This window comes from Cupressus sempervirens, chromosome 5 (assembly GCF_028749045.1).
Source record: "Cupressus sempervirens isolate cs-2001-9-10 chromosome 5, ASM2874904v1, whole genome shotgun sequence".
Taxonomy (NCBI): domain Eukaryota; kingdom Viridiplantae; phylum Streptophyta; class Pinopsida; order Cupressales; family Cupressaceae; genus Cupressus; species Cupressus sempervirens.
This window is the reverse complement of record NC_143122.1, coordinates 923,866,495-923,938,583: the sequence shown is the minus strand read 5'-3', so window position 1 is coordinate 923,938,583 and position 72,089 is coordinate 923,866,495. Positions and strand designations below refer to the sequence as shown.

The 72,089-nt window shown below is 36.2% G+C and overlaps 1 protein-coding gene across 2 annotated transcripts; it reads right to left on the bottom strand.

The window, feature by feature from the left end:
• Positions 1–35,406: 35,406 nt before the first annotated feature.
• On the bottom strand, positions 35,407–66,281 carry LOC149558981 (uncharacterized). 2 transcript variants are annotated; one of them, XM_089832925.1, is made up of 4 exons: positions 65,624–66,281; positions 57,806–58,447; positions 57,448–57,574; positions 35,407–36,164 (listed from the first exon to the last, which is right to left on the bottom strand). In XM_089832925.1, the coding sequence occupies exons 1-4, from the start codon at positions 65,805–65,807 to the stop codon at positions 36,155–36,157; spliced, it is 963 nt and encodes a 320-aa protein (XP_089689051.1). In that variant the 5' UTR covers positions 65,808–66,281; the 3' UTR covers positions 35,407–36,154. The 2 variants fall into 2 exon arrangements, with proteins under 2 accessions (XP_089689051.1, XP_089689052.1); XM_089832926.1 differs by lacking the exon at positions 35,407–36,164 and having other exon boundaries at positions 57,444–57,574; positions 65,624–65,932.
• Between the last annotated feature and the right edge of the window lie 5,808 nt (positions 66,282–72,089).

The window sequence follows — 72,089 nt, the reverse complement described above, 5'->3', positions numbered from 1 at the left end:
GCTAAAAACCCTAAGTCCTTTGCTAGGATCAATGGAAGGAATCACCCTGGGCGCCATCATCAGACATCCAATTCGTCCAACAAATCTTTGCCCAACCATCTTGCTTGAAGCAAGGCAGGAGATCAAGGTTATCCTGACATAGAGAAACTTCACACTTTGAATTATTTTGCACCCTTGGCAGATCTACAATTAGAGAAGGAGAAGCACATGAAATTTTAAACTAGTCAAGATATACCTCCCAAAATCTTCTCAGTTTCAAACCTAGACAAGCAGATTGCAGTGTTCAATTCGACCAAGTATGCTAGGATCAATCGAATTTTGCCTTGTCCAAGGTTCAAGGTTTCTTCCCATCTTCTTAAATCAGTCATGCCATCTCATTCGTCCATCCGCCCTCTCGTGGTTTTGTCTCCACCCTACACCCCTCCGCATCGTTGAACTAGTAAAAAAATCCATCCAAACCCTAACTTCTCCACTTCCATCCATCATTCCTCAAAGACATTTGACGACACAATTCTCATCATTAGTGACCAAGTCAGTGAAGATCAATGGGACGAATGTCAAGAGGTAGGCCTTTTTGCTTATTGGAATGGCCCTACCTCTGATTTATAGAGATTGATTGAATGGCTTGATGATTTATGTGGTGCCTAGGTATGTATTTCTAAATTCACTAATAAAATTCTTTATTTTTGCTACTATGATGATTCAGTTAAGAAAGATTTTTTGAAGGCCTTTGGATGCATGTTCAAAGGTCATGTTGTTCATTTTTTTGATTGGATTCCTAACTATAATGAAAGTGCTTTAGATTTTACAATTCCTTCATGGTATGTAGTTCACTCATTACCACTAGAATTAAAGCACATCAATATTTTAAAAAGGATTGGTAGATTTTTAGGGAACCTCATTGGATTGGATTTGGCATATGAAACAAGCAACAATGTTAAACTACTAATCAATGGTAATATCAATGAATCCAAAACCAAACACTTAAAACTCATTACAAATAGATCTAAATATGATTTGGAATTCATCAAATATGAGGGGAAAATCTTGGATATCATCAGACTTGATGATCAAAGAAGTTAGTCTTTCAACATGATGGACAAAACTTCGAATATTTGTGAGTTCCTTCCTCTAATTAGAAGAAGACATCTCAAGATGCTTCGAGGAGATTAGACGCCCAAGGAATGTCTCATAAGAATTGGTTCAGATTTGTTTGATTCAACTACATTCAAGTAAAATCACAGGACAAGACAAAGAGTAAAGTGCCACAAAGGCAAGGTAGATAGATTAACAAATAAGGATGATGGTTCCCCTCTGGATAAAAATCCTTTGGAAATCAAGGACATATCCTCCCAAGAGATTGTTACCAGGGATAAGGACAATCATGACAATAATTATGCCAATACTTCCAACAGGCCCAGGTTATTGAGCATCATTGTGGATAACAGGAAAGAAAGTAAAAATGATAGGAAGAACAAAGGAAGGAAAATCAGAGACAAGATAGTTCAAACATCTCAAAGCTAGGAACCTTCTGAAAATAGGGAGGAAGCTCCAAGGGCTAATTCTCCATCTCAAGAAAGACTAATAGAGACATCTTATGAGAAGGGCTCAGAAAACACAGTATACCCAAAAAATGAAGAGATGCATTCGGAAGAGATCTCTGCCCCTTTACAAGTAGGTTTCTCAAAGGACACTCAAGGAAGAAAATTAGAGGAGCTCAAGAAAACCTCATTTTGTTTACTTCATGTGGGGAAAGTGGTGAAAAAGAACATCAAAAGGATCCAATCTCTCCCCAACCAAATCAACCTCAGTTGGAAGATAATATGGTGGAGTCCCTTGTCAAATTTAAAAAGTTTCAGTAGACTCCAGCTACTACCAGCAGTTCACCTTTCACTCCTACTAGCAAGCTTCAGTGTGTAGACAAAGAGAGTGAATAGGCAGTTTATCTACCAGTTGAAGAGCTTCAAGAATTTTTGAATAAGGAAAGCTTCATGGATCCTTCAAATGTTGAACTAGATTTGATAGAGATAGTAAAAATGAAGTTTGATCAACTTACTGATGAATTAGTCCAAGTATTATGTCCTAACAAAATTGACAAAACTTTGGTAGCTTGGAAGGAAGAACTTATCCAGAGGATCCTCCAATTAGGAGAGGAAAACTATTCATGTGCTGATCTTAGAAGAGACATATTAAACATTCAAATGGAAGACATGGCTTCCACATTTACCAAACAATCTGGTCTTGCTAAACAAATTATTTTAGAAGTGGATCTAGAGGATCAAGAACAACTTCTATTAGGAAAGATTGATACAGTATAGACAACATAAATGAACCTAGATTAGCTAGGCATTTACATGTCTCAAGAAGGGCCTAAGTCCCCATGTTGTGGCAAGAGAAAGGGCAAAAGAGGAAGGAAGTCTCTGAAGGAACTTAGAGAAGCAGAGGGTCTCAATAAGGAACATTAGAAGATAGATCAAATTTTCTACAGTGGGAAGGGGAAGTGCCTTCCCGATTAGGTATGAAGCTCACTACTTGGAATGCTAGGGGTCTTAATGCCCCTAACAAAAAGAGGTTATTAAAACATAACCTCAAATCTTTTAATTCTGATGTTGTTTTAATCCAAGAAACTAAATTAAATTTATTAGCAATAGATAAATTAAGTAGGTTGCTTGGAGTATGGTGTTCTGTGTTTCAGGAATCTTCAAGAGCCTCCGGGGGTCTAGACATCCTTTGGGATCCAAGGAAGGTTAGTAATAGTATTCTCAATTGTTCTAATAATTGGATAAGCTATAAGGTTCAAAGTCTAAAATTAGATCTTAATTTCATAGTCATAAATGTGTATGGTCTGGTTAATAATTCTGATAAAAAATTAGTATGGGAAGAAATTGGTCATTTCTTGGATAGTCAAAAGAATGGTTTTTTTCTATTAGGAGGTGACTTTAATACTATTCTAGATATTAATGAAAATGTAGGAGGTACTCAGGTGCTATCACAGGCATCTAAAGAATTTAAAGAGTGGTGTGCTATGCATAATCTAATTGACACTCCTACCAATAATGGCATTTATACTTGGAACAATCAGAGAAAGGACTTCGCTTATATAGCAGAAAAAATTGATAGATTTATGATAAAGGGTGAGCTGGATATCAACAATTTAAATATCTAGTCTTCTATTTTACCCATAGTTAGATCTGATCACTTCCTTGATAGATTCGAATTCATTGAGCCTCTCAAACCAGCTAGAAACCCATTCAAGTGTGAGACAATGTGGTTCCTAGACCCAAAATTTCTCAATAACATCAAACTATGGTGGGCTCAAGATAGCTGTGAAGGGTCTAAAATGTTTGTCTTCATTAACAAATTAAAGATGCTTAAGGAACATATCCTTAGGTAGAATAGAGAACATTTTAATAACATCTTCAAAGAAAAATTGGGCATAGAAAACCAACTCAAAGATTTGAACTCTGAAGTAATTAGCAAGGGCAAGAATAATAAGAGCTACCTTCTTGAAAAGGAACAGCTAGCTAAGCAAGAAATTATACTTTCCAAAGAAGAGATATTCTGGAGACAGAAATCAAGAGAAAGATGGCTGGCAGAAGGTGACTGTAATACAATTTTTTTCATAACTCCACTCTATACAATAGAGTTAAGAGCATAACACACGGATTAAAAATCAGCAAGGTGTCTTAAATGAAAAACCAGGGGAAATAGCAAACACCTTCGTTAAATATTTTCAGGATATATTGAATAACCATAAAGGCTCAAATTATATTGTGCAATCTAGTCTTCTGAAAGTTATCCCTAAAGTTGTCACTCAAGAAGATAATAAAAATCTAATCAAACCCATCACCTTAGAAGAAGTTAAGAAAGTGGTCTTTGATATGAATCCAAATAAATCTTCGGGACCAAACGAATTCCAGGCTTTCTTCTTCCAAAAGTGTTGGGACATAATAGGTATTGACCTCTGGAGGGCGATTGAAGCCTCCAAAAATGGAGGCTCTCTACTAGCTGAAATCAACCACTCATTCATCACATTGATTCCAAAGAAGCCTGATCCTAAATCACCAGGAAACTATAGGCCAATAGCCTTGTGTAATATAGTTTATAAAATATTTTCCAAGGTTCTAGCAAACAGGCTTAAAGAGATCCTCCCCAAGATTATCTCTAAGGAACAGACTGGCTTTATGCCGAGCAAATCCATCCTTGATGTATCATCACCATTCAAGAGACCATCCATTCTGTGTACTCAAACAAAGAAGCCTATATGCTCATGAAACTGGATATCCAAAAAGAATATAACATGGTAGATTGGAGTTTCCTTTGTAAGACGTTAGAAGCTTTTGGGTTTTCCCACCAGTGGATCAATCTAATCTTCAAATTTATAGCCACACCTAAGATCTCTGTTCTTATTAATGACAAGCCAGAAGGTTTCTTTGATATATCTAGAGGAATTAGATAGGGGCACCCTTTATCCCCATTGCTTTTTATTATTATGGTTGAAGCCTTTGGGAGAGCCATGACAGATGCATATAATAAACAAAGAATTTTGGGGATTACTGTCTCCAAAACTATGCCTAATATAACTCACCAACAGTTTGCTGATGATACTATTCTCCTCGGTAAAAGTACAGTTACAGAGGCTCGCTCTCTCAAAAGCATTATTAATATGTACATGGAAGCTTCAGGTCAGAAGGTAAATGTTGTCAAGTCTAAAATTTTCTTCATTAACACCAAGCCTAAAATAGAGTAGCAAATTTGCAAGTTAATAGGCTTCAAGAAAGGAACCTTTCCTTGCAAATATCTAGGCATTGCTTAGAAAAAGGAACTAAATCAAGTAAGGTCTAGGATAACATGTTAGAAAAAATGGATTCCAAGTTATGCTTTTGGAAGGACTGGTGGCTAACAAAGGCTGGTAAATGTATTAAGATTCGTGTTGTTCTCTTGATTATTCCAACCTATCCATTATCGTGCCTTCCGCTCTCTAAACAGAACCTCAAAAAGTTTGAATCCAAGATGAGGAATTTCCTATGGAAGGATAGGGATGATGAAAATAAATTGGCCCTCATCAAATGGGACAACATTTGTAAACCTAAAGAACTAGGGAGTTTAGGGATCAAGAAGCTTTAGTAGAAAAGTGAAGCCCTAGGGGTGAAACTTATCAGGCACCTCTACTATGAAAGACATCATAAATGGGCCTAGATTCTCTATAATAAATATCTCAATGTTGATGACCCACTTTTGATTTTTAGGATTATAGCTCCTCCTAAAGGGTCAGAATGTTGGAATTTCATGCTAAGATGCCGTAAGCTTATTTGCAAATTCTTAACATGGGATGTTGGTTCGAGTGATGAGGCCCTATTTTGGGAGGATTCTTGGGATGGTAAAACCCCTCTTGTTCTTAGCAATGTCTCGCCGCTCCTTAGTAACAAATTATCTTCTCTGTTGGCTCCTGATTTAACAGTTTTGAAAATGACCAAGAAACCAGACAGATGCATCTAAGGCTAGCAACTTCCTATGGCTGATACACTTGACTGTAGTCTTGGGCCAACTATAAGGCATAACTCCTCCTTCTACTTCAGGCTCTGCAAGACCTAGACAGGTAGACCTCAGATTTAATTGATATCGTACCAATGCAAAAACATATCCCTGAATCTATTAAGCAGATGAAAACCCCTTATATCTCCTAATAACTCATGAAATGACACAGATCTACAATAGCAAATTGCAAATCTAAGAAATTCATAAGTTGAGTGAGGGTTAGACATTTAGGTCCTTCAACATGTGAGGGTAAAATACGTTTGATTAATAATGTTGAATTCAAAAAAACGTCAAATATGCAACAATAAGACTTTAATGATCTTGTAACTGACCAGTGCCTAATCCATTGGGAAAATCCATGAATCAAATGCATACATATGGATATCTATGAAGTGACCCTAGCTATAAAGGTCACTAAATCCCAACATTGTACTGTGGCAATTCGTCAAATAGTTGGCAAACACGCTCTGATACCACTGAGTTATCCCCGACAGGATATTTGCCTCTTAAACACCAAGACTTGTCGAAATTTTGTATTTCGAGCTTTAACAATATTGATAATGGTTTAAGAAAAATGCATGATAATTCACTAAATGAAATATATTGCCTCCTTGAACAAATCCCTCATTGCAACTTCCAACAATATTTTTTATTGAATACCATAGTTGCCTACTGATTGACATAGGGAGCAGAGTGGCGGTGTGATTGACATAGGGAGCAGAGTGGCGGTGTGAGTGAGTAGCAGAGGCATCTTGACAGTAGTGCCCTTCACCAGCGGTGCCAACGGAAAGCTAGTCTTTGGATGTGTTCAATTTCTTGTATGCTTCATTAGGGTTTCTCTGCTTCTACAGGCATTCAGAGGACTTGTTCTTGAAGAGCCTTTTGGTCGGGAAATACCTGTTCCAAAGATCAACAGATTATCCATTGGCAAGGACAGTGTAGATGACAGAGCCGATCTAGTTTGTCTCGTTACAATTGGCGGTGACCATACCCATTTCCGAGATGATCTCATTCACAAAATTGAGAACTTGAAATAAGCGACCCAAGTACATCCCATTAAAGGTCAGGCTAACTGGACTCCCTCTGACCACATAGACACGAATGAACAGATCCTCCGGAGCAGACAATGCCACAGTCTGCCATCGTTGTGTGACGTTATCTCTCCAACGATGCTGAGTTCGAGCGGCCAAAATAACGACTTGCGCAAACCTTCCTCTCTCTGTTTATTTCTTAGCGCCTGCGGCCTGATCTTGATGTTGCATCAAGGTAAATCGTCGCCCCTTAGTATTTGGTTACTCCCTTAATAATCCGATCACCCTGCGGTTTCTGATATATTTCCATATCTTTCCCTATCGTGGGTTAAGCTGTTGAACGCAGGTAAGACCTAATAATTCTCTTGCAGATTCGACCAGATCCTAGAAATTAAGAATGGTCTCCAGCTTTCTCTAGTTCCTTCAATCCGGCACTGGTTGATTTCTTTCTCTATTGTCAACAATTTACAAAACCCAGTATGATTTCTTCAAGTTTGTCGCCGATGCTAACCGGTTCTGTATTAAGTCAAGACTGTGGTCGTTCTTGCTTGGAGTACCCCCAAATCTGTCAATAGTAAACTTCCTTCTTCGGACAACAAATTTGACCTTAGGTCACAGATTTTGTCCCTGATGAAATGACTGAATGTCACCTCCAATCTGCAATAATTCAGATGATATTTCACACCCTCAAAATTGCGTACCTATTGAGAGTTATCGTTCTCAATGGCCAACTATGACAATTGCAAAAACCCTAGGTTCCACAATGCACCCGTGATTGAATCACAATCTGAAAATCAAAGAGAGATAATCAACTGCTTAATTCGAATGGAGCCCCGGGGTGCCTATTTATTCTTTTCTCTCCACCTTCTCCAGAGACTTCTAGAACAATTTTGATCTTATCTCATAAGTGACTTTATTAAATATTTTCCAAGTCACTTTATTAAATACAAGGTTATCTTTTAATATTTATTTATTTAATTAAAATAATTAATTAGTCATCCTTGGATAACCAGATTAATTAAATTAATTAAATCGAACTGTCACCAGAAAAATTGGGGACATGACAGTCCGCCCTTCTTGAAATTGCTTGTCCCAAAGCAATGGCTGAACCATGAACCAATCAGTATGCCTGGGTCCCAAATGTAAATCTGTGTATCATCCCAATCCTCATCATACTCCCGTGGAGAAATCATCAATACCAGTATCTGAGAAACTGTACTCAACATCCAAACAACTGACAACTCTGATGAAATCATCTGAAAACCAACTGTAGACGTCAGTAGAAGAACCCATTCTGCGGAACTCAAACCAACTGAAACATCAACTCTATCAAAACTCAAGCCCCTGTCAAAAAGACACCTGCACCCAACTGCATTGTAGATATGACAACAGCCATAGGTACCTGAATCACTGCCATCAAATCCAATTTCTGAAAAACTGCTCCGAGTGTGTCGATGCTGCAGGCTGAATAACTTGCTACTACCACTTCTTTTTTCGAAAGAAGGTGCCAATCTATCCCCTAATGGATGGTAAGAAACTGGAGCCAATCTACATCTGCATGAAATAAAATCTTCTATCTCTATGTCAAAAGAGAAATGATGAGCGTACCCTACCGTATAATGTCGGTAAGAACCTCCAAATTCTGCTGCTAGCTCATCATCACTGAACTGGTAATCAACATATGGCTCCAATCTCTGACTCCAAGTGACTGTAGGTCGTATAGGTCCCTGTGCATTCTGCTCAACAAACCCCTCCTCGAGATCCCTGTGAGGTAGCATAGTAGAAAGGACCCCTATAATCTTCTCAACCAATCTGCAAATAACACTAGTATCATGGATGAGAACACCTTCTGTCACTTCATGCGAGTCCAAATGAACACATGCACTGTCCAGCAAATACTCCATAAATGATTCAGTGCAGTAAAAATTATATGAGGAAACATTTACATACTCCCCTTTACACCACAACGGGTCCTCCTGTAAGGGTGGCATATTCAACTGTACCACACTATCAACTATCTGAGAAGAATCAATATGAAAACTTGACTCTACCGGTATCCCAAACTCATTAAGACCAACTTCCTCCAAACCCTGAACATGTGTGTCAGTCTCAACAATAAGCTCCTCAAAAGCAACTGTAGGAGTGTACTTACCGTCATCTACCTCAGTAGTCAAATGAACTGGGTCTGGGGCTAGTTTTGACCGCAAATGCTCCAACTCCACGGTCACCTCCTTCAACTGAAACTGCGACTTCTGTAGATCTCGCTGTGTGTCCTCTAATGCCTCAGTAGTCGCTATGAGCCCTTGGGAAAGTTCACTCACCTCCTCTTCACGATCCAAGAGTGCCTCATATGCTGTACTCCCCCACTCAACCAAGTGATCACGGTCGGCTACCAATCGTAAATAATCCTGCTTCAAAATCCGAACAGCTTCACGCAAGGCATGAATCTCTGCCAAAGAAAAGTAACCACCGCTGGACTCATCTGTCATAGAAGTACCCCAACTAGTAATAGCCAACAACTGACGAGCAGTATCAAAATGCTCACAAGCGATAGCAATGTCTCGCTCACTAACTTTCAATTGGCTAATCACATGATGGCTCTGGCTAGACTGTCTTCTATAAACTCCCTCTGACGCATTGCCCAAAGGAGTATCTTCAAAGATACTGGTCTCTGGATTATTACCATCCATATTTTGCGAAAAACTCATATCCACATCCAAAGTGTCAAAATTTGTAGTTCTGTTGTCAAGCTCTTCTGTACCTAAGGAATCTGTCAAGGAAGCTAAATCTTCAAAACTGTTCACTTCATTCTCCCGGATGTCATCAAGGTCAAAGCGATCCTGGGACTCATCTGTACATGCTTCCAAATATGAAAAACCTTCAACACCCTTCAGCAAGAATGGTCGTCTACATACATAAACCAAACCTAACACCGGTGTATAAAAACTAATACCAACATCGGACAAACTGCTGGCACAAGGAAAGACAACACCGTGTATTCTGCTAATCAAATCCATGATAGTACTCAAACCATCATGGCTATCATAAAGTGCTAAAGATCTTCGGTTGACTAAATCCCAAATGCTGCTGAAACATTCCCAAATCCATATGCAAGAAACAACTGGTAACTCAAGCAAACTACTTACCTGAGTAATGTGACCCATACCAGCTAACTTCACATACCTATCTGCCATTGTCCTTGTATCCTGGATGTGAAAGCAAGATGAACTCGTAGCATTATCAGCAACCTCACATGATCCCTCTTCCGTCAAAAACTGAGTGCAAGATGAACTTAAGCTCAGCTCCATGCCATGCTTATTTCTATGCCTCTCCCAGTCCTGTAAAGCCAAAGTTGCTCGAGTGTCCTCAAGCTCACAAGAAAGCTTGACAATTTCCTCCTCCTTCCTCGTCAAGGCATCTGAATAGTCTTTGGCAAGGCTTAGAAGATGGTCACGATCTGATAGAAGATGTAAATAGCTCAACTTCGTCGTTCCCATTCCTTCACCAATTGCGTGTAAGTCACAGCAAGAAGAATTTGCCTGAACTCCCCTATGTCTTCCTTGTAACTGCATCATCTGGATGTGCTCTTCTAACATCTCCCGCATTCTGTCATGATGAGATAAAGAAGCCACAATACTGTCTTTGCTTACCTTCAGCTGGCTAGACAAATCATGTGAAGTACTGTCAATTTCATCCTCATGTGACGAAGCATCTAACTGAGCCTGGTACTCTCTGTCAGCAAAATAAATGCTTGATGTCTGCTCATTTTCACCAGGTATCTCATCATCATGCACAATGACATCTTCATCATCATCTGAACTTACTTCACTGTAATCATTGCTTGTCGGAACCAAACTACCTTGAGTACCTGAGACATCACCCTGGGGAAACTCGTATTCAACTATCTCAACTTGAGTGTCAAGTTGACAGTTACTATCCATCAGCGTAATATCCTTCACCACTTCTTCCTGTGATCGAATTGAAACCTTTGACCGGTTGCACACTTGTTCCTCGAACTCCTCATTAAGGTTCCTAGTAGCATCTCTCATTGTATCTGTCAACGCTTCGTGAGAAGATTTGCCAAAATGAAATCCAGTTGATTTACTCACCTTAGCTGGGACGGACAGCCTGTCAAGCATACGGTGGTGTTTAACCAACAGTTCAGACATGTTATGTTTGATTTTTCTGAGCTCATCCTGAATGTCTGAATAGTCCTCCTTTCCACAATTCCGACTCTGAATATTGCGTCTATTACTTGTCCGAGATTGTGTCCTTGGAGACTTTGTGTTGTACCTGTCCATCTTGGTTGAAGTAGAGTGCTGATCACTCATGTAATTCGGTTCTCACCCCACAGGATGGCAAGAAAACTGCTCTGATACCACTGAAGTGACCCTAGCTATAAAGGTCACTAAATCCCAACATTGTACTGTGGCAATTCGTCAAATAGTTGGCAAACACGCTCTGATACCATTGAGTTATCCCCGACAGGATATTTGCCTCTTAAACACCAAGACTTGTCGAAATTTTGTATTCCGAGCTTTAACAATATTGATAATGGTTTAAGAAAAATGCATGATAATTCACTAAATGAAATATACTGCCTCCTTGAACAAATCCCTCATTGCAACTTCCAACAATATTTTTTATTGAATACCATAGTTGCCTACTGATTGACATAGGGAGCAGAGTGGCGGTGTGAGTGAGTAGCGGAGGCATCTTGACAGTAGTGCCCTTCACCAGCGGTGCCAACGGAAAGCTAGTCTTTGGATGTGTTCAATTTCTTGTATGCTTCATTAGGGTTTCTCTGCTTCTACAGGCGTTCAGAGGACTTGTTCTTGAAGAGCCTTTTGGTCGGGAAATACCTGTTCCAAAGATCAGCAGATTATCCGTTGGCAAGGACAATGTAGATGACAGAGCCGATCCAGTTTGTCTCGTTACAATTGGCGGTGACCATACCCATTTCCGAGATGATCTCATTCACAAAATTGAGAACTTGAAATAAGCGACCCAAGTACATCCCATTAAAGGTCAGGCTAACTGGACTCCCTCTGACCACAAAGACACGAATGAACAGATCCTCCGGAGCAGACAATGCCACAGTCTGCCATCGTTGTGTGACGTTATCTCTCCAACGATGCTGAGTTCGAGCGGCCAAAATAACGACTTGCGCAAACCTTCCTCTCTCTATTTATTTCTTAGCGCCTGCGGCCTGATCTTGATGTTGCATCAAGGTAAATCGTCGCCCCTTAGTATTTGGTTACTCCCTTAATAATCCGATCACCCTGCGGTTTCTGATATATTTCCATATCTTTCCCTATCGTGGGTTAAGCTGTTGAACGCAGGTAAGACCTAATAATTCTCTTGCAGATTCGACCAGATCCTAGAAATTAAGAATGGTCTCCAGCTTTCTCTAGTTCCTTCAATCCGGCACTGGTTGATTTCTTTCTCTACTGTCAACAATTTACAAAACCCAGTATGATTTCTTCAAGTTTGTCGCCGATGCTAACCGGTTCTGTATTAAGTCAGGACTGTGGTCGTTCTTGCTTGGAGTACCCCCAAATCTGTCAATAGTAAACTTCCTTCTTCGGACAACAAATTTGACCTTAGGTCACAGATTTTGTCCCTGATGAAATGACTGAATGTCACCTCCAATCTGCAATAATTCAAATGATATTTCGCACCCTCAAAATTGCGTACCTATTGAGAGTTATCGTTCTCAATGGCCAACTGTGACAATTGCAAAAACCCTAGGTTCCACAATGCACCCGTGATTGAATCACAATCTGAAAATCAAAGAGAGATAATCAACTGCTTAATTCGAATGGAGCCCCGGGGTGCCTATTTATTCTTTTCTCTCCACCTTCTCCAGAGACTTCTAGAACAATTTTGATCTTATCTCATAAGTGACTTTATTAAATATTTTCCAAGTCACTTTATTAAATACAAGGTTATCTTTTAATATTTATTTATTTAATTAAAATAATTAATTAGTCGTCCTTGGACAACCAGATTAATTAAATTAATTAAATCGAACTGTCACCAGAAAAATTGGGGACATGACAATCTAATACTTATGTATATATTCAGATATACGATCTATCTATTTACCTTGTAAATAAACATCGATGCTCAATCCAAACCTCATTCTTACATGATATCCTTCTCAATAAACCTGCAACCCTATTGATTCATTGAAGCATTTACATAACTCCTTGAGTCATAAGCAACAATAAAAAAACATACAACCTTAAGGGACTACAACTATGACCTAAGCTCTTTGTTCAAAGATCATAAAACATTGACAATTCACTGAGACTTGAGACGAGAATCAGAATGAAACTCAACCTGCTATTTTTTGTATTAATTTCTTTGAAACAATACAACCATATGCATGAAATCAAAACATAAAAACACCTAATAGATCTGAACTATCTGTATTATCCTTTCTAATGTTGTTCATACAAGAGAGAATATGCTGAAGAAAATGGTTTCACAGTAAAATACTGGAACCCTGCTGGTATTACCCAGAGAAAAACTGCCAACCCTTACAATGAATGATAGACAGAATAATATAGGAAAGAAAGAATTCCTAGATCTGATCTATGCTTGACATGTGTCCACTTGGAATTCAATCCCTTGCAACTGAATAACCTCTCTCTTCTTTCTCCCACTTTGAGTTAATTTGGTTTCATCATTACTTGTAACTGATTTGAAAATATCCTCTGCTTAATGATGAAAAACCCCTTTTATTTGCTAAAATATCTTATATGCATCAAGAAATGCTGGAGGAATTGAGGTTTAACTTATTAGAATATGATCAAATTCGACCCCCACTGCATTTTCACTGTCTTTTACCAACATTCAGGTCATTATCTTACCAGAAATCAATTTTGAATTTTGATACTTGAATTTGGTTGCAAGATAGGAATATGGAAGAAAACCTCCTGTAGCTTGAACCAGTGATGTTCTGTGCAAAAACTGACCTCAAAATCAAAAATTTTGTCTTCTCTCGATTCTGGCGATATATAACATCGCTATATTCACATACTAGGAACCTCTAGAAAACCATTTCGAAAAATACTCCCCTACTAAAAAGTTCAGGTCTGCAATCTTTGAAATTTAAATTTTGAAAAATTTAAATTACTCTAAAGTTAAAACTTTAGGTTAAATGCCCCTTTTGATTTTAAAAAACTTGCACATACATACACTTTGAAAAAAACATTTTTAAAATGACCATTTTAAAAATATTTTGTTTTCTCCTCGCCCCCTTCAATTTCGGGGTCAAACTAGGTTTGACCAATCCATTTGTCACATGGTGGCCTCTGATTGGCCTGCCAAGTCACCACATCACCGCCTAGAATGCCACATCAATGCTCAATCATCACTACCTTGTCACTGCCAGTCGAGCCCACTGCCACGTGGCACTTGCCTGCATACTCGCATGACTGATCCATTTGTCACATGGCGGCCTCTGATTGGCCCGCCAAGTCACCACATCACCACCTAGAATGCCACATCAATGCTCAATCATCACTGCCTTGTCACTGCCAGTCGGGCCCACTAACACGTGGCACTTGCCCGCATACCCGCATTGTTTAATGATCGTGCATCTTATTATTGCAAGGGTGCAGCATTCGTTCGATGTGCATCTGAAGTGTTTGGTCTTGGATCACATTTCAAACTGCCACATCATCACATGCGAGACCCGCTGCCGCCACGTGTGGCGGCAAGCTTTGCCGCAATCTTTAACCTCCTCGCATCTTCAATTTGCACTTCCCCCAGTCTTTAACCTCCTCGCATCTTCAATTTGCAGGCATGTGCCAACCCTCTGATCATGCCATGCGTCAGCATCTGGGCACCTACCTCTACATCAGCATATAAACACGTTTGTTTAAAATTCCTCCGGTTGTAGTTGTCGTGCTAGCTGGTCCAACCGAGTGGGCCCCACCTCATACTTTGTGTACCTTACAAAAGGCTGTGGCTTATTAGACAACATACTTGGTGAGTGGAAGAGTATATAAACTTTTAAAAAGCTTCTAGTCCGGCAAATGTGGTATAAAATCCCCTTTATTTGTTTTCCACTCCACTTCTACGTTTTTAAAGCATGAGACTACTCCTTTATTCCTCTGCTACGGAGCTCTACAACCTGCCTCCAGCATCATCTCTTTGGTTTGCAGTTTTTTTCAAGTCTATGCACGGGTTTGAGGTTTCCTTTATATTACTGTTGCTTCCCTTTAATGGAAATATTTTGCAATTCTAATGGCAGCATCTTTGAAATGACAGGTTGTGTGAAGAGCATTGGCGAGAATGCTGAAATTATGGAGCAGATTTGCGGGCACCACATCCCAGCTTAAAACTTCCTTGGGGGCTAAACTCCTCAATATGATGGGTGCCTCTCTTGATTGACTGGCAGCTCTTTTTGCACTTGGCATTATGCTTTAATGCTGCGGGTTTCTCTGTTGACATTGCGTGAATATCTCCTTTGAAATAGCTCTCTGTGCCTCTTTGTGTTGACTTCATGCAGGTGTGATCTTTTATTGTTTGAATGCGTGAACTTCCTTTTGCAACGTTCTCTCCTTCCATCACTGGCGGCTTACATCATTGATGTTGGGTGCTCTCTGCAAATGGCATCTTTTTTTATGCATCGGTTCCTCTGTGGTTGGAGATGTTTCTATACCTGCCGCTGCTTCTATCTTCACGCCTCCCCTGCTCTATTGTTTCAGGTTGCTCTTTTGGCGTGGAGTTCTTTAACGTTATCCAAGACCTTTTCTCTGTTCCTGTCTACTAATGTGTTCATTTTTTGGAGATTTCCTTGGGTCAGAATGCCCCCTCTTTGCGCTGCTTTTCTGCCTCTTCAAACGGATTATCCCTTCAAACACCATTTATGCATCAAAATACGAGAGTGCGGTTCATTACATTATTTGAGTTTGACATGAATTCTTCCATAGTCGTGAGTCATTAGTAGGACCGCCCCCCTTTTTTTTAAATAATAATTTATAATCAGTATATGATGCCTCTGTCCCTATCAATGATTAATTCTTAAAAATCAATCTCCTTTTCAATGGATTCACCCTATATTTACAACTTTGGGCAGCTTCAAACTTCAGTAGTAGGGTCTTCATTCACGTGCTATGACTTTCCTTTTAAGACTTCTTGCTAACATGGTTGACTCCCCCTTCTTTTTGGTGCAGGCTTCCTCCTCCAATTTGTTTTGAAGATTCTGCAGAGCAGGATGTATAAAAATGTTTAAAAGAACGAGAGACAATAAATGATTTAAAAAAGAAGAGTAGCATGTGCCCAATGTCATGATGCATTTGAAGACTGTTGACACTAAAACCACATCGAATATAGATGGGTTAAGTTCATGTAGCCGGCCAATTGTCGTGAATCACTAGGAGTGTGAGGATGTTGTAAAACATGTGAATGTGGCAACCTCGGCAGATGTTATCCTCTGGCTCCTCCGCCATGTAAGGCTATTTATAGAGCAGTTCTTGCAACTAAGCCAAACCAAATTATTTCTTCATTGTTCGCTGTTCTGGGGTAAAGCACAGCTTCCATTGCCAAGAAATCAAAGATATAGAGGGAAAATCTCTAACAGCTATGCATATTATTCTTTAGCATCTAGAATATTCAGAAGAAGGAATTCTGAAGATACGCTGTTGGAAGGCCATTTAAACATCATGTATTCTTTCCATAGCTATTAGAATGGGGTGCAGATGTTCTGTTTCCAGAGCCAGACATGAAGACATGTGGCCAATTTGACTTGCAATGATACCCTCATATCATAGTATCCTCATCTCTAAACATCATATCAGTCTAACATCCTTTAGTTGGGCTTCAAAGCGGGTCCGACTAATTTTTTTTTTCGTTTTTGAACAACTGATATTCAAAACTAATTCATTAACTGTCTGACACTAATTTGATCAAAAATCTATCACTGGAAACCAATTTGAAACTCATTTTATCACTTTATTTCAACTTGTCACTTTTGCACTAGGAGGTCCGTTGACTAGCCTTAAAAAATGACCCAAACTTTTGATTGGGCTCTGAAATTGAACATATTGATTCTTTGCTCCGCACTCTTTTACCCTGTCGAATCTCGTCCTATAGCAAATTTGAGGTCAAAAGATATTCGTTGTCAAAGTTGACCTCTCAGAACTGCCTGCAAGAAAACATGTCAAAAAACACTAAATTGCATTCGGATTCAGCTTCAGAAACTGGGCAAACTAACACTTGGGAAGATGAAAATTGGGGCATTGGTTCTCTGTCACGAGGTGAATATAAATCTGTGATTTAGGCTCATGACGAATAACTGAGCGCATTTGGCGAGCGGTCAAAGTGGGCTACTCAGAATTTGACAACTAGAAACAATGACAGAAAATCAATTTTTGCAAATGGAAAGGACCTGAAAAAGTGTGCAAATGGATTCATCATGACCTGCAAACTGGCACACTCAGATTATTTTTAGAGGACAACACAGTAGTACAATCCATTTGATCTAGGCAAGCACAGATTTCAAGATATAACATCCCAAACAGGGGTACCAAACAATCTGCACTTTATGACATCAGTAAAAAGTTAGAAATTTTATTTGGAATCGTGTTTGAAAACTGATCAAACAGATTCGTCATAAGTTGAAACTTGAAACATAACAAGTCTCTGACATCTACAATGCAAAACAAAAGGAAATTTCACATTTTGGATAATTAGGTCAAAGTTATAACTCGTCAAACAGGGCTTCCCAGAAATGTGTGCAATGTGCATCAGCATGAAAGCAGTAAACTACCAAATTTGAGGGATTCAAAATGTACTCAAACAGATTCGAAACGACTTGAAATATGAAACATAGGCTCTTAGGTATGGACACTAGATACTCCCAAAGTGGTAAATCATGAAACATTTCTGGGTGCGAGATATTCACTTGCAAACAAGGCCTCCTGTCACTGTTTGACACTAAAGCGAAAATGCAAAATTGACAATTGCTCAAAACAAGACTTCACAAAATGGCTCGGAATGTCAATTTATCATCATGGAACACTTAAACGCACTGAATGGAGGGTGTTAGAAACATTAAACACCTCATGGGCCTCAAAGGTATAGCCGGGTACAAACTCATTAAAAAGCATTTATAGGGCTCAATTTTCTCAAAGGTACTCAAAATTGACCTTGCAAATTTTAGTCCCAACATTCTCTTTGGGGTAACAGAGTCAAGGATTATAAGACTCTAATAGATTCAGAAGGAACTCCTAAATGGATATGGAAATCTCTGAAGGGTTTGGGTTTTGAGGATGATCTAATTAATGAATTTGAAAAGATTGAAGGTAGGCCTCTCAAGCAAACAATTAGAAGCGACTCCTTAATATGGGTTGCTTCTAATGACGGGAGATACAATGTTAGAAATGGATATAAGGCCATTTTAGAAGCTCATAAACTTGAATTGGTGGAATCCCATTAAAGCTTTTATGTGATTCCGCTTGCCTTCCAAAACCAGGCTTCTTTCTTTGGCTAGCTGTTCAAAATAGGAATCTTACTATGGATAGATTACACATTCTCGACATTCAAGGTCCCTCTCAGTGTGCTCTGTACAAACTTAGCACTGAAGACAATGACCATCTTTTGCTGAATTGTCCTTATTCTCAAAGCTATTGGGAGTGGCTCAGGAAGATGTTGGGATGGTCAACCCTAAGTCGATGATCAATTTGCTCAAAGGATGGCCTGTAAATCTTGTTAAGGGGGTTTATAGTAAACTTTGGAACATCTCCCCTTCTATTTTGTTATGGGAAATTTGGAAAGAAGGGAATCGTCATATTTTTCAAAATTTGGAATTCAAAATTGAAGATCTTATTACTAAAATAGAAGCTAGTATTGTAGAAACTATCAATTCTTATCTTAGGAACTCGTAGTTAGAGGAGAGATCATTCTTGAATTGGGATGGCCTAATGAAGAAAAACTGGCCCAATTTGATTAATCCCCCTCTATTCTATTTGAAAAGCAACAAAGAGGCTAGGAAAAGTTGTAAATGGGAGCCTCCGCCTTTGGGATGGGTCAAACATAATAAATAATGAGGCTAGGTGTTGGATAGCTAAAAAAGCGACGTCGATCCCTCCTACCTCTAATAATTTAGCAGAACTTGAAGCTCTATATCAAGGTATCTAGTTACGTATCAAGCTCAAATTAACTAAAGTCATTATTGAAGGAGATTCACAAATTATTTTAAATGCCATCAGAAATAGGTCCACTCCTAACTATGTTCTTAATTCGCAGTTAGAGGTGGTTCTCTCATTGTTAGATAAGCTAGATGATTATAGAATCTGCCATATATATAGGGAAGGTAATCTATGTTGGCATTATGATTATTTTGTCATTAGTGACAACACTTACTCAATTCTGTATGCTTAATGAGCATCCAAGTGGTTACCTTGTAAGCATTCGCAGTTCAACAATTTACACCGAGCAAACAGTGGCTACCAAGAAAATACAGATAATGTGAAGTCCAGCAGTGTCTACCGAGCTTCTTAGTATCTACCGTGCTTCACAGTGTAAATTGAGCGATGAAAGATTCAGTGTTTACCGAGTAAAGAAAGGTAAACTTAGTGTACGGTATGTACCGAGTGACACTACATCTACCAAGTCACCAGTGGTTACCGAGTTCAGTACTACATCGAGTGATTAGTATGGACCGAGCCTTCACTTCTACCAAGTGCACGACGATGCCGAGTTATGTAGTGGATGCCGAGTATCAGAAGGTCACTGAGTCAGTTCAGTGAACCTGAATTATTTACTATTGGGCTGACTTTGTAATGTATTTGTTTACTTGTATTTTGGCCGACCTTGTAATTTTGTAAGTTTGAAAGGTATATATGTAAGATGTATTGTAAGATATCATGTGTATGAAAGTAAGAATGAATGAATGTATGATGCATGAAATGAGAAGGAATTCCAAAGTAAAGTGAAGTATATGTGAAAGATCATCAGCAACAGTTCAAGGTACATAGCAAGGCCAATTTAGAGATTGAAAAGTTATATCCATCACATGAAATGATTAGTGCATAAGGATCTTATCAGCAATCAGCTACAAGCAGATCCACTATTTCATCCTAACATGTGAATCAGATCTTTCAAATCCTCTAACAAGGTAGACTTAACAGTCTTTGTACAAATCTCCTAACATAGTGCATACTTCATTGTATGTTTGCAAATCCTCTTACAAGGTGGACCTAGCAGTGCTTTGTGCTCCTAACAGGGCAGATCACCAGAAGTGGTCAATGTAAGCCTTAACTGACCAATTTTATACTGTAGTATTGAAGTTTTGTGGGTATCATCCCCACCCCAGTTTTACTTTCTATTTGGAAGGTTTCTGGGTCACCAAATATTGTGTTCACTTGTGTAATGATTTTTTTGTGTTTCAGAATTTATGCATGCAGTAGTATAGATGGATGTGTGGTAAATTAATAAAAAGTTTTAAGGTTACTAATTCACCCCTCCCCTCTCAGTAACCTGTCATTCCCTGAATATTTCCAACAATTGGTATCAGAGCTTTGTGGTTCTCAGGACAAAATTTTAGCAGCTTGAGCAAAGATCTAAGAACAGATGGAGATATTCAGACTTGACAAGGCAATTGAAAGTGAAAAGCTAGATTTGGAAATGGCCATGGCTCAACTCAAAGAAGCAAAAGAGCATCTTTCTCGATCCCTGAAGAGAAGGAAGGAACTTGCAAGACAAATGAATGATCATCAGTATGTTGAAGAAAAGATTGAAGACCTTTTACCATCAAGTAGCTCAGATGAAGCTAATGAAGCAATCAAGGAACTCCTAGCAAAGAATGGCTCTCTACAGGAAGAAGTAAGAAAACTTAAAAGAGAACAAGAAATCCAATCAATCAGGCTATGTGAAGTTTTGGAACAAAGAAACAAGGCAAATGAAGACTTGGAGGCAAGAAATAATCTATCTAATCAGCATGAAGACCTCATGAATCAAATCTCTGGAGCAAATGAAGAAATCAGGATTCTCAAAGCACAAAATGAAAGAATAAGTGATCTAAATAGTGAAAGGGAAGTTAATGAAAGAATACTGACAGAACTAAGATGTGAAAAGAAAATTGTTGAGAAATTAAAGAGTGACCTAAATACTAAAAAGAGAATCAATGAAAGAATGATGAAGTCACAAGAAGACATGAATCAACTGATAGAGCAAAATGAACAGAATCTTCATAAGCAAAATGATAAAGCAGGACTTGGATACAATGAAGAACAAGGTGAATATTCCAAGCAAGGTGCAAAAAGAAATCTAAAACCCTCATGCAATCATTGTGGAAAATTTGGTCACACATCAAACAAATGTTGGAGCAATGGAAAAAGAAAATTCAATGGAAAGTGCTATAACTGTAATAAGCATGGTCACAAAGCAAGTGAATGCAAGGAGAAACCAAAATTTGAAGGTAATTGTCACAAATGCAAGAAGCATGGACACAAGGCATCTCAATGCAGATCCAAAACATTCAATCCAATAGAACAACTTGTAAAGGCAATATTTGGATGGGACTACAATACCTGGTGCAGATGTCATTATTGTGGAGAATATGGACATATTGATATAAACTGTGCAAGACATCACCTAAGGAAGGACACTACTATAAGGTGTTATACATGCACTAAACTCGGTCATATAGCTAAAAACTGCATGAATATAGGCAGAATTGAAGATGAAAAGAAAGCAAGGGCTGACAACATAAGGAAACAGATGAGGCAGCAATGGATTCCTAAATCCACTGAAGATGCAAGCTCAAATCATGGAAGTGAAGTCACTCAAGAAGCGGGTGACTCCATCCCCTCAAACTAAATTCCTAAGAATGTGTTGGAGCTGTACTCACCAAGGAAATCATAATTAGTTCCAAGAAATGTAAGGAAAGCAAAATGATCCAATCAGTATTGCAGATACATCGAGATCACATAAAAGTTATCTTTCACCGAGTGCATCAGACTCTACCGAGCAAAGTTGTTAAAGATCTTACCGAGCAAGGTCGGGAGTAAAGAGAATTTTGTTTGTCTATCGAGTTGATACTCATACCGAGTTAGGTTAGTGGATGACAATCTATCATGCACTATGACAACATGGTACCTAGTATTAATGGCGAACTTTTCATCAAAATGGGCAAAATTCAACTTCATTCTCATTGTATTCTTAGAGCTAAAAGATTTCCAAGTGCATTCAAGCGATTTCGAGCGAATTTGCAGATAAAGAAGTGTGTTCGAAGATTTCCATCATTTACCAAGCTACAATGGCTTCTGCAAGCACAAGCACCAACAAGGCAAAATGTGGATTAGAAATGTTGGTTAAGGGCGTAGAATGGAAAGCACCAAACTTCAAGTTGGTTCCCGCAGTTGCAAAGGCACTAGACCCTAATGGCACACAATCACAGATACCACCAAAGGTACTTTTAATCAATGATATTCGAACTCATTTCAAATGTTCTATTCAAGAAATAGGAACCCTAGAAATGGATAGTGCGTTAGAAGAAATGTGTGTTGATGGCTCTTTGAAACCCAAACATAAACATCTGGACACAAAAGGGTTGACCCACATCTCCCACATGCCAAGAAGCTTCCAAATAAAATGGATCAGATATATCCTTAGTTGTGTTCACAATGGTCATCTATGGCTAGAGCAACCTGTTTTGATCACTAAGAAAATGATTCATAAGATTACTGGCCTTACCATACTTTGCAAAGCCAAATCTACAAAAACCTTAGGTCGGGATGAACTTCAAAAGAAAACCCTAGCCGAGTGGGATGACAGAGGCTTAAAGGTTAGCATCATTATCGACGTTGAGCTTAGATATGGAATTCATGTGATAGCTCACAAGATCTACAGTTCAAGCTGATTAAACAGTGTGTCGTGTGAGGCTGTAGACCTGGCGTTCAAGGTTGTGAAGAAGAATTTGGAGTATGACTTGTCTGGCCTATTGTTAAGACAACTGAACAAAAACATGGACAGTATCAGATCATCAAAGAATAACCCCTATAAATTTGGATCATTATTGACATGTTTATTCTTCTATGACAAAAATTCTTTCCCTCTAAAGGTTCTGTGGTATGGAGAAAGGATGTCCCCATTCTTTATCAAATTAATGAGTTTATAACAGAAATGGGTGTCAATTTTGATAGTATAATGGACAACTATTTTGAGGACTTCAAGGAGAGAATGAATAACATATTCAAAATCCCTCCTAAAATTGTTGAAGATTACAAAGATGGTGTTTTCTTTATGGTTGACTGCGACAGAGTATATATTTAGGCAATTAGGCCCTGAGTTGCATGCGTAAAACCTCTACCTTATGAGGTAAACATTGATGAAATTAGGGATATTATTGAAGCACTGGTAAATGAGCCACTAGATCCCAAGCAACCAATTTTTGGAACCTATGATGAGGCTAAAGCCAGAATAGAACTGAAAATCAAACTTCCTCAAGCAATTAGTAAAGGTAAGAGAAAGGTTGCCAAGTTGAAAACTGCTACCGTGTCCTTAATGATTACCGAGGGGCAAGGTGAGGATGAAGAAGAGGCACAGGAAACAAAAAAGAAAGAGGAAGAATCAGAGGAGGAGGAGCCTGCAAAGAAGAAAGGTAGGGTGATCGTCACAAAACCCCCAAAGGCCTCCACAACTATTTTCACAAGGCGAGGAAAAGGTAAGAATAAAGATGAAGTAGTATTCAACAAGCCCCAATTTACCTTCCAAGAAAGATTGAAACAAATGGAAGAGGGAGCTAGCATCACAAATTTCAAAGCATTGAAATTTGAAACAAGGATTGATGAAGAAAATATGCAGATTGAGGAACTGGTACTTAATAAGATGGGAAAATGGAAATACTCCCCAGACTAGATTGCCCCTCAAATCTCCAAAGAGCTATTGGTAAGATTGCAACCAAGGTGGGAGTCAGCCACCCAAAAAACTAAGGACATATATGAGCAATCCTTGAAGAATCTTCTACTGAGTCTTACTGAGGTAGAAATAAAGGCAACAATGAAAAACAAAAAAGGTTAAATGATGATCAGATTTCACACTCGTTTGATTTTAATCAAGGACATTGAGCATGTTGTCAGAGATGCAACGAACATGTGGAAGAACATCTATCATCTGCATAAGCCCAATAATGATCCAGTGATAATCAAGGATGATGATGGCACCAGTAGTGATGAAGGAGATGGTAGCACTCCAAGTGCTAGTGATGATTAAGCATTAAGGTCTGATGATGAAGAAAAAGGGGAAGAAGCTGAAGAGGAAGACAAGGAGGAAGGGGATGAAGCAAATGATCCAATGAAGATTGCAACACAAGTCATAGCTTCCCTTCCTCACTCTCCACCTAAGACTGCAACATCATCAGGATTGGAGACAGCTTCAGTAGGATTGACCACATCAGAAACATCATCCACTCTTGCTTCCCCACAGCTCCGAGCATCATCTATGGAAGTAACCATTACTTCATCCACCGAACTATAGCCTTCTCCAGCAGCACTCGAGCAATCTGTCACTACAGAACCAACTATGTCTACCTCCGCTATTACATGTATAGTAAGTTCTTCAATTCTTTCTACAATTTTGTCTACAAATCCAATTGTGAATATTCCAGTCTATACACTACCTGTTTATACATCATTTTTGGGAAGCACACCAATTTTGGATTCAGCCAGTACTTCTCTCGACTATCCTCCAGTTGCATCTATTCAAGTATTTTCTGCCAGTCCATCTATGTCAACTATTGTCTCTAATTCCAAATCCAAGGAAGTAAGCACAGAAGTAAAGCCTAAGACCCCTCTAAAACTTCTGCTTACTAGAAAACAAATTGATGAAGATATAGATTTGGATACACAAATTGTTATTCCAAAGATAGACTTGGACAATGCCTCAGCCAGTGAGATGAGAATGGTCAGTCAGCTTCTAGACCAGAAGGCAAGGCAGAAGCAACTTAGAGAAGAGAGGGATAGAGAATATACTATAATAGAAAATGCCAAAAACATAATTATTGAAGCTATTTGTGTTGATGCTGATCCATCTCAACACATTTTGTTGCAATTAGAAGAGGTTGTAAATAAGTTCAATGAGGACACCTCTGGGCAAGAGAAACTCATTGAAAAGGTAGAAAATAAATTTGATAATAAAGTGCTTGAGCACATTGCTCAACACATTGCAATAAAACAAGTTGAATTAACCTCAATTTTGAGTGATCTTGAGCAAGCATTCACAAATGTAACATCACTTTTTGGCAAGCTCTATGATGTTGCTGAGTTCACTAAGGAGATCAAAGAAAAATTAAATAAATTAGATGTGGAAATTAAGGACAGCGCTCAAAAGTTGTAGCTTGACCATAGTTCAAGCTCATCCCATCACACAAAGGTGAAATTTTGTCCAAAATGCAGGCAGAGTTACTCAGAGAAGAAGCTAGAATCTGGTCTACACTGATCGACATTCAAAATATGATTCTTCCAGTCATGGATCAAATGCAGAAACACATTGCCTACTCAAAAACATTGATTCATGACAACATTTTTTCAATAGCAGATCATTTGATTGAACTTTCTGCAGAAGTCCAAGTGGCTCTCTCCACCTGCAAGATTTTGCAAGACAATTGGGATAAGACATTGTCTCTTATTCTCAAGGTACACTCATATTTTCTCTCACATTTTGGTGTCTCAATTTAAATTTATTATATATACATTCTTTGGCATTATTGTCAAAAAAGGGGGAGATGAGATATGTGAGATATATGAGATATGTATATAGTAGATTTACAAAGGTCAATTTTGGCTAAGTTTTGTTTCATAAGTGTTTTTGCCACTAATGCCAAAGGGGGAGATTGTTGGCATTATGATTATTTTGTCATTAGTGACAACACTTACTCAATTCTATATGCTTACCGAGCATCCAAGTGGTTACTTTGTAAGCATTCGCAGTTCAGCAGTTTACACCAAGCAGACAGTGGCTATCGAGCAAATACAGACAATGTGAAGTTCAGAAGTGTCTATCGAGCTTCTCAGTATCTATCGTGCTTCATAGTGCAAACCGAGTGATGAAAGATTCAATGTTTACTGAGTAAAGCAAGGTAAACTCAGTGTACAACGTTTATCGAGTAAAGCAAGGCAAACTCAGTGTACAGTATCTACCGAATGACACTACATCTACCGAGTCATCAGTGGTTACCGAGTTCAGTACTACATCGAGTGATTAGTATGGATTGAGCCTTCACTTCTACCGAGTGCATGACAATGTTGAGTTATGCAGTGGACACTGAGTATCAGAAGGTCATCGAGTTGGTTCAGTGAACCTGAGTTATTTACTATTGGGCCGACTCTGTAATGTATTTGTTTACTTGTATTTTGGCCGACCTTGTAATTTTGTAAGTTTGAAAGGTATTTATGTAAGATGTATTGTAAGATATCATGTGTATGAAAGCAGGAATGAATGAATGTATGATGCATGAAATGAGAAGGAATTGCGAAGTAAAGTGAAGTATATGTGAAAGATCATCAACAACAGTTTAAGGTACACAACAAGGTCAATTTAGAGACTGAAAAGTTATATCCATCACATGAGGTGATCAATGCATAAGGATCTTATCAGCATCAGTTGCAAGAAGATCCACTGTTTCATCCTAACAAGTGAATCGGATCTTTCAAATCCTCTAACAAAGTAGACTTAACAGTCTTTGTACAAATCTCCTAACAGAGTGCATACTTCATTGTATGTTTGCAAATCCTCTAACAAGGTGGACCTAGCAGTCCTTTGTGCTCCTAATAGGGCAGATCACCAGAAGTGGTCAATGTAAGCCTTAACCGGCCAAATTTATACTGCAGTATTGAAGTTTTGTGGGTATCATCCCCACCCCAGTTTTACTTTCTATTTGGAAGGTTTTTGGGTCACCAAATATTGTGTTCACTTGTGTAATGATTGTTTTATGTTTCAGAATTTATGCATGTAGTAGTATAGATGGATGTGTGGTAAATTAATAAAAAGTTTTAAGGTTACTGATTCACCCCTCCCCTCTCAGTAACGTGTCATTCCCTGAATATTTCCAACAACCTACTAGCGGATCAACTAGCTAATTTAGGAGCAAATGGAGTTAACTCATTGTTATTTGATGAGGGGTTCTCTGACCCTCTATAAATTTGATTTTGTCCTTAGTCTCGATACTTGAGTTATTCTAATTAACATATACTGATATCTGTCGTTTTATAGCTATGCTGTATTCTCATGACTTTTATTTGATTCAATCATGGTCTTATTATTCCCTAAGTTTATGCCATTCATATCAACTTTTCTCAGCTTTTCCTATAAGTACATAATATATATTGCATTTGAGGGGGACGCTGCACTCTACTAATTATGATATCATCAGCCATAGTTTTTAGGCAGCCCAGAGTATCGCATAATTATTCCTTCCTTTATGGTGTATCCTTTGCATTGGTACTTTGCATCAACTTCTATCTGATGTAATCCCTTTGTGGCATCGATTTTGTGACTCCCATGATTGCATCTAGATGCTTCTTGTTATTTTTGGGTGTTGCCCTCTGCATTTTTCACTTTCACTTTCATTTTCGATGCAAGCATGGAGTCCAACATTCATCTGTTTCATGCTTCTGAGAATTGCATTGTGGTATTCTGTGGGTCAGTGAAACCAGAAAGGTGGAACCAAATTCTCTATCCAGTGGACGACATGATTCGTCTTGCTATCAGTAGAGCTCTTGGAGAAGGAATTTTTGACTATCAATACACTTGAAGGAAAAACAGTAACATAATTGGGTCATTCATCGGTTGTCTAGTGAGAGCCAAAGTGGAAGCGGATGACATTGTTAGGCTTTGTTGTGACCTATTTGTCCCTACATGGAGAAAGGGGTTGGAACAAGCTATATACAATATCGACAACAAATTTAGGATCCCCCTTCCAGAAAAGTATATGATTTTACCTTTGGGGCATCCAAATTTAGTCACGACTTACCGACGGCCATTATTGGTCGTCTGAGAAAGCCTAGCCTTTTATCAGGAGAGGCCAAAAATGGAGGCCAGTTTGCATTTTCTCCTTCGCTGGAGGGGTATCATCACAGAAGAAAACCAATAGTGGCTGCTCAATTATCTCAATCTCTCCAATGCATACATCTAGTCAGGGGTGACATTTGATAATCTTGATGATTTGGACTTTCACACCCCGAATACAGAAAAAACCAACAGAGCAAAATTTGACTTCGAGTTTCCTCCCAACTTCAAGATGGAGTAGCCTAATGACATCACGGAAGTGATTATGGTTCTTTGGAAGAAAGGTAGGGGCCCAGCTTGATCATAGGTAGTCTACTCTGTTTAGGTTTAATATTACAGGGTTTCATAGTTTATATTCAGCCAGAGATTTTGTAAGTACGCTTAACTACCTATGACATGTAAAGACCTTCGTTTTAAAGCAATATGTAGTTTTGTAGCTCTCGGTTATTAAACCCTAGGACTACTTTATGTTGTACTAAGAACTTTATGAAATATAATGTACATGGTATTTGGTATATGCTCTATTTCCATTACGACTGTTTTGTGTTTCATGTTCTAATTTCTATTTTAGGTTTTCTCGCTTTTACTTCATTTTAGGATTAGGTACATGATGAAGATTCGATCAGGGCATTGAGTTTCAATTGGACTATCTGCATGTTTAGAATATCTGTTTGAATTTGGTTTCATTTTTAGTCTACTTGTATATGTCGCTTTTAGCAAGTGGTTTCTTTCATCATGTTGCGTATCTCTCGATTTATTACCTTTCTTTATGCTTTCACTATCATTGTGGTTTATGGACTTAAAGTAATTTGTTTAACAAATCTTCGCATCAAGTTATGTTGATGGATCTCTAAGATCACCCTTGTGAATTCGGTCCGCCCCGACCGTGCCTTCAAACAAGCTTTATGGTGAATGTTTAATTAACTCATTAGATTGAGATGTTGATTCCTTCTAGAAGAACACTATTTTTCAGATTAACTCTTCACTTTTTTAGTCTGAAATGAAACTTTTTCTTCAAAAGTAGGAACATTTGCACATTTTAGCCATAATTTTTAATGAATCTGGTAATTCCTTCCTTAGCCTTATCTTTAATTTAAAATCTAGGGCATGTAATGTTTTTAGCAAGACGTTTCTCCTATTTTGGTATACTCTATGAGTATATTCCACATTATGGGTTTCCACAAAATTGTGAGGATTATTAGGATTGGGTATTTGGTAAATTCATAGTTTTTTGTGTTTCTGATTAGAGTTTTGTCCTCACAAGCCAGCAAGATCTACGACTCATTTTGGTTAATCCGATCATATGACTATATTTTAGTATTTGTAACAACACTCTATGACGCCTTGAAGTTACTCGAGGCATGGGCCTAAGTGGGGTCTTTTCATCTTTCTGGTTTATGTAATTCGCCTAAGTGGGGTTTTTTTATCTTTCTGGTTTACATAATTCACATTCTCTTAGTAGCATTACTTGATAATTGTTCTTTTTGATCTTTTTCCTTAATACATTTAGATTTGTTTTATTTATTTCTTTGTTTAGTTTTAATTTTATTATCAATAATGTATGTTATTTTCTATCTCTTAGATTACTAACTTTTATTGAAGGTAACCATGATGCATATGATATGGGTAATTAGTCGTCCTCGAATATATCATTCTGAAAGATGCTTCAATTGGTTCTTTCTCATGCATATCTAATATTTATTCTAAGATGAGTAAGATTACAAGAGTTCGTTTCAAGAAAGTACCTACATCAGTAGGCCTCCATTATTTGTTTTGGCAATTTTCTTAGCTATCCGTTCAGGAGTAACTCCTTTGAAAATTTTATTGGGGTATGCCCCTGTTCACAATGTAACTCATTTGAATATTTTACTGGGGTATGCCCTTGTTCACAATGTAACTCATTTGAATATTTCACTGGGGTATGCCCCTTTTAATATGTAATAATATAGGACATCTGTCTCGGGCTAGACTAGAGGTTTTCTTCTCCGTTCTTTCCTACCAGTGCTCATTTGAATGAAGAAAAGCTATTGTAAATTTTTTTTATTTTAATAAAAATCAATCAAGGCCTTGGTCGTTTATCGATAAAAATAAAATAAAAATTTATTAATAAAATTATTAATAATTTTTTAAATAAAAATAATAATTAAAATTTTAATAAAATTATAAAATAAACTTATAAAAAAATTGCAATTTATCACAATGTTTTAGGCTCGTCGGTCAGCCTTTAAAGGCTACCATGTGACTGCCCTATTGTAGTAGGGGCCTATGGCTGCAGTAATACTAAGTACTGTTGCTGTCGCAGTACCCTACGAGCACCAGTGGTTTCCGTCGAGGTAAGGATAAGGGGGGAGGTGGGGTAAAACCTGCCTCCCCTCCCTTTTTTTTAATTTAATTTTTTAAAATAATTTTTTATATACTGAAAATCATTATATATATATATATATATATATATATATATATATATATATATATATATATATATATATATATATATATATATATATATATATATATATATATATAGTTTAACAAAGGCTCTATCAATACTCTAATAGGAAAAATAGGATGAAATAATCAAATTTTCAGTGTAAAATTTCCATTTCTTTTAAAACCCTTCCCAGTTTAATTTACAATTTTGAATCTACGGAACGATGGTTTTTACAAATTCTTAATCCTCAAATATACAAAATAAATTGGTATGAATACTAATAATTTCAAATGAAAGATTGAGAAGTTCATCACATTGTAATTTGGAAAAATGATTCAACAATCGCAAAGAAGACAGGAATATTAAATTACATAATTAACTAGGTGAACAAAACACAAGGATCTACCTAGTTTTGATGCTAATCGCAAACACTCGAAGATTGTGAGAGAAATCTTTTCTCTCAAAACCTTCTCTCTAAAAAATTTCTTTCTCCAAAATTTTCGGTCTCTCTTTTTTCCTTGGAAAATGAACCCTCAATTGCTGATAAGGAGTTCTCCCCTAAAAATCGGGGCATTAATTGCGCAATCACCCGAGGGAACTCCTTGATCACAACCTTTTAACTCTTTATTATCTTTTCTTTTATGTTTTCATGCATGCTTTTTGCAATATAAAATATCTTTATTAAATTTACTTGCTTTCTCTTTTTAATTAATTTATTATATTTTAATCTCATGCATAAGCTTTATGCAAATTAATTAAAATAAACTTTATTAAATAATTGCTTACTCTCTCTTAATAATTTTCGAAGTGTTTTCTAATATAATATTTTATTAACTTAAGTAATAATAATATTTGACATTTATTAAAAATGATCTCCTAAATATATTATTATTAAATTAATTAAATATTATTATGCTCTAAAAATAGAACTATAATTTCCTCTTTAAATTTTATTCTTTTATTTAATTAATTTCTCAATTAATTAAATATAATTAAATATGAAATTACCTTAATAATTTATCATTAAATTAAATCATTAATTAATCTTTTTAGTTTGACTTAATTAATAGAAAAATCACCAAAGACCTAAAAGACGAAATATGAAAACTCATCATAAAATACCACATACAAGATCAAACTCAAGGGTTGCAATCATGAATTTATGTCATATGATAAATTTAGAAGGGTAATCATCTTGGATATTTGTCTTAATTTTCTAAGACAATTGGTTTTAAGGTTAGGATTTGGACTCAAGAATTTATCTTCCCTCTCTTACCATTGAGATATTGCGATAAGGTACACTCATCCTAGCATTTCAAAGAAGTCGATACCCTATACCTGCAATCTGCATGAAATCCACGCATATACAAACACATATATTCTAAACTAAACAGGCAACGACAAGAAGTGGTGCATTGTGTAGATCCCAACTAGCAGGTGACTACAACTTCCTTAATCACATCAGAAACTTCATACGTAAAGAAAATATAGACGCATGCCATACACACAGTATGGGGTAAGTATCCATAGGAAAACACGTATAAATAATCCATCTAACTAACATCATCAAATAACTAAAATCACTATAAATAATCACTGTCAAGGTATAATCATGCATTCATGAAATAACTGGTACCAAAATAGGCTCAACATATAATCAACTGAGTATGAAAACAATATCCAATAATCTGAAAATTAATGCTACTAATCATCAAGCATAAACATAAATTGGCCTAAAAGAGTTGGGCAATAATAATTAAATGTAAACTAGGGGCAAGTACTACAAGATGTTGAAATGGAGAAGAGCAAGATAAAGAATACTTGATGCATTTAGATGAAGACTAGGGTGATGAAAATGATTTGTAAGGCAACTTGAACGATCCAACTTTAAGATTAGATTGGACATGAAAACATGGCTTTGAAATTGAAATGGAATTGTTAAACATAAGATGAAGAGGGAAGAAGTTGAAATAAGTTGAAATGAAACTGCAACTAGTCGAATGATGGAACCCATGTCGACTATTATAAAAAGAAGGGACAAAGGGGGGTCAAAATCTTACCCCACTCTTGTCCATGGTTGGACATGGAGGTGGCAAATTTTGCCCCTGATTCCCCCACTCTTCTCCCCTTTTGGACAAGACACCTCAAATTTCCACCACCTCCATTTGGAGGTAAAAGCTTAATTTTCCCTACAAACTTGTTTTTTGAGTTGTTTAATAGATGAAAATCAATTGTTTCATATGCAAAATAAATTTTTGAATTTGAATTTTCCAAAATATCAAACATGAAGGCTGTGAATTACAAATCTAGGCACACAATGAGGTTTTAAAAGGACAAATCATATCTAAATTAGGCCTGAGTGGTAGAACCATTGAGGATCCAACAAACTTAGAGGCTAAAAACAATAATCTTGCGAAGAAAGAAACCCAATATAAAAAGACTAGAATTCCTTGCATAGCTGGAAAGTATAAAATCTTAATGTTCTTGACAAGTAGTAAGGTATGGAACTTTGATGAAGGTTATAGATACATTTTAATAGACTTTGTGTCTAGGAAATTCATTGTAAATCATTATTGTCTTAGGAATTCAATCTTAACTACAGATATAAAAGTTCCATTCCATACAAAGCAAGAGTTTATTGAGATTAGTTTCAAGTACATTATTTTCACTCTTGGTTTTCAAAGTTTGACCTTGAAGAAATGAATGAAATACAAGCTTTGAGAAGCGTTGTTGTCTTTATTTGCAAAGGAAATAAAAGATAAAAAGATCAAGTGAGTGGTAGTTTGAGGTTAACAAGTTAGAGTAAGGATACAAATCCAAGTCCAAAATTCAAGTGACAAGGAGGAGGCTAAAGAATGGAATTCAAAGAACAAGTTGAAAAAGGAGGATGATCAAGTCTACAAGAAAAGAGGAATTATCTCCAACTCAAATTCTCTCCAAGTTCAAATTGGACTAAGTAGAACAATACAAGTGCATGAAAGACCTCATCACTTCAACAGGATCACAACAAAGAAATTGAGATTTGAAGCTCAAGTCATGATGATAAGATTTCAAAACGGAGATAATTTGAGTTCAGTGCTTGAGAAATGTTCACTATCAAGAGATATTTTCCACCCCAAAAAATGATCAAATCAAGATAAGTGTTCTAAGGTGATGGCCAATCATCTTCAACCAACCACAAAGTTCTAAACCCACTTAAACCATACCACTAATTGCACACATTTATGCATTTTACTTTGATTATTGCTAACATATTGATATACATTCTATTGCTCCCATCTTGATATGCATAACTATTTTCAATCAAACAAATAGTTTGAACATCCCTTATTTACCTTAGGAGACTACACTAACTTGTTTGATCTCAATGGCTCTAGTATAGTCATAAAGATATTTACACATTCTTACATTCTAGTAGTAGAATAGCTTTCTAAAGTTTTTATCCTTTGCAATTTGTTTCATTAAAAGTAGTTTAAGTGGTTAATATCCATTAAATGAATTGTGCCAAATCTCTTTTTTATACCCAACATATCACATCATTGTAATTAAGTCCACATTAACAAGGAACCTTGGGGTTGTCTCATTTGATGACACAATCCATTACTATTTTTAGCATACGAACATCCTTAATCAAGAGAGAGTTGGATAGTTGGTGTTTCATTTTGCATACTAAGTATTAACTTGTTTAAGTGGTCATAAAACTCACGTCAACATCTCAATAGTGACTTGGTGAGGAAAAAAGTATTTTTCCACCTTGAGTATGACAACTTGTCACTCAATGTGAAGCTTAATAGGAAAGTGGTCAAGCAGGATAATTTTATAAGCCAAAAAAATGTCAGAAAAAAGATTGGTTGATATACATGCATGACTCTATCAATCCATTTGATAACCCTTTTAGTTTCAAAGAAGATTTGTCCACCTAATCCAAGCAATGTTAGAATGATGGCATTTGGATTTAAAAAACAAACAATGTTAGAATGATGGCATTTTAAAAACTAACATTTTATTGCACATATAATAGTAAGCCTTTCATCTAGTACTTGTCCAAAAAAATGGAGAGGTTGTCAAACCTATTTGAAGCTAACAAATCATACCAAAATCCGAATATATGACCCAAAGTAGGTGTCAAAGTTCAGCAGTTCATTGTCAAATATTTGATCTGTTTCATGACTATTTGGAAAAAAAATGTTAGAATGCCATGACATGTATATGACATGACAAATACTCAGAAGTAAACGAACATTTTATTTATTTATTTTATAGACAAACAATACTGAATTTAGGAAGCCGTTGTCAAGTACCCCACATAATATACCTTTCCCCAAAGCCTACTAGACCTTACATGATCCTTGAAAGAAAATCCATGTAAGATGGAAATCCAACATCATGTCATCATTATCAAGTTCATCAGAGCTTCACAAATATTCTTTAAAAAGTTCTTTTCTATAAGAGCCTTTCAAACAACTTATTGCTTCTCAATTGGATCGGGGTCATTGGGCCATGGAATTTGCACTTGTCTAGAACATGTTTGCCCTCCTCCAGCTTGCAACTTAGGAATACCTATGACCTTAATACTGTGACAATTTTTGTGTGGAATCACAGCTTCACGAGCAGTATGAGATAGGTTCTAACAAGTCATTGGCTGCTCTAAAGAATGATAGTCAATATTCTACATATCTTCAATCAATTTAGGAAAAACAACTTTTTAAAATACCTATAACCTCAATAATATGAGTGAGATTCTAACATGGTCGTTGGCTGCTCTAGCAATTGATTGCCATAATCTGTCTTCCAAAAGTTCAGGAAAACTTGAGTTATAAACACAGCACCATTAAAAAATACAAGGACGATGAAATACAGGCTCATCCTAAAAACAATTTTTACTCAAATTCACACAATCTTCAACAAGAAATCACAATTCGTCTCATACACACTATTGGCTTGGTGGAATTGAGTTTAACTGATGTCATGCACTCCTAAAGGGTACTCAACTAACCAGTTATATTGTTAATTTAATGTAGGGTAAATATCTCCTAGACAAGAAAAATGGATAGAAAGATTCATTGCACAAGAATCCCTTTCCTCCATTTGGAAAGGATTTTAATGAATTAGAGAACATGCATGCATTCAAATCATTTCTTGATAGCTGCAGATTAAAAAATTCCACACTTCAGTCTTGACCAATCCACAGCAATTGGTACCATTCTCAACTTTGGTTGACAGTTTCCCCATGCACTACAGGATAATTAACACGCATTAAAATTTCATGCCTCTTCCTAAAAAAAAGAGTTGACAGCCCCAAGTTTACAGGTGCTGAAAGGTAACTTGTAAGCTGGGTTTACTAACAATATAAAAATTCATATCCTTAAAAAATAAAAAAATCCATTAGAAATAATAGATCCAGGAATACCATTTGCAATTTAGTTTTGAAGGTCATTACAAGTTACCTTAAGTTTCAACAAAGGTTATCATCAAAGGAAAAGATGTCTTCTTGCAAATTGATAGATTATCAAGATGGTGCAGAATGCTGTGGAATTCAATGTCAAATATTGAGTCATCCAGGCAAAATAGAGTGGTGAGTATGTTTGACCCTACAGAACAACATATAGTCCAAACCCTCATTTACTATCATTCGTGAGAGTTGGATCTAGTGCTACTCTAGTGTCTTTACAGAGTGCTATTCCGACAGAAAATTATCACTGCTTGCTGCATTAAGCAGACAAAATCAGGAGTCCCCAAAGTGGATTTTGGGTAAATATCGTTACTAAAAGTTCCGGCAATTTGAGCTTTTCTCATCCAGTGCTTGAAATTTTTCATTTCAGTGTACCAGGTCCATATCTGCCAGAGGTATCTACTTTAATATATCGCCGTATAACTATATTACAAAAATATTTCCAGTTGCATTGGGATGAAAACTGGCCTTGGGTGTCCCAAGATGTAAGTAAATATATACGGAATAAGAGAACCTACTAAGTGCTAAGAATCGTACATTCTTGCTGAACTCTTAAAAATATGTGTCTCCTTTGTGATGGAATCAGTTGACATTACCAAAGGCATGAAGGCATATCAAAATTAAATCAATCAACATTCAGGATTATCAGCTTGATGAGATCATTTTGCTTGCATTGCTTCATCAAGTAAACCTGTCCAACCAAAAGCTTTGTTAGTAAAACAAGTACAAAAAATGTTTGGCATTCTTTTGCTTTCATGGCAAAAAAAAGTTCACTGGTGTCAACTAACAATTGGCCCATAAAAGATTGCAAATCTAATTTGCATGCAAACATAAGCACTTCTCAGCACAATATAAACCTAAAGTATAAATACAAATTTGTCAATATGTACCTTCTTTCCTCTTTCTGGTTGTATTTAAAAAAAATTGCACCAATCAGAATTCAAGCAGCATTGTATAGATAGCCTCCAACATAGGTAGGACTATATCATAGAAAGTTGCAGCTGCTGGAAGTATCCTATCCACTAAAACCACAATTTCAATGGTATAAAACAATGCTCCAAATGACATAATTTTCTATTTAAATCAAGCTGTCCGTCTAACTTTGAAATGCTTCCCAAATTATTTACGTTATGTTCGCAGGCACATCCCAGCACTCTAGATGCATTGGTGGCCAGCATCATAAACTTTTTTAACTTTGAGTTTCTGAATAGTATATAAAGTTTTGCATAGACATTCAGTTTTGAAATCTTTTGACAGTCTGTTTTTCTCTTCTGGGTTCTTTTGACAGGTTGTATCCATCATCATAACTTGTTTGACCCATATCTGGATCTGCTCAGCAGATATTTTTCTGTTTATGCTCCTCCCCCAAGCATGTGTATAGAGCATTTTCATATCAATATTATAAATTTATAATAAATATTCTCTAGATGCATTATTCAACAAAAAGCATTTATATTGCACATTTTCAACATCAAAATTATAACAAGCATTCTCTACATGCATTACGCAATGTACAAAAAGAAAATGTTATTCATTTCACAACATATATGTTTTACCGATGTTTCTCTACTGGTCATCTAGCCACAGATTATTCTTTTTCACATCATAAAGGAGCTGCCACGTGGTGGAAGGATATAAATGATCATCATTTGACTATCCTGGTCTCCGACTCTTCTTCTGATGACATTCCTCAGGCTGATGGTGTCTCCTCCCTGGGTGATCCTCCTGTTCCGACCTCTGTCCTAGTGCATCTGTCCCCGCCTCTTCTTGCTGATTCAGTCTTCTCTGGCGGCATTAACTCTTCTCTGACTGCTACTACTTCTGATATGCTCCAGCCTGTGTCCAGTTTCAACATTGTCAGCACTCTTGTCCTGATGATGGTGTTGATCCTCTCTCTTGGAGGCTCCCACCATCTTGTGCTCGAGGTCATGCTGAAAGTATCACATGGACGGTTGTTCACTGGTGAAGGAAGAATCACTCTGTGGTCTTCCCTTCTCTCATTGTTATGGGTGAGTTGTGTACCCATACTTGATGTGGGTTACCAGCTATACTGCTAGTTTGTTGTCAATGTTCTCTTGACCTTGTTGTAGATATCTTAAGTTTTTGGTATTTTACGCCTTTAGGCTGTGGTTTTCTCACAAACGGTTGCACATGCACTTATTTTTAGCATGCAGAGTAGAAATATCTAGAAAGTTATCTAGATTCAGATTTTGTATATTTGTACTTCAATAGTATGAGATTGTAGAGAGAACTTTTTGTCCACAGATAGTGGCACTACCTGTAAGATTGGTAATACCATGACTATATTGTTCCTTTTTTTACAAATAAGTGTCAATTTCTAATTAATTTAAAAATACATACACAAGTCCACAATAAAAATATAGGACACAAGGTCACTCATCAAAGTCACATGGACAGCATCTGGAAAGCAAGAAAACGAAAGTCAGATGGGCAAAGCTTGGAAAGCAAAGAAAAAGAAATAACAATAAAGTTGCTCAAGCAACAAGAGCAACAACTTGGAGGTAGCAGGGGATCGCAATCATCCAATTGTCCCATATGTTAGCAGGATTTGGGGTGACATCAAGAACGGACAAATCATGATCAAGAGTATCTTCACCCTCGTCTTCATTTCACACAAGAAAAATTGCCGTTTTGTGGAACCACCACCATCACCAGTCGCAAGCCAACCATTGCCACCACTAGAAGACAACCTTACTCCTCCAAGAAAAAGGTTTGGGCTGAAAGGGCAAAAACCTCATGACAAATGTTGAGCACGGCTACAAAACTAGACGAGTTGTTTGAAATGTTAATGTTCTGGATAGCTGCAGGAGAAATCATTATTACCTGCAAAGGTTTTGTTGTTGGTTCTATTATACGTATGGATTTTATTATACAGTTCTGTTGTTGAGCTATATGGGGTTTGAAAAAGTATTGTATATATTATGCTTGGAGATAAGTGGATGCTTACCTGGCAACATGTGTATGTCATCAATTATGTTGGTAGTTTTATTTGTAGATAATTGTTCCTTTATAAAGCTTGTCAGCTCTCTTTTGTGGTTGACAATTTAGTTTATGAAGGCATTGATTCATGTTAATTGTTGTCATGTATGTTGCATAACAGTTGTTGTTTGGTATTCTCGGCAGTCATCTTCAGTTTTGTTTGATATCTCTATTCATTCTATCATATTGAGATTAACAAGAGCGCAAGTGGCTTTTGTTCTGGGAGCAGCGTTATCAATGATCCAAGTGTTGCATTCTCTCTATACATGAGCAGCTATTTATTGTCTGTGATTGAAATTTCAACGGTGGGGAGTTCCATGTTATTATTGCACTAAGTATAGTAGTGTTGAGTCGAATATTATATTTTGTATTGCGATATTATGTTTGATCTAAGTATGATCATTATTCTGATTCTGTCAATCAAGGTAGTTGTAATCAGTTGTTTTATCCGAGGACTGAAATATTTTCCAAAAACAAAAGGGAGACTTATTGATTGTCTGGTCGAAGACATCAATCATAAGCAAGTATTTTTTTAACAGTCTGGGTTGTTTCCCTCGGAGAGGAGGGTTTTTCCCAGGATAAAGTTCTTGGGTCATCTGCTCTGTTGTTTTTGTATTTCTGATTATCGCATTTCAAGTATTCTGGTTCAAAAACTCAACGAAGCCATCAAAGAAGGTCTAAAGAAAAGGTCCAGAACCAGAACTCTTAAGCCTTGAGCTATTCTATTTATGGTGAATATTCTTGGACAATCAAAAGTTATCGACATGTCTTTTTGGTTCAGTTCTGATCATTCAAGATTGAGGATTGTTCATGTTTATGAGAGGTATTCTTTAAGAAGATGTTCACTGGTATTCATTGTGCAAGACTGTATGCATGCAGTGCTATGATCATCGTATGATGCTGGGCTGAAAATTGTTTTACATCATTAAAAGAGACGATTGTGTACTGATATTTATTTGTGTGCATGCTGAGATCCTCCTTGAGGAAGATTAGACAACAAAGAGAAGTAGTTTATGATTATACCTTGAATATTGATAATGAATTTTTTTTATAAAACTGGGAATAGTGTATGCTTTTAGCATTGATATATATATTTCTCTTCATGATAGGTTGATTTTATGAATTATTATTAATCTCTCTCAATTGCAGGACGAATCGAGAAGCAACGGGATGATGAGAGATTACGTGCAAATTCATGAAGGCTCTAGAAGTAAACATGGGGACACTGCTTGCATCCATGGGACAGAATTGGTGATACATAACCTCATTAAAGAAAAATAATCTATTCAGATTGTCATTGCAATTAGTTTCTTCGAAGAGGAAGATATGACATTCAGCTGCATAAATCAGATCCAGAGGGAGATTGAGTGGCAGATGTAGAACGTCAAGACTTTTGCAGAAGATCAGCAAGCTTGTGTAGCAGCCTGATTGCAAAAGCTCATTGTTGGACAAACATTGGAGCCAATTTCCTAGTATTCTAATAATCAAAGCTATGAGAATACTGCCCCTGCTGAGAGGAAGTCTTAGCATTCAGATGATATTTTGTGTGTTTTAATGAGTTCTTCTTTGAGAGGGTGAAGTTTGAGGTGCAATCCCTTGTAATGAGTTCCTTGTGAGTGACATTTTGTTACATCCCAATTTTAAATACTCCTTTGTAATGTTCGTTACAATTTTAATTTCATCAAGGATGATGAAACACAAGGGGAATGGTATGTTACATCCCAATTTTTGACCTAATTTGAAATATAGCCGTTGAGGTTCACATGAAGTTAGTTGACAGTTAAATTGGTTATAATCTTGTGAAATGATAAGATGGTTAGTCGTTATAATTTCATATGAAGATAACATGCTAGTTGATTATGTATCACGAATTCATGAAATTGAAAAGGCAGCTAGCCATTATGATTATTTATAACTTGTTATGATAATATGATTTAATTGCAGAGAATTTCCTTGTAGGAAACACGTTGAAGGGGTGGAAGCATTGTCAAAAAAGAATTAGGCACAGGAGCATCACCATCATTGGGCAGATTGGCTGAGGACCTAATGACTTGAAACAAGATACATCTGTGGGACCCGCATGAGCTATTTAAATAAATAATTTAAGAAACATAAATAATTGGGTTAAAAAATAAAATGTACCTCAAAGAATTTTATATGATCTTTCACCTTATTATTATAATAGATATATCTATATATGTACATATAGATATAAAAATGAGATGGCACCATTATATTATAATAATTAAATAAAGTGATGTCACCCCATTTATATTTACATGTACATATATAAATATAAGATTATAATAATATTCCAGATATAATAATGTTCAAATTATTATAATATTCAAATTATAATCTTCCAACTCTATTCCTTTCTTTTTAATATTCTTGGTTTTGACCAATTAACATTTGGCATGACAAATCGAATTAATAATTGGAATTCGAATGGATTTCTTTCTTTAAAACCGATGGAAGCCGAGAAGTCACAACTAGTTCTTTATAAAAGGAGCAGTGAGGGAGAGACGGGATCACCATTCTCCTTGGTGCTCGAACTTCTTCCACCTTGCTACGTTTCAGATTTCCTTTGCTTCATAAAACAATTCAACCATGCATCGATGCGTTTACACCTTGCCATTGAATCAACTGCAAATTGTTATTAAAACATCTGCAAATGCCCTTGATACGTCTACAATCTACCATTAATAATTTGCAATTTCCGACCTTGTTCATTTTTGTGTGTTTCCAACTCAGCCGAGCAAGCATTTCCGACTAGGGCACTGAGGATAAGCGCTAAAGAACGAGAGGGAGCCAATCAGATTGTGGCCTTCATTTTAAGAAATCGGAAGGAAAAGAATGATACAGTGGTATCTAGAGCCCTAAATGATACAATGGTATTTGAAGCCTAATTGATTCAATGGTATCTAAAGCCCTAATTAATTCAATGGTATCTGATGCCTTAAATGATCCAGTGGTAATTGATGCCCTAATTGATACAGCGGTATGTGATGCCCTAATTTTTATATGGTGATATTTAATGGTAATTGTCATTTAATTTTGATATAAGCAATATTGGATGGTAGTTGTCATTTGATATTGTTATAGTGGTATTTGTGGACTAACCTGGGTGGTTGCAGAAACATCCCTACAATGATTTCTTGGTTCAAATTCCATGGTATGTGAATTTTATTTTCTATAGTAAATTCATTGATGGTGTTTTAAGTTCTTAGTTAAAAAAATTTGTTTAACTAATTTTAATCGTCAATCTCTTTCATATGAACAAAACTGATTCAATTGTCTTCCTATGAAAATGAAGTAATAACTATATACCTTTGAGTATGGTAGTTTTTAATTAAGACTCGGACAAAGTCATTGTTACACATTTGAGGTGAAATCCCTTGTTAATGAGTTCTTCTCCGCAAGAGAAGTTTGAGGTAAAATCCCTTGTTAGTGGATTCTTCTTTGTGAGAGAAGTTTGAGGTGAAAGCCTTTGTTCCATCCTTTGCAAGTAGCTATGGTGGAAGTCATGTGTGTGCGACTCCATGACTTAGTTCCATGTTTTTTTGTTTCGCCCTCTTGAGAGTAGCTATGGTGAATCTTTTTATATTGAGATAACAATTTTACACTGATGAAATTTTTTGTTATTGACACATTTTGGTTGCAACTCCTTTGTGCTTGTTAGGTTGAGAGGCGCCATGACATGATATCTACAAATGATTTCTCCTTTGCTAAGAGGGAGTGCTAATGTTTTGGGTAGCTGTAGGAGGTATCATTATTACATGTGAATGTTTTGTTGTTGGTACTAATTTATGTGTATGTATTCCATTATACCTTTTTGTTGTTGAGCTATATGGAGTTTGAAAAGGTATCACATATATTATGCTTGACATTAAGTGGATGCTGCCCTGGCAACATGTGCATGTCATCAATTATTCTAGCAATTTAACTTGTAGATGTTTGTTTCTTTATGAAAGTTTGTCGGTTCTCTTTTGTGGTTGACAATTCAATTTACATCGACTCATATTAGTTGTTGTGTATGTTGCATAATAGTTGTCGTTTGGTATTCTCCGCAGTTATCTTCAGTTTTATGCCATATCTTTTTTCATTCTATCGCATCGAGATTAATAGGAGCATGTGTAGCTTTTGTTCTAGGAGGAGCATTATTAGTGATTGAGGTGTTGCATTCTCTATACATGAGCTGGATTGTGTTGCCTATAATTGAAATTTCAATGTTGTGGAGTTTCGTGTTATTATTGCACTAAGTGTAGTAGTGACGAGTCATATATTATATTTTGTATTGCAATATTGCCTTCAATCTGAGTACGATCATAAATCTGATTTTATAAATCAAGTGGTTGTAATCAATTCTCTTATCAAAGGACTATTAAACATTTATCAAAAACAAAAGGGAGGCTTATTGATTGTTTGGTTGAAGACATCAATCATAAGCAAGTATTTTGTAATGGTTTTGAAATCAAATAGAGGGACCATCATTTTTGTGGCTGGGTAGCTTCTCTTGGAGAGGAAGGTTTTTCCCACAGTTAAATTGTTGTGTCATCTGTTTTGTTGTTTTTGTATTTCTGAATATTAAATTTCATGTATTCTAGTTGAAAAACTCAACATGAAATACTTTGGTTGGCCACAAAAGGGGAAATAAGGCTTCAAAATACCCATATGCAAAACCCACAAGCAAGTCTTGCAAAAGATTGAGCTTAGGGTTGATAACAATCGACCAAATGTTGTGAAATTGCTTTTGCTAAATGTTGAAATTGAGGTGACTGCATGCCCCCAAAGATTCAGAGCGAGTGACATAAGGTGTAGAGAAACCAGTGGTTCCCCAATTGTGTCATGTAATTATAGAAAGTGGTGTTGAGAGACCAATGTTAGTTCTTCTACCATGGCTTCACAGTATGAATGCCAATTTGAAGTAGCATATTTACAAGCAGAGGCAACATAACAAACAACATTGAATGTTTGGATCTAGTCGAGAGAGCCAAATCTAGGCTTGCATAACTCTCAAGGGAAAAGATTCATAGTAGCTACAGAAAACAAGTCATGGGGAATGCAAATGCCTCTTTTGTGAAATCCCAAAGCATGAACGCAGGCAAGTAGGAAAGAGCGAGCACATGAATCTGAATAAAAAGAGACCACTAGAGATTATTTTAGTTGAAAGAAATACCATCTTCAAAGCCTGAACTAACTCGCCAAAGCTAAGGATAGCTTCCTATGCATCGCAAAGGCTTTTGGCTGCAAAAGTGCCCTCAGTACAAATAGTGTCTTTCATAACCAAAAGGGTTTGAAAATTAATCCACTTCTAGGAAGGTGAATCTACCAGTAAACAAGAGGAGATACCATGGCTGAGGAGAAATTTCTAGGACCCATCCCTAGGACGTAATGAACAATCCATTTCGCACTAAGAGGCTACCCTTGCAGTTAAGTTGAGAAGAGCCCAAGACCGCCATAGTCATGCAAAAGGCAACAAAACTCTTAGGCAACCTGATGAAAACCCTTATGACCTTCCAAGGAGGCTCATTAAAAATCTCGTAGAAGCTTTTCCAATTTCACATAAGAGGCGTTAAAAGGGGCCAAACAAGGATATTTAACATGGGTGATTGTTAGGATTTTAGAGCATGCCAAGAAAAATACAAACCAATGAAAGCAATTTGGTGACTCAATAGGAAAGCAAAGGCAAAGGGAATGCCTAAAAGCCAAAAAACTTCCGCATGTCCAATCGTCTTCCAATCATAGCAAAGAAGCCATGGCAACACAAGAAGGGTTGACAATAACATTGAGTTTTATGCCACTGAATGGAAACGTCAAAAGCCAAATAATAGGTGTTGGGGCATTGAAGGGCATCTTTGATATTTTGCTCCTCTTCAATAACCATGAGGAAAGAGTTTGAAAATAGATAACCAAAATCTTCGGCAACAAGAACTTGTAAAGGAGCAAGAGGACAGCTCTAGTTGATGGAGAGGTAAAGCCCAAAATCTTGAGAATAGCAACCTGAATAAAGCTACCCTTGCAGTTAAGTTGAGAAGAGCCCAAGACTGCCATAGTCATGCAAAAGGCAACAAAACTCTTAGGCAACCTGATGAAAACCCTTGTGGTCTTCCAAGGAGGCTCATTAAAAATATCATAGAAGCTTTTCCAATTTCACATAAGAGGCTTTAGAAGGGGCCAAACAAGGATAGTTAACATGGGTGGTTGTTAGGATTTTAGAGCATGCCAAGAAAAATACAAACCAATGAAAGCAATTTGGTGACTCAATAAAAAAGCAAAGTCAAAGGGAATGCCTAAAAGCCAAAAAACTTCTGCATGTCCAATCGTCTTCCAATCATAGCGAAGAAGCCATGGCGACACAAGAAGGTTTGACAATAACATTGAGTTTTATGCCACTGAACAGAAACATTAGAAGCCAAACAATAGGTGTCGGGGCATTGAAGGGCCTCTTTGTATTTTCCTCCTCTTCAATAACCATGAGGGAAGAGTTTGACAATAGATAACCAAAATCTTCGGCAACAAGAACTTGTAAAGGAGCGAGAGGACAGCTCTAGTTGATGGAGTGTTAAAACCCAAAAACTTGAGACTAGCAACCATTATGATACACACAAAGGTGTCTCCAAAAAGTATTTTAACTAATTAAATAAAGCAAGGACCAAATTTGAGAGCACCTAGCAATTTGGTCGTAGGCTTTGGCAAAATCAATCTTCAAAAATAAGGCCTATTGTTTGGAGCAACAGGTCCATCCCATGCCTTCCCATATAGCAATGATGATGTCCACAATAAACCTGGACTAGATAAATCTAGTCTACAAGGACAAATAATCTGGGAAGCAAATGACAAATTTTCAAAGCTAAAGCCTCAACAATGATCTCGTAGGAGATGCTTAGCAGTGTGATGAACTACTAGTTACAAATATCCTCAAGAACGCTAGTTTAGGTATGAATTTAATAACATGCTTGTTGATGAATTATCCAAGAGATTGATTATGAAAGGCCTCGAGGTAGAACTTATATACATCAACTCCCACACAAAGAAAATGAGTTTTGTAGAACTCACAAGGGACAATTCTCAAGCAATCTTCAAGATCTCCATCTTCCTTAGGAGAAGCGCCTTGAGCAATGAAAAGCTTCTCAATTTGGAGAACAAACGCCTAATAGCTCAAAGTGCATTGTCTAAACTTCATAGTTTTTTTGATGCCTAGTGAGAATGACAAGCATGAAGAGATAGGGGAAAAGAACTCTTTGGAAGATCAATCACCCACCTTTAACAAATATAGTCTAACTTTGATTTGAGCCTCTAGTCACATGGTTACAAGCAATCTACTTTTGATGGGCAGTTGAACTACTTGGACTTGCAAGATGGGAGAGAGAGGGTTGGTCGCAAGCGCTTCTATGGCATGACCGAGATCTAAGATGATGATCTCTATGGAACAACACTGAAACATAGCAAGTTGGTGGTCATAATGCAAAGAAAGTGAGATGTGTGAAGGATAGTGTAGTTCCACTAGGCTATCCACTTGAATTGCTAAATTAGACATCACTCAAGATTCTAAACCTTTTGAATGTGCACCAACATGGAATTATGACTTAGCATAGAGGTATTTAGAAAAAATTTGGTTCTACTCCATACTGACTTGCCAATTGATGTTGAACTTAATGGGGAAAGTGGTCAAACAAGATAACCTTGGGTATAGGAAAAACTAGAAGAGCTTGACAAGAGGCAAATGAGAAAAAAATATAGTGTCGGCATCATTACATGATCAAGCCATTTAAGGACTGTCATTTCCTTGCTGGAAATTACTCCACATAAACAACTTGAGGTGGCAGCAGTATGTATTGGGATCATAAAGACCAAATTTATTGTGCATGTAAAAACATGCCTCCCATTTGCCAATTGTTCAAAGAAAAAAGAACCCCTCTTTATTGGAAGCCACCTCAACTATATTAATGTTGTTGCACAAAACACAAGTGGTAGGAGGCATTAAATCTACACTCCATTGGTAGAGAGCAGATCCTTCAACATCATTGAGAGCATAAACACTAAAGATCCCAAAGGAATGATAACCAATTGACATGGAGATCCCAAACAAATTGTTGAGTAAGATATGAGTCATGATCAATCACACAAGAATGCCACTTTGGTGCAAGAAGGGTAACCACCCCTCCACAACCCACCTAGTGTAAAAACCATGCCAACCAGCCAAATAAACCAACATGTTGCAAAAGCGTGAAAAAACAATTTTAATCTCTTGAAGATGTCACACATCAATAACAAGATAATTTGTTCTGGCATCTTGGACATAATACTTCCTAGCAAAATAAGTGAGACCTTGGACATTCAATAAGAGGAAATTCATGACCAAGACTCTTGCATGTCATCCTCATCCTCAAGAGAGGAGAAATGATTCTACAAGAAATTTGAAGCTTTTTGCAAAATATGCATACCATTTGTTTGTCTTTCTAAGACAATTTTGCATTCCTTCACATGTCCAGAATGGTTGCAAGAGCATCGCAAACTATGCAGCTGAGCAAAGAGCACCTAATTTGCCCTAGGTATTCACACAAAGGCAAGAAGAACAAAAGCCTCAATGGCAAGGGGAGTAACACTATTTTTCCCCTTCGCAAAAGGGTTTGAAACAAGTGGCGTGAAATGACCCTAGCTATAAAGGTCACTAAATCCCAATATTGTACTGTGGCAATTCGTCAAATAGTTGGCAAACAGGCTCTGATACCACTGAAATATCCCCGACAGGATGATTGACTCTTAAAGCACTAAATTTCTTGAACTTCAATGATTAGGCATTTCGTCAAACAGTTAGCACCCAAACTGGTTACAAACTTCAATGTTCAGGGAGAAATTTACAATCAAATGTTTCATGATTTAATAATGGGCCTGGACCGTAGCATCATTGTACCTTGCTCCTGAATTTAGCAATGGTTGACATTCCTCCAGCTGCGTTGTCAACTCATTCAATCTTCTACAGATTTCTCGAGACTTTGAATTACATTGAGCTCCAACTGATGAATTGCTTGGGCATCCTTATAAGCCGGCATCTCCTAGGGATCTTTAACGTGGGCATCAACTAAGCTAGCACCAAACCCTTCAATTTATACAATTCATCCAATGCGTGCACCTTTAATTTGTACAATTATTTCCTTTGAACTCTTATCTGAACATTCAAATCTGCACCCTTATTTGGGCATTCAATTTTTGCAATCCTCTGCATTCAATTTTCCATAAAAAAAAATCCAATCATAGATAACACATTTCCGTTCACGGTGCAGTTCCCTCTGGTATCCAAAGCGGGCGGATCCGAAACAATTAGCAGAATCAAGAGAATCGAGCAAAGTCCATCTCCAAGACATGCCAGGAGGAGCAGAGGCACTAGAAGTGGCAACAAAGTTCTGCTACGGAGGCAACCCAGAAATCACACCCCTAAACGTAGCCATGCTCAGATGTGCCGCAAGCTACCTCGAAATGACGGAGCACTACACAAACTCAAGCCTTGAAACACGCACAGAGAACTTCCTGAAAGAATCAATCTTCACCAGCCTCTCAGACTCAGTCACAGTCCTCTACACCTGCGAAAGCCTTCTCCCCTTCGCAGAGGACCTCAAGATCATATCCAGATGCATCGAAGCCATCACATCCGCCGCATCAAACGAACAGCTCAGAAGGGGGCTTTCTAGGCTCATAGCCAGCGGAAACCAATCCGAATGGCCTTCATCTCAAGAACATCAAAACCACCAATCCACAAAACTCTCACCACGGCCTTCATCTCAAGACCCACAAACCCACCTGAAATAATAAACCTTGCGAAAGCTTAAATCTACGAATATCAATTCTTAGAACTGATCCACCAAACTTCGGCCTTAGACCACCCGATTCTGCCCCTGATGAAATGACTGAATGTCACCTCCAATCTGCAATAATTCAGATGATATTTCACACCCTCAAAATTGCGTACCAATTGAGAGTTATCGTTCTCAATGGCCAACTGTGACAATTGTAGAAACCCTAGGTTCCACAATGCACCCGTGATTGAATCACAATCTGAAACACAAAGAGAGATAATCCAACTGCCTGATTCAAATGGAGCCCCGGGGTGCCTATTTATTCCTTTCCCTCCATCCTCTCTAGAGACTTCTAGAACTTTTTTGATCTTATCCCTCAAGTGACTTTATTAAATACTTTTATAATCCAAGTCACTTTATTAAATATAAAGTTATTTATTTATTTAATTAAAATAATTAACTAGTCGTCCTTGGACAACCAATATTAATTAAATTAATTAAATCGAACTGTCACCAGAAAATTGGGGACATGACATGGCGTTGATTGCATAGGACCTTGTCCATGGGGTTCATTTGGCATACTGCTAGAAGAGGTAGACTTCCCCTTACAAATCATCATCACTCATTTCTCTTATGGCTTGAAAACCTTGAGATTTTTGGAGAATCTAGTACTCTCCAAAAGGTTGTAGCCCTCAAAACAACCAATAAGCATCCTTAATTTGCATGCTCAGAGGACTGAAAATGGAGGCATTTACTAAGAAAAACTAAATAGAGCACGTTGGGTGTGGCAAAGACCTATCTATATGTTAATTATGTCTTTGAGGTCACAAGACAAGCCCACCTCAACTCAGATCCATTTTTGGGGTCGGTCATGATAAAAATGATTAGGCTCAACAAAAAACAATCTTTCTAAGAGAGAAGCAATAGCTTGAAGAAAAGACATAAATGACAACAAAAGTCAAATATTCTATCCAAACAAGAAATGAAGTTTCTTATCGTTCAAGATAGAAAAACCTTGTGACCTAGGCTAGAAAAGTAGTAAAAGACAACTTGACAACTTCAGCAAAATGAAAAAGACAAAAACCTTTAGTTAGGTTTTGGGCATTGTCATGGCAAATCCCATGCCTTGCAACCCTATCTCAAAGCTTTCTTTTAAGGGGGGGCACCCTCCCAACCAAATGACTTATAATAATATGTTGCTCTAACCATCAACATGCATTATCAAGATTCTGAATGGGTAAAACCAAATTTGTGGGCTTATCAAAAGGCATACCTTGTGAAAAACTTTGGGCACAAATTTCTAGGGAGACTTGTTTAGAAGAGCCATTGCCACTAGTTGTCAAAGCATCAACACCAAGTTCCAACATCTATTGGGATAAAGTTGACTGAGGGCATTTCAAAACTAAAAGACTCCCACAATTAATGCACTATGATGTAAGACAATGACAATTACAAACAGTTAGCAGAGAAAACACAAAAGCCTAGCAAAGCCTAATTGTTTTCAATTTCTATTATGATGAAGCAAATATTACATATCGAGAAAATTGTATGCCTAAAGGTGTGATATACATGGTATACAACTTTATGGTCAACAAAAAAAGTTCTCAATGTACTGCACATAACATGGAGACGCAAAGAGCACAACAACAATGCACGCAATAATAATGGAAGAACAAATGATAAAAAAGAATTGGAAGGGGTGATACATTTATATCACAAATGGTGATACAACCAAAAATAAAATTTGGTGATTCCAAATATGATATATCCTTGATGGTAATCCCTATACAAGCTAATTATGTTCATTTTATGACTAGACATATTTCTTAACTTACTACAACTCATGTAGGGAAGCAAAGAGAACAATCAAGCAATAAATGATAGTGTAAAAAAAAGAATTGAAAGGTTGATTTCACTAAAGAATAATGCAAATCTTCAGTAAAAATGTGGACATAATCAATAGTGATATTTGAAGATTTCAATGATCCTTAACGGTAATCTAGGTGCAGGCTAATTATATACCATTAAGGTTGGTTTTCAAGGAATAACACACATCTATGGCACACAAGGTAAGAAAAATGATTCTAATGATCATTTATGGCAATCTCTATGCAATTTAAATTTATGCTAATCTTGACATTAAAAACTACTTATTCTAGCAATCCTTGTAGGTATACTAACCTCTACTTAATATAGAGCTGAACTGGTACCTTCCTAGGCCATGACATGGAATGCAACCTTTACCACTGCACGAATGTGGTTTGCCATCACCTTACAAAAAACTTTTACTTCTCAATCCAAACTGCACTTTATATTGAAATGTAGATGCTTCTTTTTTGGGCACGTTAAATGGTGCAATCCTTTTTCTTTACAAGATTTAGTTGAAAACAGTGCTGGTTGTCAAATAAGCCAGGCATTAAAGATTCATTCTGAAAACCTGTAATTCAATGTACTAGTAAAACATATGTCATCTAAAACAATTAGACACCGAGTAGTGTAGATTTCAAAGAGATTGAATCCGACAATGCCTTGCAAACTTCAAAAGACAAAGTCCTCTAAACAATCAATACGTAGTCCAGTAGCTTGAGAGATATTGGACATCTATGTTTAAAAGTTTAGACCAGTAGTACAGAAGATCTAATTTATAATTCCTATTTTGGTAATGAATTTGTCCAAATGTTTCCTCACACTAAGTCATTATCAAATGTGTGATGGTATGCAATACCCATATGATTGTCTTCAAAGCAAATGACCGTTTGATTGATAAAAATGTGACGAAGACTCTTTAAAGTTGTAGTCCTTTCAGTGCAATTCTTTGCCTATCTATGATAGCTGGAAGAGTGAATCAATGGTCACATTCATTAGTTTTTATATGTCATTCTTTGACATTGGTGTGAAACTTAGTAGTCTATACTTAATCATAGATATAATCGTCTAAACTTGTGGAAGTTCTCACAAACATGTTTGGATCATTGCAAATCAGCCCCTCCTAAATCTTTTGGTCCTCAATCAGTATGAACAGCAAAGGATGCTGGAATTTGTTTGATACTTCCTTAAATCTTTCCATTTCATCAGATATTCTATAAGAACCATCCTGCATAACCTTCTATATCATTCCAAAAGCCATTTGTCTTCAAAACAAAAACAAAATTAACTTTCCAATGAATTGGTGTCCTCCAGCTATTCATCAAATGACATGGCAAAGAATGATAACATTTCATAGCCAACTATTTCCACTTTCAAATTAGCATTCTTGCAGCTTTAAACAAACGGATGATAGCATCTGTGACATACACCACATATGTGCTTATAATCAGACAAATCCTATGGTCATTTAACTTCAACCTCCAACTACATTTAAGTGTTCCTTTTTGGGCTTATCTTCACATTGGTATGCCTCTATTTTCTTTACTACCTCGATCGCACAATTACCATACTTTTCAACTTACCTAGTAGTAAAATTTAGTCTTGGATATACATGTTCTTTTGTCTCTCATATCTATCTATATTGCAGAAGTACAATGGCAAACTTACTTGTAAAGAATTGACGGATTCTTTTGGCATAACTGCTATGGGTTAGAGCTCCTTTAACCATCATCTCAGCTGATCATCTCATTGTTTCTTCTTGATCAATAAAATCAATGGAACATCTATTGGGAAAAGTCATAGTAACACAGGGACATGTCCCCCCCTTTTTGCCCCACGTCCCGGAGACTTCAACACACCGGCCCCGTCCCTAGCAGCGCCATCAGATTTCACCACCTCCACCGAGGATGGGGGACATCCTGGTTTTGACTATTTGCAGATTCGACTATTTATGTTTAATGTTCCAATTCAATTTAATGTTCAAGTATTTACTCTTTTACATCTTTATATCTTATATTGCAATACATATTTTCATAACTAGGATTTGAAGTACCATGTCTACATATATATATATATATATATATATATATATACCCCCTCTCCTGTCCCCCGCTGCCATCCCCCACCATCCCCAAATTAAGGCCCCTCTATCCCCCCGTCCCGAAAACTTGTGCCCTCATTCCATTGTCCCCCAGGGCAGGGTAACTATGCAAAAAGTTACTTTCCTTTTCTCTTCAACTAATGCACACTCCTTCACAGTTAACTCATTTGATAATTCTTGTTAAGAAAAACATGTATATAAGCTTGCCAAAAAAACCATATGCAAAGATCCAAGATATACCACAAGATTAACTTGGGAAAACATTTGAGAGAGAAAACCCAACCTCCAAAAGCATCTACACTCTGTTACATCCCAAATTTTTGATCTTTTAAAAAAAATATTATAGCCGTTGTAATGGTTAGTTAGAAACTCTTGGATATCATGATCTTGTGAAATGGAAGTTATGATTAATCGATTTTGATTCATGTATAAATAACTTGTTAGTTGATAATTGTTATTTCAACTAAAAATGTATACCTATATTTTAAGATAAAGGTTAGTGGTAGTTAGCCGTTATGACAGTTATCAATTTTATTTTTTTCTTGATATCTTAATTTAAATGGAGGGAAATATTATTATTTTGGAATGTACATTTTTGGTTGTAGGAGCAGATGAAGGGGGGAAAGCATTGCTAAAAGAGATTCAAGGAATGAGACACCAAATTAGTCCATCGTCAAACCCTCAGGCATGGACTCTTAACTATCTTGATGGAGGATTTATTGACTAGGTAACATAGTATACCTTGGAAAAGTCATGAGCTATTTGGTCAACTTTTGAAAAAGAGGCAAAGAGAATATTAAACATTTAATATCACATAAATAATGATTACCTCTCTTATTTTGAGACTATGGAAGTGATCAACATTATGAATTGTACATTTACAAACACACACACATAGGTGCAATTCTTAGATATTATAAGTATAATGGTGGCATTATGTATATATGTATATATGTATGTATGTATAATGTTGATCACTTCCATAGTCTCAAAATAATAGAGTGAGGTAATAGCTATTTTTGTGATATTAAATGTTTAATATTCTCTTTGCCTTTTTTTTCAGAAGTTGACCAAATAGCTCATGACTTGTCCAAGGTATACTATGTTGCCTAGTTGATAAATCCTCCATCAAGATAGATAGAGTATGTGTGTGTGTGTGTGCGCGTGCGCATATCTAGAGAGAATATAATGATAGTTATGCATACTCTCAAAAATTACAAATGCATATAGATATATGTATATATGTAGGTACAAATATAGATAAAATTCAATAGCATGATGACATTATATTTATACATCTACATATATAAATATATGTAAATACATTTGATTTAAATCAGGGTAAAATATAATCTTTATGTTTTAATATGACTCCAAACAATGAGTGTTGCAACCTATCCTGTCAGCACCTACTTTTTAAATTTGATATTGGAGCTCTTGTAATGAATATTGAGCTCCTCCTTGTAACCGAGTGAGAGACTATATCTCCGTTCCCCGCGACTGAAGGATGATTTGATAGCATGATCTTGTCTCATTCTTGTTCTGTCATTTCTCTCCAAATCAAGTATTTTTTCTCTTCCTTCTACCTAAGACTTGGAGCGTAGTACCACATCACTTTGCAGTGCTGAGCAGAACAAGCAAAAGTCATAAGCATGCATAGTAGGATCGCTTCAGCAATTGCATTTTTTAGCCATTTTTAGGTCATGAACATTTCGCATGCTACTCTCATTTTATGCTATGCCTTTTTACATTGCAAAAACTCCCTTCTTATTTCGTGTCACTTATAAATGACACAATATCATGTTCACATGCTTGATTTCATATCTGAGAAGCATCCGTTTTGCTCCCTTTTATATGTTTGACATAGTATCTTGTTTGTATGCTGGACTTCATATCTGAGAAGCATCGGTTCTGCTCTTTTTTATATGTTTGACATAGTATCATGTTCGTATGCTCGATTTTATATCTGAGAAGCATTAGTCCTGCTCTTTCTTTTTAAATGACAAGTTTAGATCTATGCATATTGGGTATTTGCCAGTAGGAATGGAACTGCTATAATCCCTTAAGGAAGAAATTAGCAATAATTGATAATGCATAATATTTTTTTACTGTATGAGGCCGGCTATAACAGCCTAAAGTATTCTTTATGATTTCTATGGAACTTGATTCATACCAATAGTCTCCTAGGATGCGCCCAAGGCTGGTAGAGCCAAGTATAAATGGGTGCAGAAGAAAGATATACTGCAAGAAATAAAAACTATTAATCAATATTTTTTATTGTATGAACACAAGAAGAAAGAAATTGCTTAAGACTAAGTAAGCTCGTGGTTGTCCAAGATATAGTTGGTTGTCAAGTCGAGTGGTGGTGATCGGTCCGATTAATGCCCATCTAAATCCTTGGCCAAGGTAGGTTAGAGGCATGCTTTCCACAAATGATCACTAGAGGTCAGAAGTGCTAGCTGATAGAGGGAAGGTTGACGGAAGAATTCCTCAACCTTGTCTGCTGCTTAGCTGACACTCTAACACCGGTATGCTCAAGATGGCAAGACTGTAGTGCCCCAAGCCTAACCCGAGGTAGAGAGGGCCTTTCTCATAAGACATTGTGTGGAGATATGTTAAGGTCCGCAGTCAGGAAGTTAAGCCTATGTCAATGCTTCTACTCTTTACCAGATGCCGAGGCTTGCACAATTTGTCGACAATTGTTTCAATTCATGTATGAATTCCAAATCTTTTACTTGCATGTGCCTTTATTTTTACTTTGAAATGTATAGAATATAGTTAAATCAATTGCAACCGTAGAATTCAGTTATGGAAGATAATTCAGTTGCTTTTCATATGAAATGGATGTAGTCGTTATTTAACGTAGTTTCCATATTTTGTTTCTAAATTACTTATGTCATTCCGTTATGGTATTTGGTTATAGTTTTAGAATATGTTCTTTTTTTTCAGCATAGTAAAAATGGTATGTTACACACTCAATGTATTACTCAACAATGACTACATTACAATACACTTACAAATTCTCCGTGAACATTTATGAAACATCAAGCTCCTCCAATGCATCATCCATGTCATCTTTCAAACATGCACTCTTTAGAAGAGAGTTCAATAGAATGGGAGCCAACCCAAACAACCAAATAGTTAATCTTAGCCACTAAACATGAGTTCATTTTTCTAGAATCAAGCTCACACAAAACAAAAAAGCAGTAAGGTAAAACCATGTGCCTCAAGAGTCAAAACCATGAGTATGCAAAACAATTGACCCTGCATTTACTTTTTGGTATTCAGTTCTCCAAATATTTAATATTTTTCTCATTGCAACCCACATATAAAATATCTAACCAATGTTACATACAACTTTACAAGTAGACCTAAAAAATATTTAATGTGGCTAGGCACATCACGTAAGATGCACCACGCATAGATATTCATTTCACATAATTAAAATAAATCATTCCTCTTCAAGGTGTACAAATTCCTAGCAAATCCTTAAGCTAGTGGGTCTTTCTCCTTTGTTTAAATATTCAAGACTCCTACCAAAATGCCCAATCAACAGGTTAGATCTAGTTCTTCCAAGCCTTCTATTTGGTTTTTCATCAGGAAACCAATGAAACTTAAAAGAAGGCTCTACCCTAGGTCTATTCCAAATATCATACCAAGATTATTTTATCGTGTTGAGCATCACTTGCTCCATGACTTGTATCCTCGGTCTCAAATCCATGCTCATACTGCTGGGAAAGCTGGGAATTTTCTCAATTATTAAGTTCTAGGAATCTCTTTTTGTCTTAATCACGTTCTGAATATGTTATTAAAGCTTCACGGTCTGGCAGAAGTCCAGCTTTGGCATCAACTAAGTATCCAAATCTAAATCTGAAAATTTACAAAAAGAATTTTTCCTAAGAAAATTTAATTACGAGGCAAAATAATGCTGCATAAAGAAATTCCCATTAAAAAGTAGATCTTCTTATCACCTATGTACAGAACAGGTAAAGCTATCATGTGGGCTGCTATCAATTGTGAAGACAGTGCATTAAATATGGTTTATCTCAATCACCCATTTTTGCGTTAAAAAAAATTACACAAAATCTGTCTTTTCTATTTAGACACACTACCAAAGATAGTAGTCTTCCTCCTGTCCTTATTTAGTGTGTGTATGTGTGTTGAAATATGATATTTGAGATATGCACTCTTTATTGGAGAGTCACACAACCTTTATCAAAATATGTGTGGGTGCATGTGTGTGTGCACGTATACGTGTGTGTGAACTATGCTATTTGAGATATGCAGACACTTTAATGGAGAGACACAACCTTTATCAAGAGTGAAACGACCATTAGTGTTTGTCAAGACTCAAACCACAGCCCTCACTGGCAAAAGAGCTATATCCTTGCTTTATCCTTCTAAAGCAACCTTTAGCAACATAGCCTTTTTACAGTTTTATTATCTTGGTTCTTCTAAAACAGTCCCCGGTCTTTGCATGACTTTAATTGCTTTACTGCATTTTCCTCTAATAGACTTTTGCCTTGCTCTTTTTCCACTTTCCTAGGACATCTTTATGTTATTATAGCCACTATTCTTATCCTGTAATAAACTTTTTTTTTTGTTCACATTCAATCTTCTCTTGTATCAATAGGGAATCTTTAAGAACAACCAGTTTAATAGCAATAATATTATGCACTTGATGGTTAAATGAAGAATCCTACATATGTTCATTGTTCTCCAATGGTAGCACAAACATATGCTTGTCCTTGTTGTATCTCTCATTTGGCATATGCAGTCATCAAAACTCAACAAGGACAGCATCAAGGAAACTTATTATTCAAATAATTTGCACCTGAATGACAAAGAGTAGGAAAACACTATAACAAATTCATCCTTTGATATGGTGGCTTGTCATATTGTACAATCGTTAATCCCCTATAGGTCTGTAGCAATAGTAAGGTTACATATTCCAAATCATATAAATGACTATTGATGCTTTAACTAATTCCTAAACCAGAAAAACACTAACATTCAACAGGTATATTGGCAACTCAAAAAAGGTTCTAGTATGATAAAGCTTCTAATGAGGTTCCAGATACCTCTCTAAATCTGTCACCAATTGTGTTTTCCAAATACAAGTAAAACAAAATAATAAGCCACAGAGTGTTCACTGTATGTTAATATGCATATAATTAGAGTCGAGAAATTGAGTATCTTTATGATCTTACCTTAAGACAGGGTAACTTTGACTAGCATGAAGTGGATGCAATGTAGCCTGCATGTCATTGGTCGGAGCCATGTGCTCATGAGAGTCCATTAAAACTGCATTATAGCTAAATATTCTTCTAACATCATCTACACCACCAAAGACATCTAGTTACATTTATGGTTAAAAAACTGTCCTTAAAATTGTCTGTGTAATATATAAAACTTCAGTACAAAAATACCAAAATCAGAAAGCGTATAATATTCTGCTTTTTCTTTGAACAGCCAGTCTTTTGAAAATCTCACTAGTCATTAAATGTTTCTTAATCTAGAGCAATCATTATTCATAAAAACAAAAGGATTACAGTAAGTGCAACTTACTAGTTTGGGTAATGGCATCATCAGAGCTGTCACCTTTATTATAAGAATATGTAGGTTTAAAGTCAGTCAAAGATTGAATGAAGTCATTTCCAGGATTGACACTGACACCATGCATGGTTCTACCAAAAGATACAATAGGCTTCATTTCATCTTCAGATGGCAATAAGGATGAAGAATCATTATCTTGGATTCCAGATTGATTTAGGTCAGCAGTAGGTTGCCTGTTTTGAATGCCATGGTTTCTCTGGAGAACCTGTGCAGTAGCCTCAGAGTGTCCTGGTTCCACATTCTGGGGGTTTAAATCACTTTCAGATTTAAATTTCTTTTCTCTTGGAAATTCATCATCAGTCTCAATCTCAGATTCGCCTTCTTTCTGTGGGTGTAATTGTTTTCTTTTTGCACGGGCTTTACGATTTTGGAACCAATTGTAAACATTGGTCTCAGAAATTTGACCATGCTGACTAAGTTCCGTAGTGATCTCCTTTATTCTCTGTTTATTTGGTGTGGCTGTGCCTTGCTCAAACAATCTCTCCAAGATTTGAAGTTGAATTTGGCTTGGTGTCCACCGTTGCCTTGCAGATGTTCTGAATGTCGGAGTTCCCGAAGCTAGATCATAAAGTGTGTGCTGCCCTATCAGAAAACCTATCAAAAAAATCATGTGACATCATTGGAATCATGCCATATGTATTTTTTATATGTGCAATAAAATGTCACTGATTGACAATTTTCTTCATTCCGGCCTAAAATACCAATTCCAACTATTCTTAGTTCTCTGAGTTTCTTTCGCTCTAAAATTAAAAGTTAAAAGTAAGACTATGCAACAAAGGTTGTTTAAAACTATAATAATGGAACCCCATTGGAAATGATCTTTTTATTAATGGGGGACGCTTGACCACAGGTTGCTGAATATCAGAGAGAAATGATCACATATCCTTGTACATTACTATTTTATATGGCCATTTTGTGTGTTATACTTCATTTAATAATCTAAGATATATGAATATTAAAAATCTTTAAACATTTTCCAAGATATGATCATTTACAGGCTGCAGTCTCCTAGATAAATATTTGATTAAATATTTGATCTCATACAATAACTCTGAAATTTAAACAGTTCGTGCACTTTACCCTGCTGCTAGAGTAAGCTGTGCATAATTTTAAACTCTTGTCAAGACAAAATCAGTTTCCCTTAATTGATCCCCATTCAAACGCAGTATAATTTCCCTTAACTGATTCCCATTTAAAGGCAGTATAGTCCACACTGTTCACTTTTAAGTGCGATTCTCAGATACCATAGGTGTATCGTATTGTTCATGAATGCTTCTTTACTTGGCTAACCAATAGACCATCTCATGACCTGTGTGAAATTGAGCTAAGAAAAGACAGAAAGACTTGTGCATTGAGTTCACACTCCAGTAGACTACATCTATGCAGAGTTTTTTCTTTTCTCTTCTGATATATGTAATACATTCCAGCTATTCTATCTAGAAGAAACAGAATAGCAATACAAATTTGTAATAGAAAAGAGTCTTACAAATATTACAATGACAAATTTTCTTCTTTTCTCTTGATGCTGTTAAAAGCATTAAACTTTCATCCAAAGTTATTTATGTTGCATAACATGACCCACATCTGCAGACAGACATGTAATTGGCATGATAAAAACTATTCCTAAGTAATTTAAATATATTTAAAAATATGTTACAAGCACAAAACCATCACAATGAAGGTACAGAAAGAAAAAGTTAAAATAATATATAATACCACCCCTGATCAGTTGAAGGGGTCTATTGAATGTTTTTTATACTCATTTCGATTTCTTGAGGCCGCACTAAACAAGGTACAAAATGAATTTAATTTTAAAAGATTTCATCAATTATGGGCCTTGATTGCACATGATGAGGCTTCATTGGACAGTAGAGAAAATCAGTTGAAGGAAGCTATTGATGAAGTAAGATATACAGGATTTGCATTGACTCATTTCCGCATATTGTTAATATTGATAAGATATTAAGGTAAAGCGAAACATTACTATTGGAGCAAGCGAAGAACTCTGGTCCTTCAAAGGGATTTGCTTCTGATCATATGGGACAGATAGTAAAAATTAATGATAGGATCAGGAGTCTTGAAGAAGAAAAGAAGAGAGTGACGGAGATTTTCTGACTTGAGGAAGCTCATTGTTCCTAAGCTAGATATTTTGCAGAGAAGTCTTGAAGAAGTGAAAAGGAATATGAACTATTATCTCCATCTAATATCTTTTAGGCTGAGAAATCAGATTATGCAATTTGTGGACAGATACAGATTTTAGAGAGCTTGAAAACCACATGGGATGCAGATTTGGCAGCTCTAAAGGGAAGTTTCTCAGATGTGTTTAAATTTCTGTAAGTATGACATCATATTTTGTACATATGCAGACAGTACAGAAATTTTGGTTTTTGGAACCCACCTTCACCATTGATGTCAAAGGGGGAGAGGATCAGTAAAAAATGTATAGGAGAGAGATGTGTATGAAAATCGATTGAGTGTTGATGAAAATCGACTGTCTGAAGAACTTTGCAGGATACAGGCAAAGAGATTGAATCAGTAGAAGTAGCTATTAGAAAATTATAATCCGTCAAGATGGATTTAGACATTAGACATACAAGAGTATCTAATCTGATCATCACAAGCTATGAAGTTACAGAATGCATGAGATATTCTATTTTGAATATTGGGTTGTTAGTAAACAGTCAAGAACAGAAACAGATTTGAATGATTCCATCGGTAACCTTGGTTAATCAATGAGTTCATTTGTTTTGGTGATTGTTAATTATAGATTCGACTATGAAGAGTACTTTGTTTGCATAGCAAGTTGTTACGAGGTGATTTGATCAAGGTTTAATGGAAAGTTCTACACATTTGATACTTGATTTATTGGGCCGAAGTTGTGTTTTTTTTTATTGGTAAAAGGCTGAAGCCAAAACTTTTTATTATTAATTTATAGAGTTTATACAATTATGTTTTGGCACGTATATGAAATCCAGTTTTTGGGATTTTGTACTATGATATGCAAGCGAAAGGATCACCGAAAAATATGCAGTATTTGTGATTTGAAGTTGATGCAAAAAGGCAAAGGACAGTAAGCAGGTTGATTATGTTCTTTCACTTGAACTGATCAAGAAAATATGATGCTATATACCAGTTCACTTCGGTTGTAGCCCACTTGTTTTGTAATTGAATGGGTTGTTGCCCTATTTTCTGTAATTGAGCGCTGTACTCCACGTGAGTGCCTAATCACTTGTGCATTTCCTCAAAACCTTTGACAGGGTTCTTATTGTACTTAATCCCTTAACAAGGATAATTACTTCTGCAGAGTAATTTCATGGGTCACAATTCCCACCATGGTTTTTCCCTTAGCAGGCTTTCCAAGATAAAAATATGGTGTTATGTGTTCATGCATGGTGTTCTTGTTATGTTTCAGTTTACTTTATAATTCTGTATTGTTATGGTTGAGCAATCAGTTTAGTTGGGTTCAAAGTGTTGGAAAACTGATTGCACTCCTGCCCCTCTTAAGTATTGCTCAATCCTAACAAGTCACTCATTCAAATATTCTTTTAAGGCAAAATGGAGTTGGATAACCATTCAAACATAACTTTAGAATTGATGGTTTTATTTTGATTGGTAAGAGGCTGAAGCCAAGATTAAATATGTGTTGTGATTAATTATTATTATTTATTAAGCTCGAGGCTCGAACCCAAGACCTCTCAGATGAGGCTCACAATTTACCGTTGTGATATAGGCTCTTGCCTAAAGAATTGACGATTTTAATAAAACATAAGTATCTCAATTTTCAAGGCAATCTCCCTAGGGGTGAGAAATCCATTTCTGCCATTATGCACACCACTGAGGTAAATGGGATGTCTCAGGCGTAACCATTGAACAGTGGATATGCAGGAACAACATCCCATAAAAGGACAATGATTCCTGTCACAGAAGAAATCCAGAAGTTACATTGAGAATGTCAAAAGTCAAACCCCCCTCCAAAAAAAAAAGAAAACTCCCTTTTTTTCCATTTTCTGAAAATATATTCTGATCCTTAGGAAAGATGCACCAAGTTATACAAAATAATCTTCTTGAAAATCTAATGATTAAATATTATTTAAATCAGGCTGAGATCACTTTGTTATGGACCCCAGTGTTGCCTAAAATTCAACTGAAATCATAGACATCCCAAATTGGCAATAAGCATCACAAACTATGTTCTTGTTTCCCTGAGACTTATGTCAAAACAGCCCTTCACTGCATTATTTTGCTAAAACACTCTACATCTATTGATGACTGAATGGTCACTCTTCTTGGACTTGGTAATTTTGTAAGCTGATGAAGACCAACATCTTTCAGCTGCAGGAGACTCGCAACCTAATGCATTAGCACATTGTTTGTCATGTAAGATAAACACCAACCCTTTATCTTTTTGTGGCATAATGAAGAGTAGTTTCTCCATCATGTGGAAAATATGAAAAAATCATCAAAGTGCATATTTCAATAATTGAATGACAAGAACCGTCTCCATGCTTTCCTCTGTTTTTCACCTTATGCATATGCAATCCATTAATACTTTGTGGTAAATACTAATTTTAGCATGCCTGTTGAATGAACGGCTTCTTGAGAAAACTCAGTTTGATCAAATAAGATATAAGTATGAATGTCTGCTTAAAGATGGTGTGAAGGCGAACACAACCACAGAGACAGAGAATTGCCCAAAGGGTAGATTCCCAAGTAAGATTCTATAACACTGACTAAAAAATATTATAACAGCATGTAATTATAGAGACTGCAATGTTTGAGTGGTTTTAAATTATTAATTTAGGTCTATTGTTCTAACTCACCTCAAGCTCAATTTACCTTTACTTTTTGTCCTGGCTGGGGCAGAAGGCATCAGGGGGTACCTGGTCATCCCTGGGATGGATAGTATGAATGTCTGCTTAAAGAATGGCGTGAAGGTGAACACAACCACAGAGACAGAGAATTGCCCAAAGGGTAGATTCCCAAGTAAGATTCTATAACACTGAGTAAAAAATATTATAACAGCATGTAATTATAAAGACTGCAATGTTTGAGTGGTTTTAAATTATTAATTTAGGTCTATTGTTCTAACTCACCTCAAGCTCAATTTACCTTTACTTTTTGTCCTGGCTGGGGCAGAAGGCATCAGGGGGTACCTGGTCATCCCTGGGATGGATAGACACCCACTGCAACCCTCCTGCATCGCTGAACCATTTCTGGAAAGTTTGCAGTCCAGCCAATGGCTTAAGAGCAGACTAGGGATATTTCCAAGGTGTCCAATAATTTGACAAGGACAGAGACTCCCAAAAAAGACCCAATAGCACATCCCAATGCATAACTAATTACATGATTGGAGCATTGATGAAGCCAAAGGCATGACTAGTGATCCATAGAGTCCAAGCTTTGCCTTAAAAGTTACAAACCTCAATTTTTGCAAATTGATTAGTGCCCTCTCCCAACACTCCTTACAGTTGGAGGGGGTGAGCTTAAGGGCAGACCACAGATTCGTAAGTCAACACAATAGGCCTAAGTGACCTCGAGGGCCTAAAGATCTGATAATACTGATCCCATTCATTTTAACAAAGAAGGAATGAAGATTGACATGGATTGACCATGATGGACATTGCACACTTGTTAGAATGACATTGTCAAATCAACCTATCCATCCCCTAACCTTTCCCATCTATACATCTTATCTGCAATCAAGAGGTATGCCGTTTCAACCTTTCTTTTCAAACAAACAAAAGTACCGCATTGCCTTACTTATGAAAATAAGGAAAATGGAAATAAACTGGCCGAAACAAACTTATCATATTATTTTGCAGCAAAAATTATATATAGATGATTTTACAAAAAATATTGCATATGGAAAATCCTAACAAGTATAATGAAAGATGGTATATTTTCATGTCTTACAAGTTTGATTAAGAAGCAAACTAAGAGCTTACAAGTCATAAATTCAACAGATAATATGAAAACCATAAATTTTTACCAAACTTCTTTATATTCATAAAATTTGCAAAATGAAACAGAATCAGAGATTCAATCTATAGAATTTCACAATTGAAACAAATCTCAAGGTTTCAACATACAACATACAAAACAAAAACAAATCTACCTTAAATTGCAGACATTGGATCAATTTCATAAATTGGATTTTGACCTCATGACCAAGTTCAAGTGCAAATTGAACCTTGTCGATCTACTATGCCCCTCGCCATCCAAAGTAATATGCGTGTATCCGTCTGTTTGTCCAAAGAGTTGTTGTGTAGTTGGGAATGCTAAGGATGGGATCCAACAAAAAAGGTTTTGTCTCCAAGTTTACTATTTGGGTGGTCTTGGCCCTATAGGAGTTGTCCTTAAGCAGAATTATTAGGCCAACCATGCAGGATTTGAGCAATGCAGAAATGGAATCTGAGAGTTTCCAGCAACAGCTTGACATAACTTTTTGCTAACTGGCAGTCTGAGAATTTAGTTGTTTTTAAGAGTTAATATCCTATATAAACCTTTGAACTTTCTGTGCACCATCCAGAGAGAATTACAAGGGCTTGATTAAGTTTGAAAATTCTCCTAAAATATCTGTGGCATCCACTTACAGAAACCCATAGCCGCTTTCCATTGGACCAACGATGAAGAAGCTAACACAAGTTCAAATCCCTAAACTAAAACAAGGTGGCCCATACTTTCTGTGGAAATATGTCGTGGTTATGGTCCCTCTTAAGTAACGATTGTGGGCTATAGTAGAGTGTCACAGTGTTCACAGATATTATAATGTAGTCCAAGCATACCTCACACCAGCTATGGCATAGCCCATGGATTTGCATATGTATATCCATAAATTTTGTACCTCATGGATCCAATCTCATGGCCAAGCTGGATCTAAATTGAACTTTACCAATCCACCTATCTCCCACTTCGTCAGAAGTACATATGTTTGTGTTTTCGATGGGTTATGGTGTTATGAAAGCTATGTCTAACAGAGTGCCCCAGGCATCAAATCCCTATACGACAGTAAGGTAGTCCATCTAGTGGAAATGTAGCGTGCTTTTGGCGGAATGATTGTGAGGACAAAGCTTACTGAAGACGCCTTCAAGGCAACCCATAACTCACCCTAAGATTCACCTAAAATTCCGTTTCCAGAATAGCCTTCACCTTAGTGCGCCAGGCTTTACGGACATTGCTTCCCTCAGAAGCACTAGGGGCTTACACGGCCTTGCTCTCTGACATATTTTCAACTAAGTACAACATTTTATCAGGTCTCGGGGGGATTTGAAATAGAGTGAAGTGCTGAAATTAAGCAAGAATGGAACTGTACGAAATGGCGTGCAAGCTCCAGGTGAAGTTGACAGATGAGACATTCCTCGGTCATGGCAACTCAGCCTTAAGGTCGAACAAAATCGGAAATGCTACAAACTAGCCTATTCGACCGACCAATATCTTTTCATCCACGCAAACAACCTTACGGGGAGTATGCGTAAGATTCCAACAATTTTATGTAGAGCGTATGGTCGTACGCATTGATTCCTCCTATGTGGGAATCGCCACAACAATCCAAATGTCGCTGATGTTTGGCAAAATCACACCAATAACAGGCCTGTATATGCTAATAATGTGGGATCAAAATAAGGTCCAACATTTCGTATGGCAACTATGCCAAGGATTAAAAATATCTATACAGAAAGACCAATCCTGACCTGAAGCGAAAACTGCGGCCTGGAAAATATCTACGCCTGAAGTACAAGGCAAGTAAAAAGAAACACAAAAGAAACTCACTGGAAAGCGCAGAAGGTTGCTGTTGAGACATAGCTTTGTGCATTTCCACCAACTGATTGCAAATTGTGGAATACGCGCGAATTTGCTTTTGCAGAGTCTCAATTTGTTCATCCGTCATAACTTGCTTCTGCAAAACAAGCAGCTCCGGCTTCACAATGACAGAGCTCCCTGTGACCGTTCCCATGAGCGACCACCGGTGTGGAGCTGTGGAGCCCTGCAGCTCTGCAAATTCTGTAAGTAATCAGATTGCCTGATTGATATACAAACAGTATGTGGCTTGATTTTGGAAGACAATAAGAATTAAATAAGCCATGTGGCCGTAAGGGTTTGGTAAATCTTTTTGTTTCTGTGCGACGATTTTTCAAACATTTTGACCCCGACCTGCGTTTAAAATAATGGTGGAAATTTTCGAAGCAAGTAAAGTCAAAGTAAAAGCGAAATTGTGTTAGGTACTTCCATTTTAAAACATGATCGAGGTCAAACGAGGTAGTGGGGAGGTCGGAATTGTCTGCATCTCTGTACAGTGGACTTGTGGAATTTGGGTTTAAATTCTTTTGTGCGTCTGATTCGCTGTCGAAAGGAGAATTGCTTTATTATGGCGCCTAATTTTTTTTAATAATATCGTAGAATCGACAGTTAAATTTCATTTTCAAAGAACGAAAAAAATCCAAAAGTGGGAGTGATGTCTTTATAACGTGTTGGAAAATTTTGGCATCGAAGGAGTGAACGGACGCCGAATCATGTGGAGGCCATTAAGTTCAAGCGAAGGAATATTTGTTGGAAAGGGTAAAACTTGTAATATAAGATTTATTTTTATATTAAACTTGTTTCTTAGATATTAATTAATCTATTTGTTTATTTTTAAAGTTGTTTCTTAGATTTTCTTTTTTTTAATTTTTAAATTTCTATTGCATTCATTCAATTCAATTGATCAATTAACTCATATAATTTAAAAGATTAAAAGAAACTTCAAATGTTTATATCTTTTTGTAATTTTTTATTATTTTATAAATCATATTTTTCATTCATTCTACTGGACCATACTATTTTTGGTAAGGAAAAAATTCAATTTTCTTCAAACAAATATTTTCTAACAACTCTATCATGCATTAATGAATGCATTAATTACAACTTTATCTTTTCCGACAAGTTGATTAGATTTTCAAAAAAGTAATATTTTTATCTTCCAACGATTAACTCAAAATTTAAAATATCAAAAGAAACTTCAAATGTTTGTATTTTTTTCTAATTTTTCATTATTTTATAAATCATATTTTTCATTCATTCTATTGGACCATACTATTTTTGGTAAGGAGAAAATTCAATTTTCTTTAAAAAAAATACAAATATTTTCTAACTCTATTATGCATTAATTACAACTTTATCTTTTCCACATTTGTGACAAGTTGATTAGATTTCCAAAAAAATAATATTTTTATCTTCTTTTGTTCCAGCTATGGCTTCTTTTGTGCTAGTTTTGCTACAGCAACGCCATTTGTTGTTTTTGTGTATCTTGTTGATTTTCTTGCAGTCCTAACTGCAATTTTGTAATTCGCATTTTTTTCAATATATATATATATATATATATATATATATATATAAAATCTTCCACCTCACACCACTTTGGACAAAAATAACGTTTAATCAATATTAATTATCACAATTTATTTTTCTTACCAAGTTCAAATATAGAGTTAAGTATTTTATATTTCTTATTTTAAATATATTTATTAGTTTTACATTGATGTTTATTTTTGTCAATCGTAAAATGTTATTTCTTTAAGTTTACACTATGTTTTACTAGTTACTATTTTACAATCTTGCTCTAATTTTTTTTAATACTATTTTACAAATTGTAAAACTAATACTATCTTTCAAACTTACTAGTTATTTTGATAGTTTGAATTAAGTAATCAACAATTTATTTATTTAAATTAAATATTTCAACTTATATTTGAATTGGTAGAAATGAGTAGTTCATTCATATAATATAATTTCTATTGTTATTTACATATTTATTAAAATAATATAATTTTAAATATTTTTAAAGTTCTCTGTCCTTATAATAATATATCATTTTCTTTTTTAGCTATCTCTTTCTATCTATAAATCTCCATTTTCTTTATTTTCCAATTATTGGCAGGAACTTTGACGCATTGCATCTCTTGTTTGGGTTGAAGTGTTGTGTTAATATGTTATAAAGAGGTGAATTTTGTTGAAGTATTAAGATGTGGGAAATATTGATTTTTTTAATTGATCAAGATTGAGAAGCATCTATTGTATTAAATTTGTGCATAGTCTTTATTTAATATTGTTTTTATTTTTATTGTGTGAAGTCTTTATACGCAATGAATATTATCTTCTATAGTGTCAAGTCATTAAAGTTCTCATTTTTATTGTGTAAAGTTTTTGCACTTAATGAACATTATCTTCTATAGTGTCAAGTCATCAAACTTGATAAATCTAGTCTCTTACAGTGTTGGGTCTTTGCACACTATAAGAATTGATTCCTAGTGGGCTTTTTGTGAATCAAATGTTCTCATTTGTAAACCAAAACCCATTTGAAAATGTATAAGGATATAAGAGAGCATAATCAAAATTCATTCATTCAACAATTTATAGGGTTTAATAAATATTAAGTAGATAAGTAGGAGATAGTTTCTAGAACAAGTCAAATTGTGGTGTTGCTATAAGGATTCAATTGTGTAGTTTTTTAGTCAAACTTGTTAACCCATGTGACTTCATGAGTAGATGTCCTCGAGCTACGATGGCTTAACCATGAAGGAAATTCTATTATTTTTAAGCCAATAGGCTATTTGTGGGAGCTTTGTTTTCAGAAATTAAATTTTTGACTGAAAATTTGCGAATTGGCCAAGAAAGTTGTAAGTTTGGCCAGAAAATTAAAATCTTTTCCATTAATTATTTTTTGGCCATTTTTATCTCCCTCCATTTTTAACTCTTGTTTTGATATTTATTAGTTGTTACCTCCACCTTTTACTATTGTTTTTTTTTTTCAATTTATTAGTTGTGATCTCCACATTAGCTCATGTTGTGATTTATTCATTTAACTTTTAATTTTTAAAATTGATTAAGATTTTAATTTTTAATTTTTTTTTTAAATTAGTTTAATTTTTTCTTTAAATATTATTTTTTAATTTCTATAATTTATTTAGTCAATAGAAAATTTGTTAGACTTTTTTTTTTTGTATTTCTCTTATTAATTTTTCATAATAGATTTTTTGATGAGTTTTTAAAATGATTATTTTTTCATATTTGATAAATTTAATTTAAATAAATAATATTTATTAATCTATTTTAAAAAATTTAGTAAATATTATATTATTTAAATTTAAAATTATTAGTAATCTAATTTGTTCACATAAGATTATATTTTAAATATCCACTTTTAACTATTTTTTTTTCTTATTTATTTAAAAAATAATTACTTGTGATCTCCACGTTAGATAATGTTTTGATCTCTATTTATTAAACTTTTGATTTTTTAAATTGATTTAGGTTTTAGTTTTTAAATTACTTTTTTGTATATATAAAAATTAGTTTAGATTTTTCTTTAAATATTATTTTTTCAGTTTCTATTATTTATTTCGTCAATAGAATATTTGTTAGAGATGTCGCTATTTTTTATATTATTTTTTTTGTATTTCACTTATTAATTTTTCGTAATAAATTTTTAGATGGAATTTTTTTTAAATGATTTTTTTTTTCATATTTGATAAATTGAATCTAATTGTAAAATCTTGAAATTATTGAACACATTTCTTAAGCAATATTCAAATTTCCTAAATATTATAAATTTTATATCTATGTTTTAATCTACAACTTTTTTCATTTTAAAAGAACTTATATTTACATTATTTAATGTTTATTCTACATTTTCTCTTAAATCTCATCTCCTATCAGCGCACCCATTGCATGTACAAAAGCATGCGACTGCTAGTTTATTAATTTGGTAGGGAAAGGGTCGTAACCCACTAGAAGCCACATTGCAATGAAAGCATAGCACAATGATGGGCAAAGTGATTTACTTGTCAACGAGATAGGAGAAACTCTTAGGAGTTGTTTAGAGAGGATTATGCAGGGGTAGGAATCAATGGAGGCTAATTTCATAGTCACAATGTTTATTGGGAAACAAGATACTAAGAGAGTGGGGAGGGGTGAATCAAGATCTATAAAACTTTTCACCTCTTAAACAATATAACAAATTAACTACTTTCACTCTTGATCCATCTCATTGTAAGGAAACTTGGCAATAAAGAATATAACCGTTTCCACATAACCCATAATAAATCTGAAATAAACACGGAATTAAAATCCACATGCAAGAGAATAGACAACATACCCATAAAATGTGACACAAGATATACCCTGGGAAACCCTCATTGAGGGAAAAAATCCAGCCTCCAAAAGCATCCATCACCATGTATTATTCAGCAAAAATACCATTGCCATACAACCATGGAAGCCTTCATGGCCATAGCCACAACCGAGCAAACTATGTGAACAAGCATGAATCCACACATCCCATGCCATGCTTTCAACCTTCACAAATGCTCCCTTGGCTAACCTGTCAAGCCTTGTCCCGCTCGACTCTTGCCTTTTGTCTTCTCCTTGTCACTCTTTCTCTCTATCTACAACAACTACCCTTGTGGCTGCTTATATAGTAGCAAGTCCCACAAAACCACCAAGTGGTATTACATAAACCATGTGCTAAAACCATGTGCTACCTAACCCACTAACCCCACATTTAATATTGGGCATTTAATTCTTTTCCCCAATATTAAATAATTACATAAAATATTTTCACAATGTTACAATACAACTCATCAAGAATATTCTATGGGAATCTTTACATGTTGCACGTCCATCTAGGTACAACATTACATAATAAAAATAGAATAATAAAATAACAATATTATGCAATGTGTGCAACACCCATTATCTCAACAATCTCCCACTTGTTGTATACATTGCATAGGGTCAATCCGTAGCCACATAAATGAACAAGGGAACAATCCCTCCCAGCACATCCACCATCATGGATCAAAATACACCAAGTGCTCCATCTTGGTACCCACAACAAAATCAAAGTATCTAGCATCTCAAACATGAATGATCTCACCTCCTATTATGCCACTCCCACTGGACATACATAGAAGCCATCCAAAGAGAAAACCACCCAACTTGTCGCATTAGAAGATCATAAAATCCTGTACCAACTGAAATTCCAAGCACAAATAACCTGATCCAAAGGTAATCACATGTATCCGTAGTTGTCAAAATATCCATAGCTGAAATAGCACCCATAGCAAAGTGCCAAACCCATCCAACTATCCATACCTCAAAGGTATAACAAGTGAATCTTATATCACCGACATATCCAATCTATAACCTGCAATCACAAGCCTCAAGAGCAATACCTGCCACATATATACCAAGAAGCTCCCACTGCAAAAGATAATGTCAAATCTATAACCAATCCACTCAACACATCTCAAAGAAGTGAATCCATGTAGTATCAAGGACATCCACAATACATAAACCAATATCCTGCAAGAAAAAACTCTCATAACAAGTCTCCAATAGTCTCCCAAATTCTCCACAACCAACATAGGAAAGAGAAAGAAATAACCATGTCATCTCTCACATGACATACATGAGCACAAACTAGTGATCACAATCTCCAACAAATCTCAAATCCAATGTAGGAAAAATTGAACATCCAAGAAGATAACCAAGACTAGAGAAACCATGCAAATCAAACCTGTATCATGTCCTTCTACACACACCTCTAGATGTAAACTGTGCAAGTATGATCTCCTCCATAAAACCCCAACAAGAAGCCTCAACAACACCCAAACCATACCATATAGCTAATCATAGATGTAAGCCTCTCACAAGAAGATCAAACTCAATAAACCCATTCCTAATCCAAGGAATATGCCCAATATAAAACCATCTCCCAAACTCAACCAGCATAACAACATATGCACATGGAGATAACCAATGCTAAACCATCTCTCAAATGAACCCTCCAAAACTAACTCATGTACCATAGCTCAAGATCCATTTCCATGAAAGACAAGCATAAATATAATGCAACTGAGAGAAACAAATGGGCTATACCTCTCAAGTAGCAAACCGCCGAGTAGACCAAGAGTGGGGAATGAGAATGCTCATCAAGATACCCAAGTCTCCAACCAAGACTCTTCTAAGAACAATCTCCTCTCAAGTCCATATCAAGTGACTGCCCCTCGGACTTCCTGCTGAAACCATCAACTGTCCCAACAAATACTTCTCTAATCCAAGAGAAATCAGCGTCACCACCGTCTCTAAGTATCCATGAGCACCTGTAACCAATCAATCCATGCCAACTCCAAATGCAACATAGCAATATCATGAAGTATCCAACTTATGATCAGTGTACTCAATACCAAGAAACTAAACT

What these genes read in the sequence shown, in the direction of transcription:
- LOC149558981 (XM_089832925.1), bottom strand. Translation starts at nt 65,807, where the DNA reads ATGGGAACGGTCACAGGGAGCTCTGTCATTGTGAAGCCGGAGCTGCTT. An exon ending in GCAACCTTCTGCGCTTTCCA is followed by an intron (nt 58,448 to 65,623) that starts GTGAGTTTCTTT and finishes TTTTTTTGATAG; the next exon opens with GTTTTCTGATAGGGCAGCAC. An exon ending in TGATGCCATTACCCAAACTA is followed by an intron (nt 57,575 to 57,805) that starts GTAAGTTGCACT and finishes TTGGTGGTGTAG; the next exon opens with ATGATGTTAGAAGAATATTT.